The following is a 72,089-nucleotide window of genomic DNA, read 5'->3' as shown; positions in this document are numbered from 1 at the left end:
GTAGCACCACAAATCCCACAATCCTTAGCAATGGAAATGGAAAATCCCTCCCCCACTTTAGAAAACATGGGCACCGTACTGTTGCAGTAATACACAAGCCTGCTAAGTAGCGATTGACAAATATCAGCAGAGATGCGCCAGTAACAATGCGACACGCAATCCAACTCTTGTGCAACCGCGGATGCGTCACATTTACAATGCGGTGCACTGTGGTGCAGGGATAGACAGATGTGTGTCGCATCTGATGGCATTAGGGAGGTGCTTTGCTGGAGTAGTGTCACAAGTGTGACGCAACTCCAACAATGTCCATGAACCACCTACACCTAACGTTCTGTGCCACTCATTACATGTGCCTCAAGCAGGCGTAAGTTTGCGTAGCACCACCCTATGAAAAGTGACTCCGTGAAATCTCGTTGATTGCACTGCATCACTTGTACGAGGCATAACCAAAGAAACGCACACCCTGCCTACATCACAGCTGATGAATTTTTTATGTTGCGCAGGGCTGCACAACGTGACGCATCCCCATAGATGCATTACGTTGTGAATAAGTCTAAATATGTCACCTGTATTACCCCACCGCTGTGTCACAGAAGTGATGCAACGGCAGTGTAAATGTATTCCAAGGGGCGTGTAAACCTGCCACAAATTATCCAAGAAGTAAATCACCCTGTGCCAGCTTAAATCACAAAGCAGAAGGTGAGAGAATCATCAGATCAAAATAGTCATACACCTATTCTGTTGTACATTTCCCACCCTGCCATGCCATTATATCCCCAACGCACCACTGCTCCTACCTGCCCAGTCTGCGGCAGTACTGCACAACACTGTTAGCATCTAGATGAAATGGGGAAATCACAGAAAAGTTCCACAAGCACATTTCCCATTTGTTTACTTTTCTCTCTTCTCACCCATTGACACATTCAGCCAGAGCACAGATAACTGCAGTAGCAGAGGTCCCTGCATCTACTGGGAGGAATCGCCATTGAACAGAGATAGGCATACCACCATCACCGACTGGTAAGTCAAAGTGGCCAGGAGATGGTCAAAAAGCAAAAATTGTCAGGAGTGACAGAGGGACATTTAGTGCCCACATATGAAAGTCAACCAGAGATGAAAAAATAGCTGCATTACTATTGGAGTTGTCAATGGACATCCACCTTTAGCAAATGATAATTGTGAACAGCGAAAGACAAAATATTAAATGTCTTGGCTCATCATACCTTTGTAATTGTGGAACATGACATGTTTTTCAGCAACAGCCCCAGACCTGGGAATCCAATCCTGTAATCGAGTGCCACAACTAGTCAAAAGGGTGTCCCCACTATGTTGTAATGGTGTCTGTAGACCTAATCAATACATCTAATTTGCACAAATATGGCAATGATGAACAAGAAGTGAGATACCAGGGTCAGTAGTATTGACAATGCATACACTGTCCAACTTTGAATGTTTCCAATATAGATCAAATGCCCAGTCCACACAGCTGGTCATGTACCACTTACAATGGCTGGCTTTTGTGTTGTCCATCAACCAAACACGGTAGTGGACCTAACATCATGATCCGTAGACATGTCATTGTGATATAGGTTGCATCTAGGGAGTGGGCCCATTCTAAGTTATATGTGGGATCAATCATGATATTAAGTATGACACACTTCAGCAACGCTGGTGCCCACAACTGCTTGGGCTCATCCTTTGTGCCAGAAATCTAGTGCATCACATGTGGCTGCAGAAATGTAAAGTAGCAAAACACACTAATCATTGTAGGAACAACGAGGTCCTCCCATAATCTAAGACACACACTGACTTCTGCTACAAGGTTGGCTGTGACATCTGTTCAGGGCCCACACACTGTTCCGGTGCTGGGCCAAGGGAAGTAAACCCAAGAATAAATCAGGCTGAATGCTCATTAAATGTGCCTTTCACCTCCACCGTATGTTGTATGCGTTATACAACACTGTTGTCCTGCATCACAATATGCTCACATATGGCATTTGAACACATGCAAGATCAGACCCTGGTGGCTAATGAAAGGATGACACAAAATGTATGCAAAGTGAGTGCAGAATGGACATACAATAGTACAATGAGTCATATGATGTGACCAGAACACAACCGGCATGCAATTCAATGATCGGAAAAACCATGATGAAAATAGCATGGCTGAGTCCAACACTGATGCCAGTTGTGTACATTTTAGATGGATGTAGGGGCTGCTAAGGTGAATCTTCATGCAGTTACACCTGCAAAATAACTTGGCTGAAGAGCAACACTCTAATCCAGTGCAGGCGGAAGGCATCACATCTTCTCAGCCTATCCGCAATGTGTGAGCATAACCAAATGTTACATTCTGCCTGCCTCCTCTCCTACCGTAAGTATAGGTGAGTGTTTGACATATGAGGTTTGGATGTCTGCTGTACAAGACACCAATCGTCGTCAGCTAAGTAGTACCATGATATTGGAAATAGAGTATGCAAAGAGAGGACACTCAATGGATGGTCATAAGAAATCTGTGTTCTCTCATTCAAATATGAGCTGTGTGACTTCATGCGTAGGGAAGCACAAATGAGCAACATCATGTCCCTGACTATTGCACATCTCACACATGAACCCCTTTCTGACTTGTCAACAGACAAGATTAAACTCTGGAAATATGTAAGTCTTAATGGCAAAGGTGAAAGCAGTGTAATGCGGAGGATTCCGGCTCATTTATCCCTTCCTATCAGTAACCTTCTCATACAAGTGTGTCTGTTGATGTGTCATCTTATTGATGTCAGTGCTGTGTAGAGGTAACGGCTGGCAACTGCTGCATGTGAGCAGATACCCACATGTAAAGTTCATGAGGTAAACATGCTGCACATTGTCCTGTATTACCCACAAATGGTCATTGAGAATGACATGTTGGCTCAGCGTTACCATCTGTTGTTAAAAAATATAGACCTGCATGTTTCATCACAGCTGCTGACTGGATGACACCACAGCAGCGGACACCATCCCGGGGACTGCATGACATCCTGGCTGCAGCAGTGAAACTCTCGCGCACCTGTCCTTCAGGTAATTCTGGCATGAGGTGTGTCTGTTGAAGTGTCATCTCATTGATGTCGGTGCTGTGTGGAGGTAACGGCTGGCAACTGGTACATGTGAGCAGGTGCCCACATGTAAAGTTCATGAGGTAAACATGCTGCACATTGTCCTGGATTACCCACAAATGGTCATTGAGAATGACATGTTGGCTCAGAGCTATGAGCTGTTGTTAAAAAATATAGACCTGTATGTCTCATCACAGCTGCTGACAGGATGACACCACAGCAGCCGACACCATCCCGGGGACTGCATGACATCCTGGCTGCAGCAGTGAAACCCTCGTGCCCAGTACTTCAGGTAATTCTGGCATGAGGTGTGTCTGTTGAAGTGTCATCTTATTGATGTCAGTGCTGTGTGGAGGTAACGGCTGGCAACTGCTGCATGTGAGCAGGTGCCCACATGTAAAGTTCATGAGGTAAACATGCTGCACATTGTCCTGGATTACCCACAAATGGTCATTGAGAATGACATGTTGGCTCAGAGCTACCATCTGTTGTTAAAAAATATAGACCTGTATGTCTCATCACAGCTGCTGACAGGATGACACCACAGCAGCGGACACAATCCCGGGGACTGCATGACAGCCTGGCTGCAGCAGTGAAACCATCGCGCACCTGTCCTTCAGGTAATTCTGGCATGAGGTGTGTCACTAGCTTAGATTCCTAAGCCATGACAGAGATCAAGATTCCTCTCTGCATGTAATCAGCAGTTGTTGTTTACAAAGTGAAATACAAATCAGGAGTGTCATGTGCCTGTCTGTCAATTAGTGATGCAGATCATTGAGAATGTTGTCACTTCCCTCTACAGCTGCTGGATCAGGGACAGCTATGTCTACAAAAGCTATGAGGAAACAGGTCCAGCAGGTGACACTAGGGGGGAACACCAAGGGACAGAAAGTTGTGGCTGGAGCTGGTGAGTTTGCTTGTATCATGTACATCTCTGTGTAACACCTCAGTGCTATGGTGTGAGCTGGGATTTGTGGTGGTACCCTACACAGGTCACATGATCCTCATCTGTTGATGCAAAGTACAGTTAATACAAACCCTTGTGTTGCACCACATGTTATACCAGGTCAATCCCTAATGTGGTTGCAACCTCTGTTCCAGTGGATGCTGAGGATGAGGAAGACAGGCCTATGACCAGTGCGGGCCGACGGGGAATCAGAGGGGAGAATCCCCTGTTCCTCCAAGCAGTGATGTCGGCAGCAAGTACTGCTCAAGAGCAGGAGGATGAATTTTCCTGAGGACGTCGACTTGGGGGATGATGAGGACAACATGTCTGATGATGATACAGATGCCAATGAGAGCTATCGTGCCAGATTGGCAAAATCGGTCAGGGCTCTACATCCTCTGCCAAGCAGCGTTCATCATCCTCCTCCCAAGCAAAGTATGGCCTGTCCCCAGCATCGAGCAAACCAGCCACAGCTCCCATGCATCACAACACAGACATCGCTCCCTCACAGCCCTCACGTCCAGGACCAACATGGTGGTTCCTCTACCCGCTCTTCCCTAGACAGTGTATCCCTGCCATTCTCTCCACCATCTGGGGTAAGTACCAGCCCTGTTGTGGTGCCGGTATCCTCTGGGCACCATTCTCCTCCCCACAGGCTCCCACCTGCCATCCCCTCCCCTGCTGTTGCACCTGCTCGTCCCATCCATGGCAGACAGCTGCAGAGAGGGCCTGCACCTGGCTATGATGGCCAGTGGGAGCAGCACTTATTCCAACAGCAGACAGATGTGAGGCAGGACATTTGTGCCATAGGGGCTACCCTGTCCGACATGTCGGAGTCCCTGCAAGACATGGTCCACTTCCCTCAGGTGGTGGACAGGCTGAGCCAAGTTTTGGATAGGATGGATAGGACTTGGCAGGACATGTCCAGAAATATATGAGACATGATATCCATCCAAAGGGAAGAGAATGCAAGACACCATGCCTTGGCCATGAAGATGATGGAGGGCATGTTGAAAGTGATCCAAAGTCTCCCTTCATGGTCAACGCTGGGAGGGGAGTCATCATATCTGCCCACAGGACAGCACATCCCCACACCTGTACCACCAACTGCACAGCAACAGAGCAAAGGTACACATCCACACCAGAGGGCTGAACTGGCACTCCCACCACCAACCCCTGTACAGGCACTCCCGCCACCTGCACAACCACCACCAATCGCTGTACAGGCACTGCCACCACCTGCACAACCACCACCAACCCCTGTACAGGCACTGCCATCACCTGCACAACCACCACCAACCCCTGTACAGGCACTGCCACCACCTGCACAACCACCACCAACCCCTGTACAGGCACTGCCACCACCTGCACAACCACCACGAACCCCTGTACAGGCACTGCCACCACCTGCACAATCACCAACAACCCCTGAACAGGCACTGCCACCACCTGCACAACCAACACCAACCCCTGTACAGGCACTCCCACCACGTGCACAACCAGCCCTTGTCCAGGCACAAACATCCAATGTGCATACACCATCTGCCCCAGCACATGTAGATGACCCTGGACAGTCCCAAGGACAATACCCACCTCCACGTAGGCGACGAGCCAGACCTGACCCCTCCGAGCGGTCATCACCCCCCAAATTGCGATGTCGCAAGCATGATCGCCAGTGACAGGAACCCCAAGACAATTTAACCACGTGAATGTGTGTTGAACAAATGACCTACAAAAAAAAAATTCTGTTGTGTATCATGTCCTGTGTAACGATGTAGGTGGCCTAGAGATGTGAGAAGGTATGTGTGTGTGTGAGACACAGTTACAAGTGTAACCCATCATTGCAACAAGCCATTATGTGCATAGCAGATAACTCACCAAATATGTGTCCATATTATGAACCAGACATTCAAAATGAAGTCAAACAAGTTGAAGTAATTAGAATTCCTCACTGAAATTTATGAAGGTACAGAAGAACAACCGTCCGTTTGGAAGGGAGAAAGGACAACAAATGATCATCTTAATGCAGAGGGAGAAGGGAACCTGGATTGGGGTGGGGCAAAAAAAATATAACACGTCAGGGAGCGTCAGGGAAAACAGTCTATTTACAAGGGTAAATGGAAATAATAGTTCACGACAACGTCTCCGTCAAAAGTCAAGTGTCGTTCTGGTCATCCTCTAGGACCACAATGTCCAGATCCTCTGAGCCCGATGCAGGCACACGGCTGGCGGGTGCAGGAACAGGCACCACTTGTGTTCGTGACACACGAGGAGTACGGGGGGAAACAGTGTGGGGCAACGGACAGGGGGAGACATTGACGGTGGTATGAGAAGGGATTTGGGAGACAGGAGACAACATGACTGTGGCCATTGAATTGATGCTGGTGGTGAGGGTGGCCAGAGATCGGAGAATGTCCTCTCGCATCATGCGTACCTTGTAGCATGATGCGAGCGGACAGGTCTGTCTGACCCTCACACATCCACATCAAGTCCACTGGCACAGCCACAGGAGGAACAACACCGGGAGGGGCCTGGGGGGACAGGAGGGATGTGGTGCCTCAGGTCCGGAGCCAATGATGTCGTCGAGCTGGCAGCTACAATGAGGGGGACTGGTTGCAGGGGATGCAGCTGGAGCCCCCGATGGAATGGGGGACTCTAGAGGTAGGGAGGGGCTGATGGCAGGCCCAAATTGTGTGTTGGCCTGCCCCGAGGACATCTCTTCAGGGCCCACAGGTGAAGAGTCTTGGGGAGAGTAGCTCTCCACCACATCATGGGCCGAGGTGTCCTGTTCACCCCCCCTTCAATGTCCGCAGCCTCCACCCGGGATGTAGCACCAGCATCAGGGTGTCCCTTGTCATTTCGGGTGGGCGCAAGCCCCTTGCCTCTTGCTGTTGATGGTCCCTCCTCATCCCCCTCTTCCTCGCTGGTGGAAAGAGGGTGTAGCCGCCGCCGCACTGGTGGCCTCGCGCTCCGGACTTGGTCCTGCTGCCCTTCCATTTCGCCAGCTGTGCCTGCTGAAATGTAAGCAAAATCCTAATGTTATGGTTGTGTCATGCAGGACGAGAAACATACATAGATGAGCCAAGTTCAGACTTTATTTTCCTCTGATCACACTCTACAGTTGTCAGTGTCTATGAGCTCACATTACGTGTATGTTCACTGTCATTTACTGGATTGAGTCTGACATGGTCATCTCACGTGGATGTTTGTGGCTTATACAACTGTATTGGCCAACCCTCAACCTGGCATTCTGGTGATCTGTGTGTGCTGCCACTGCTACATGTGCAGGTTCCAAAAGCATTCCACCAATGGAGAATATGAAGAGTCCTGATTTCTTGGATTTTGGCCATTGATAGGGAGTCGCAGCTATTTAACGTCTGGACAAGTGTCATCTGCTTTGTAGCATTGTATGGGACAAGACAAGTGGCGAATGTGGGTCACACATCCACAGAGGGTCTGGGCTATTTCTTTTGCTACATTGTGAGTCTAGCCTTTTGCTGTCCCCACACATGATCTGACAATCCAGTGGCACATATTGGCTTTGGTGACTGATAAGGTAGTGCAGTACACCGCTGAACAGTGGGGGATTGTTGTGACAGCTACCTGTACATATGAAATGTCATACAGGCCACTGAGGGTGAGACGTCTGTCAGTGGACACACCTTGCAAATTTAGAAGCGCTTAAGAGTGATGCAAGGATTTCAAAGTCTGTCTTGACTCCATGGCACATGATGATTTGTCTCAATTGGAACCCAAACTCTACAAATGCAATGCAAGTCACAGCATCCAATACCCTTTGGCCTGCCATGCGCACACTGGACAGTGTCTGTACCATTGCTCATCCAATGCACACATCAGTTATGATTTCCTAATTCCGATTGTAGTGGTGCGGGAAGAGTAGATTTCAGTATGAATGCACAATTGTGGCTCATTTAGCCAGTTGTCATGATGAAACTACAACTCCCAAAATGCACTCTGCCCTGTACAGTCCATATGCCACAGTGGGCCTTTTTAATCTTGGTGACTGCTGCATGGACACGGAATCTGTGAATGGAGGCATGGGACACACAATGGTACAGCACTGTTTCACTCACATCATACTCCCAGACACATTTTGCATATGATGCACTCACCATGTCCCTGCTGCTCATGCTCCTCCAGCTGAGCATGGAGGGTCGGCCAAGCTGTTCGCAGAACCCTCCTGTACAGTGGGGCGAGGTGAGGACGATGCGCATGGTGCTGGGAAGACTGGCCCACCAGCTCCTCAGCCTTGTGCCGGGACCACCGTTTTAGGTCCTCCAGCGCTTGCGGCATGCTCTCGCTTCCCTGGTGTGGACTCCCAATGCACTGCAGCGCTCACCGATGTTGGCCCACAGCCTGGACCGGGTTGCATTGCTCAGCTGGTGTTCAGGGTCCCCATATAGCTGAGGATATTTGGCCAGCACCTCCTCAGCCAAGATGTCTAACTCCCTTTCAGTGAAAGGGGGTGCCTTCTCTTCATAACCCTCAGCCATTATGGGGAAAATAAGAATGATGAGAGCAGCAGGATGTCAGAGGTTCTGATCTCTGATAGAGGATGACTCAGAATGAACACAAAATGGCTGCCAACTATTTCCTGTGATGTATTTCCTGCCTCCCACTTCCTGTAAAACATTCTCTGTATGAAATAATGTGTTCCGGGTGATTTTCGGAGTTTACAGCCCGTAAGCGCAGTTTCCGGTTCCGGAGTGGAGGGTCCGCACACACGCATTACGCTCCGTGATCGGGACTTCCGCTTTCAGCCCTGACATGATGTTTATTTACATTCAGGGGCGTAGATATTCATGTTGCACTGGAGAACTAAAATGTTGTGTGGCCTCTGCCCTCTTTTAAATATTGAACACGCTGGCAAGAATGATGTGCTTCAACAGTCCCATCAAACGTATGGTCGACTAGTTGTGAAATTCTGCTACGTCATTGTACGTATTCTTGTAATCTACTGTTAAATCAACAAATGCTTAATCGTTTCTATGTGAAACCGTCAATTAAAATAAAAAGATGTTGCAGCCATGTTGTAAAGTCCTGGAGGTGTGCAGTCTGAACAAACATCATACATGATGTTGGTATTATTAGATGCTTTTGAGGTCTATTCCCCTATCTCCTTCATCCTCTGCTACTTGACCCCTTTTGCTCTGTGTCGGTTTGACTGTGACTGTGATTAAATATACATGATCTGTAAGTACTGCCATCTCCCCCTCTCCAAAACATTACTGGAATTGTTAAGGCAACAACAGGGTATGGGCAAGGGTGTAACACAAACCCCTGCAACCTCTGCTCCACAGGGGGCACAACCCTTCAGGGGTTCCCATTATCTTCAGGATGCCCCCATTCAGGCCAAAGCCTTAAAATATTTGTGAAATATTGGAGACTCAGGGGCTCCATTATGTAGGGGGCGCCTTATCATTTTGCGTTACCCCTCTGAATAGGCTAGAGGTGCATTGTTGATGGATTTGAATGAGCCGACCACAGCACCTGCTGTGCCCCAGAAAGATTTTAGTGCAGTGTAAACCCCCACACCTTAGGGTTCCTAGGTCAATGCACTATAGCTAGAAACACAGCCATGAGCAGATTGATAAAATGGTGTAATGTGTTCCATACAAGACCTATTGTAGTTTTCCCTATGTTAGCCTGACTGTGCACGACACAGGCTGCGTTAGCTTTACACACGTTACTACATAATCAGGTTTACTTTTGTACCGCATTATATTTTCACACAGAACCTGCAGTTGTTTTCTTGTTCTGTTCCTTCCTGAGATTTAGTCACAGCAGACAAGGTCAAGCAACAATGTTTCTTGTTATTATATTCTGGTCAGGCATTCACACCTAGACACAGCACAAAAATGCAGCAGTTGTTTATGAAAATGTGAACCTTGTCATATAGGTATGCACATCACTGAAACACACAGGGAGAGATCGATTTTTTCTGAGGGAAGGTCAAGTCTGTATCTGAGATGTAATACATTCATCTATGTATACTAAGGTACCTGGTCCACTGCTAAACCCAGAGGGGCAGACTTATGAGCCCCGTGCGCCACTTTTGCATCACTTTTAACATGGGAAAAGTGACGCAAAAGTGGCGCAAGGGGCTCATAAATCTGCCCCAGAGATTTTTGCACTATAATCAATTTTGCTTTAGTAGCAGGGGAAGGGGCTTAGGCTATTCTGTTTTATAATATGACAGGGCTTTTTATAATATATTGTTTATTGACAAGGCAGTTGTCTCCTAATTGTAGCACTTAAACTGCATTTCAGAGCATGATAGTGTAAACAAACATTTCAAACTTCCTTTGTGTCTCTTTCATATCTTATTGTGGCTGAGTATGAGTGTGTGAGCGAAAGGGAGTGTCCTGTCACTGCGATACCTGAGAGAGTTGTGAGTGTTGTGCTCTGGGGTGTCAATTCACTTGTTCCTCTGGTTATGAGTACGATTGCAAGTGAGACACAATAGATGGTTGGACTCAGGGTCATGGCACTCAGGTGGCATGGTGACTCAGTCACTAACTACTGATATTCTATGTTCCCAAGCATAGTTCTGTTCCTGAGCAGAATCCCTGCAACAGTGGCTGCATACTCACCCAGTGGTAAAATCAGGTGAAAAACATTATGCCTGGCTGTCTTGCATCACAAATGATCTGCTTAATGTAGTCTCTACTTCCATAACCAGATGGCTTTGTCACACTACAAAGCCACATGTCACTATATCTCAGCTCACTAGTACTCCTGAAGGATGGAATAAACTCTACAGCAAACAGATCAAGCCACTGCTGCTGCTAATACGATGCAAATTAAAAGTAAAATATCTGTAAGTGTTGCTAATAATAAGTATTGTGATCATGACCCAAATGGGTTTGTTTTGTGCATAATATAAAATGGTAGACAAATAAATTTCCAAAGCGTGAAGTTAAAAAAATATACAATTTGTTTGTTAATGAATTTCCTTCTACTTTTCAACATGACTTCTTTTATATAGGAAACTCCTGCAGTTAATGCTGTGTTTCAACATTTAGATACTCATATCTAGCACATCATGCAGACACAAACAATGTCAACAGGGATATATTGCTACCTCACCTTCCTACCTCTTCTGAAGGTCACGGCTGCTTTGAGTTACACAATAGCAAGGCTGTGAAGGTAAGGGGATGGTTGCGTGGGCTTATGTGCACAGGGTGATGAGATAGCGGGATCCTGAGAATAAATTATCAAGCTGGAAGTGTGATGGGGATCAGAAGTAAACAAGGAGTGGCTCACTTCCCTTGCTTTGCATAGGTCCCTTGACAATCTTGCTATAAACATTTTGTCCAGTATTCATTTCTCTGAAATACAGTAGAAAGAAACGGATATTCACAATGTGCTTCAAGTACCAGTCTTTCAAACTTTTATAAGCTGCATATATTATGTATGTGGTGCACATTCCCATGATACATTACGCTGGCATTACAACTCTGTGGTAGAGACAATGATGGTGGAGAAGTAGTTCTGCATTGTCATCAACAGTACTATTTCATTGTCTGAGGAAAGGAATAAGAACAAACTCCAGAGTTCCACATAAAGAGTTTGCCAGTACCGCAGGCTACAGACACTTACTGTCTTCAGTGAAAATGAGTGTTGGCATTGGTATGACATAATCAAAAGGTATAAGATCAGAGATTACAGATCTAAATTACTACAATACTAAATAAAATATACTGCTGTCCAGAATAGGTCCAATTGGTCTTGAGCTTTAAAAAGAAGTCTGCTCTTGCTCAGAAGCACCTGTTCGAAAGTTAAGAAGCTACTTTAACTGCTTAGAATGTTGCATACCTTTTGTTATGTAAAAACATCAGTGGTAGATCTTTGGCTACAGAATTTCAACACAAGCATAGTCAGACTCATCTTTCACTCCCACAGTCAAAATCTTAGTGGAGGAAAACTATTCACAAGAGGAGGAGTATAAAAGCTAAGAGGGTATAGAGATAATAAAAAAAGGGGATGATGAAAGCAGTGAGGTGAAGCTGGCACTACACAAAGAAGGTACAATAAATAGCAGATTAAGCAGAACATCTGTAACATTAATAGTCTCAGAAACGTGGCTAGGTTGCCCCTTGCGCAGAACCAATATTTCGTAATATAAGCAAATTCTTTCAAAAAATGCTCTAGGGAACGAAAAGGAATGGCCACCCACGTCCCAAAAAAGCCTCTGTGGCCAGAAGGACACAGCGGGTATACAGTAAACAGAGTATCGTTCCCGAGCAAAGCACCAATAAACATTCACAAGTAAACCATATCAGGTCAATGCAATAAAATGTCCATATCCAGGGTGTACTCAGGTGAATTTTCTTCTTTTTATTTTCTTGTCTTCTTTTTTATCTTTATCAGAAGTATACAAGGGGTTTCACAATAATTGAGTTGGTATAAATGACATCGCCAAATGTAGCCCATAGCCGACACGTGTTTCGTTTTGGGAAGATTCACCCACTGACTTCCTCAGGGCAAACACTAAATCTCTGGAGACAGTTTCACCACATTCCAGGTAAAACCTGTATGTGGTCCCATATAGTATGGGTCTAAAAAGCATTTTAGTTATATGTATTCTTCAACATTCTGATCACACTCATAAAAATATATCTCAATCGAATTTGCAGTATAATTTCAGAGAAATATAGGTAAAGTCAAATCAGAAAGGAGAGTACTCCCGTCATCGTCTTGGGTTCCGGCGTTCATCTGTAACGTTAGTATGGATGACTTTCTTGGAGAGATTATGCTTAGAAAAAAAGCTGTGTCTGGGATCACAGGATATTAGAATGTAGGGACTGAGCCACCATACCACATCAGTACCTATCTAAAAAGATATCATGGCACAAAACGAAATGTGCGATGTGTAGCTGTGCAAAGCGAGGCGGCCTACAATATGCAGTTAGGCTAAAATAAGGGAGACCCAAATTAGGCCCGAAAGTGAACTTACTACATCCCTCCTTAGTTGGGAAAGGAACTTAGCGACTAATCAAAAAATAAAACACAGGCACAAGCCAAGCAAAGTCAAAGCCATGCTATGAAGCATGTCATAGAAACAAATTATAGTCATAATGAGAAGGGGGAAAAAAACATGATATGACAATTTTGAAAAATGTGGTCAAATTTATGGTGAGCTGGAGGTATCCAGGATTTCTCCAACAAGTTCAATGGTAATTGAATACAGAACAGATACTGTCTCTTTCTACGATGATTCAGCAATTGCCCAGTTTTAATGTTCCAAAGAACAGACATGATCATTGTTATCATCCGATGTTGAAGAAGTAGCCTGTTGTCCTGCATCCGTGTTTTTAGAACCAGAGTTCAATATTGCTGGTTCTGATGCACTCGTCCCTCCAGGAGGGAGTGGCTCATACCTTGCATCCTGAAGCAGTTGCAGGCTCAAGGTACAACTCTGAAAATGGGTTGTTATGAGACTCATCAACAGGTTCATCTCCTGTGTTCGTTCATACGTATTTTAATTTTACGTTACTTTATTGAAAAGAATCACTCAGACCACCCGTAAAATTAAAATACCTATGAACGAACACAGGAGCACAATAAGGTGCAAGAGAGCAAGCACCAAATTGACAACACACTTTCTTGAAAAGAATCACTCAGACACAGATATACAATGGAATATCATTGTGAAAATCACACTAACAAACGAGGCACAGAAAATACTACTACTAAAAGAACAGAGGTGGGTACACAGTCTTAGGACTCACGTACTAGGTCTTAACGATGAGCTACCCTGGAACCAGCTCAACAATCTTAATAGATGATGGTTCGGAGGCTGGTGTACATTGGTGAAAATATCCTGATCTGTGTCCCGTACCACCAGGCAATGGTCTTGAGGTGATCTGTATGCACTAACGATCCGGGTAGACAATACAATATAGGTACAACAGTCTGGTGGACTATGCTTGACTTTTCCTAGTACGTCCCCCTTTTTAGTCTGTTGAAATCAATGAAGACCGTGTCTTTAAACAAAGTGTGAGAGAGAAAACCAACAGTATGAATTTTCGAAAGTGAACAATAGACTAGTTATGGATACAACAACAGTGAGTTAAAAATAGATTTGTATGAGACCCGGAAACAGCGAAGCTAGATTACACGTGCCCCGTCTGCTGACTCGGCACACGTAACTTTATGCTGACGTGCAGCCACCCCCACCCTGCCACACAGCGTGAGAGATACATCCTGGCTGACAGCATACCTGTCATCACCCAATCACAATTACGTGAGCTGAGTCCCCACCACAACCCAATCGAAGGGTGAGCTTTAGCAAAAGGAAGTGACTAACTACTCTTCGGGACTGCCCAACAGAGCGCGCGAACATCAGTATTTAACGGCACAAACTTCACACAGTCTGGGGTCAAGCCGGGGATCAGAGCAGCTAGTAGGTTGTGGCAGGGCAGGACCTTTGACAAAATAAGTGGTGTCTGTTTTACTTAACCAAGGCGCCTCTGGAGGGACCTCCGGTAGGCCAGGCCGCTCTTTCAATGATCATTCTTTGATTTCCTCTGCATTATTTACTTAGTTCTAAAATACGCTATGGCCACTATTTATTTATCCATAGTGTGTAACTATAAGGCCTCCCTCCTGTGCTCTCCGAGGAATTGAAGCCCAGATTACTTGGGGTGAGTGCCATTGACTCTAGGAATCAAATCTGAAAATAAATATGTATGATGTGGCGAAATGAAACACAGTATGTATGGTTACTGTGAAAGAAGTATGCATGTGTGTACAACCCATAGCACCTGTGATAGACACAGAAGTAAGTGTGATGGAATATGGAAAGCATGACCCACAAGTGATTACGCCACCATAGCATGCCCTAAAGGTTTATGGGGGAATCAAACACAATCCCTCACAAAGCCACAACAATGACTCCTGTGGGGACTAAATGTTGATGGTCTATAGGCAAAATTAGCACCTGTCTACCTACACATAATGACAATATTAGATTATATTTTCTTGTTCCGGTTTCTATAAAGGGAATTCCTCATCTGAATCCAGCGGCAAGTATTAGACTTATTCCTACTTTTCACCTAGAAGTGCCCTATGCAAATTACATACCATTAATGCACTCACGTGTTTGGGGTAAGTAACTTTTTTACACCCCACTCTGATGAAAGCCCAGGACTTATTAGGCCATTAAGGAGGGCTGAAACATATTGGTGCCTAATTTAGGGTCATAGGACCATTACATCCTGATACCCAATTAAAGTGTTTTAACCTTCCCTCCCACTCCATCGATAAAGGACACTTTAGGAGTGGGTGAGGAATTTTATTTTTAACGGTACACTTCCATACACCTTATCATAAGTGCTCCCTGAAAAATGGTTGAGCCCACCCGACCTTTAGGAGCTGGAGTGATCCCGATTATGCAGCATGTCACTATGAGTGAATGGCTGAGGAACTTCGATTTTCGATTGTGATCCTATCGACCCGCCATTTTGTGCTCCGCCACCATCTTGTGTTGCCCTCACTCAGGCAGCACGGCGAACAAAGTCTATTCTGCTTTTTCTGCAGCTTCGTGTCAAAATTAGCCTTCTGCCTCTATTTGCAAAGCTGGTGTTAGGTTTGGCCGAGTACACTAATGCCTGTCTGGTTTTTCTAATCCCCGTCTCAAGTATCTGTTAGTTCACACTATTCTCCTCTGACTTTATCTTATCATCTGGCCTTCGCTGTCCTCTGCTAGCATTCTCTCGTTTCACAACTGTCCTCCAATACACACAAACGTATCTCGCCACCTGCAAGTTAGTTGTGGATCTGTTAATAAATTAGTTTGAAGGAGGGGTGACAAACACAGTTGAAGGAAAGGCTTCTTCGAGTCATCTGATACTTTGTTTTCAAACCTTTCCTATTGGTTCTGTCCTGTTTTCCAACTTTCCTTATTGGCTCTTTCTTATGTGTTCTGGGTGTGTATTTGGTTAATGTATATTTTTTTATATGTGCTATAAAAGATTGTGCACCACGGAGTGAAGTGACAGTCTCCTGAGAACCTATCTCGTGTACTTCTGGGACAACTGTACTAGCTGCAGCTAATAAATCTGATCTTTTACACCGGCAGAGTGTCCCCGTGTCTCTGTGTAGCTAAGCAGGAGAATCCAGGAGATTAAGGCGTACCCTGCGATGCCAGGTCCAAAAGGTTCTGGTTCTTCAACTGGCGCCCAACGTGGGGCGGCTTCATTGGTACCGGTTCTGCCCGAAGGTCGTGAAGAACCCCGTAAGAAAATTCTGGAGGAATCGCGAGCCACATCAAGCGACCCCTGTATGTCGAAAGTGGTCCGAAGGTCTTTTGCAGCGCGGTTACTCCTTCCTGACAGCTACTAACGACTGCTGCCCTGACTGCCGCCCTGCCTTGGCCCTTCCTTTGGTGATGTATGGTAAGGCGAGACGATAGACGGGCCTCTGTTGGTGTAAGAAGACGTCCTTAGTTAAGTATTTCGTGGGTCGCGCCCACAATTTTTGTCCTTTGCTTCTTAGTACCTCTGGTCCTTAGATTCGACTATTGCAATAACCGAAGCCGAGGGTAAGTGCATTTGTGCTGCGTAAACTGAGTTTTACCCCCTTGAAGTTTGTGAACAGTCAGGTGAAATCACGAGATGCCTGGTCTGACTAAGTTTGGAAAACTTTGTTGCTTTGGTTGTAATAGGGATTCCCGACTTGAGGACTCTTGTCCGATTCCTTCGGTTGGAACTCCCACATGTGAGCTCTATTCAAAACATGGTGTTGGCCCCATTGCCTTTTACGAGGCATGGACCCGATACACAAAGAAAGATGGTGTTTTAAAATGGCCAGAAAATGGTAGTTTCGATTCTGACGTGCTAGATAATTTGGAAGCAGTTGTATTCAAAAGAAAAGCCCGGCCGGCAATGTTTGACTCTTTCCGCCTTTGGCGTAAGGAAGCCAAACAGAGAGAAATTAAGCAAGCAAAACGAGATAGGAAAGCACAGGGTATGACAATTATACAGGCTGCCCAACAATTCAAAGATGATGAAATTAATAATGCAATGGAAATTTCAGAAAGACAGCATCGTATGGCGATAGATAAATGTTATCCGGTATTGCCTGTTTCCCCTTCCGATAACAAGAAAGATTTAGAAGAAGATCCCCTAATGTCCCATTTATTGAGGTTGCCTCCGCCCTATGTACAAGGTACTAATGCACCCCAATTGTTACAGCCTGTTCAGCTGCCAGTGTTACCTCCGCCTGTTCCGGCTCTACCGCATTTGCCTCATCCAGTATTACCGCCTCTGCCAGTTTTGCCTTTAACTTCAACTTCTTTGCCCTCATCTTCTGATCTTCGATCTCCTTTGCCTTCTGCTCCTCCTGCAATTATCGGTTCTCCTTCCACTAGTTCGCCTAATACCTTGTCCCCTATTCTTATGTCTAATTCTCCGTCTGTGCGTAAGCGTCTTACGGACACCGTCACTGGTATTCTATCTCCTTTCTTTGAAGCTTTAAATGTGTCTCCGGCTTTTGCTCGAAGACAATCTCGCAGTCAGTTCCCAGATTTTGAAGAACGAGAAAGGTTGGACTCTCTCGCCCGTAAATGGATCAAGAAGGGTCCTCAATACAGTATGCCTGATATTATGCCTACTTTCTCACAATGGAATGCGCCTACGCAAAGATATGTTTTTAATGCAATGTGTGATACTCTCATTAAAGAATGGGAAGATGTGAATTCGAGTCCGATCCCACAAGATCTGTTAGATGTTCAGGCTGATTTTGATAAAGGACTTGTTGTGGGTTCTAAGGTTGAGAAAGCTGTAAGGACACTTATTTCTTATAGATCCTTATTGTCCTCTCAGGTTTTCCTTGATTCCGATCCGTCGGTTAGACTGACATTGAAAAACTATCCCATGAGAGAGGTTCCTCCAGTATGGAAGGAAGAGGTTGCAGCAGTAGGTGCTAATCCAGCTATTCCTGCTCATTTTCAACGTATATGGGTACATGTTCCATGGAAACGATCTGAAGTTTTGGCTCTTAAGCAGACTCTATCGGATCCTCGTAAGAACCCTGCAGGTTATTATAAAGAATTATCACAGACAGTTGATGCTTGCATCATGAATCTAGCTGATATTGATATGTTGATGGGAAATGTAGTTCCACAGACAATATGGGCTAGGATTCGTAAAGAGAATCACGCCCAGGAATTAGGTGCTAATTGGGATGTTATAACTGCCACAGATAGAGACCAAGTGGGTGGTGCAAAGCCTGACGTTTTGATTTCGGAACTCCCTGGTAGGATTATTACATTAATGAAAACGATGATGCCTGCATTGAGAGTTAACTGGGATAAATTAGCAGCATGTAAACAGAAGAAAGACGAGAGTGTCTCTGATTTCTTCACTCGTTTCGAGGAGACATTTATTGATCACAGTGGTCAAGATATGGCAACAGAGGGTGGTCAGCGATTATTTGTGGACAAATTTGTATTTTGCTTCCTGAGTTGTCACACAAATTGAAAGATTCTGAAAGTTCATGGGCTGTTTCTTCTTCTGCCCAGATATTGGCTACTGCACAATAATATGAAAACAGAGATAAAGAAGAAAAAGAAAAGCAAGAGAAAAAGACAAAAGAACTAAAAACAAAGGTTCTTTTGCAACAAGCTTATCCTCCTCGCTATGTTCAGCCTCAGTTTCAACAGCCTCCGCAGTTTCAGAGGTTGTATCAAAAACCTGAGCCATATACTCCGCGACCTTTGTTAGGACCTGATCAATGTGCCTATTGCAGAGAAGAGGGTCATTTTAAAAGTAGTTGTCCGGTTTTATTGCAGCGCAATGGTGCATTATCTGCTCCACGAGGTCGTGCTGGCCTCCAGTCAGCAAACAGAGGTAGAGGTTGAGGTATGTCAACTCAAGAACAACGTTCCCTTCCCCCTCCCAATTCTGTGAACTATTTTGATCAGCAAAAATGTTAGGTCTACGCAGTATTATAATGAGGATTGTTATGTTGAAAGCGAGAATGAAAATCTTCACACTAACTAGGACAGCCATGGACAAAGTAAGGGAATTGTGTCGATTCCAGTAGATCAGAATGGACCCTATGTTAATGTCACTACAATGGGTGTTTCAGAGCCATTTCTCCTAGATACTGGTGCGATGAGAAGTTCTATCACTCATTCAAAACTCCCTGGGGCACCTTTGTCTGGCTTAACGAATGTATCTGTAGGATTTTCTGGCGCCCATGTTCGTAACCCAGTTTCTTGCCTATTTCAATTGGCCCTTATGATTTGGAAGCTCCACTTCTCTTGACAAATGGTTGCGGTGAGAATCTGTTGGGTCTGGACTTATTGAAAAGAATGCATGCTACAATATATTGTTCTTTTTCTGGTGTACATCTTACTCTAGGACAAAAACTGATCTCTCCAATGTATTTGTCCAAAGATCAGTTTCCATCTGAATTGTTTTCTCTTCCAGCAACGCTTTGGGCCACGGGTCTGAACGATGTGGGTTGTCTTGAGATTACACCTTATGTTGTCACTCTTAAGCCTAATGTTGAATTGCCACGTATTCCGCAGTATAGAATTTCTAGTGAAGGTGAAAAAGCGCTTTTGGAAATCATTCATGATTTGATTCAGAAGGGTGTGGTTGAGTAAATGGGAGGTAACATATGCAATAGTCCTGTTCTTCCTGTTCTTAAACGCACTGATCCTTCTCAGCCTCCTGTATATCGTTTCGTAATTGATCTTCGGGAGGTGAACAAAATCGTTGTACCACAATTTCCTGTAGTCCCAGATATCACTGCTCTGTTGACGATGATACCTTCCACAGCGACTTGGTTTTCTGTTATCGATCTAAAGGATGCCTTCTTTAGTATTCCCATTGCTGAAGAGAGTAGGGATATTTTTGGCTTCTCTCTTGGAGACCGAAGCTTCCGGTTTAAGCGCGCACCTCAGGGTTATTGTGAAAGTCCCTCTATTTACATGTCATCTTGATGCTTTTCATTTGCCGTCTGGTGCTGCTCTTATCCAATACATGGATGACTTGTTGATCGCTGCTGATTAAGAAGATATTTGCAGAAATGTCACTGTTGCATTGTTACGCCATCTGTTTGATCTGAATCATAAGGTTTCACCTTCCAAACTACAATATGTTCGTCGAGAGGTTATCTATTTGGGTCATCTCCTATCAAAGGAGGGACGACGATTAACCCCAGAACGAATTCAGGCGATTGCGCAAATGTCTGTGCCATCCACACAAAGGGAGATACGTACATTTCTTGGTATTACTTCTTATTGTAGGCAGTGGATCCCTAACTTTTCTCTGTTGGCCAAGCCTCTGTTGGCACTCACTTTGAAAGATACGCCTCAGCCCCTTCCATGGACTGACGAATGTCAGCAGAGTTTCACTGACTTGCGTACTGCGCTATGTTCTGCTCCTGTATTGGGTACTCCCGATTACAGTAAGCCTTTCACGCTCTACATTTATGAAAAAGAAGGTTGTGCGTTGTCAGTTTTAACGCAACGGTTTGGAGACAAACAGCGGCCATGTGCATATTTTTCGGCTACGTTAGACCCAGTAGCTAAAGCATTGCCTAGTTGTCTCAAAGCAACAGCAGCAGCAGCGTTTTCTATTCGACAGTCTGCTGGAATAGTGCTAGATAACACACTTATTGTTATGGTGCCGCATGCAGTGGACACCTTACTAAACCGAACAAAAACGCAGCATCTTTTGTGTGTTCGTTTGTCTGGATATAAGTTGGCGCTTTTGGCTAGTCACGTGCACATCAAACGATGTAATACTTTAAATCCAGCGACTTTGTTGCCTCTTCCAGTAGACAAAGATGACCAAAAACAACATGATTGTTTCCTCCGTACCGAGGAAGAGACAAAAGGAAGAATTGATCTGAAAGATACGCCGCTAGAGAATCCGGATGGAATTCTATGGGTGGATGGTTCTTGTTTTAAGCTTCCTAATGGAGATACAGTTTCAGCCTATGCTGTTACTACTTTACATACAGTTGTGGAAACCGCACGTATCAGACACAATTCAGCTCAAGCAGCAGAATTGATAGCTTTAACGAGAGCATGTGTGTTGTTAAAAGGAAAGAGAGTAAATGTGTACACCGACAGTCAGTATGCCTTTGGTGTAGCGTTCAATTTTGGGCGTCTTTTGAAAGAAAGGGGTTTCTTTACTTCTCATGGCACTAAAATACAACATGGTCAATTAGTGACTGATCTTCTTGAGTCACTTTCTTTGCCTGCCCAAATAGCAATTGTGAAGTGTAGTGCGCACAAAAAGATTACAGATGATGTTGGTCGAGGAAATGCATTTGCAGATGAAGTAGCGAAAAAGACAGCGAGAGACGCAACAAGTCGAATGTATGTGGCGGGTCCTGCGAATTGGGTTAGAGAGAGAGGAATGTATGAGGATGCAGTGGAAAGTACAGGAATGTTGGATGAGACGGGATATTGGGTGGAATTATCTGAACACCAACGTTGGCTGTTACCAGATGCCTATGTACTCCCAGTGGTTACTATGGCGCATGGTCCAGCCCATTTAAGTGCAAAAGGTATATGCAAGCTTTTGGCTCCAGTGTGGCAAAATGAAGGAATCCCAAAATGCGCAGACAATGTAGTGAAACATTGTATTATTTGTTTAATGTACAATCCGGGAAAGGGAACCCCAACTCCAGCAGGTCACTTTGCTCCTCCAACGTATCCCTTTGAGGTGTTGCAGATCGATTACATTCGCATGGAACGATGCAACAATCTCAAATATGTTCTGGTGGTAGTATGCGCCTTCTCAAGGTGGATAGAAGCATACCCTCTAAAAGACAATACAGCCTTATTCACAGCCAGAATTTTACTGAAATAATTTTTCCCTAGGTTTGGTTTGCCGCGCATTATCTGGAGTGACAATGGGAGCGAATGTGTTGGCCAAGTCATGCAAAAAGTTTGTGCGGGTCTTGGTTTCAAGCAAAAGTTCCATGCGGCAAATCATCCACAGTCAGCGGGTTTAGTGGAATGCTACAACGGTACACTAAAGTTAAAACTAGCGAAAGTTCAAGCTAGTACAGGACTATATTGGCCCAATACTTTGCCACTGGCTCTTCTGTCCACCAGAACTGCAGTACACTCTCGTTTGGGACTTAGCCCTTACGAAGTGATTTTTGGACGCCCGGCTAACGTATGGGGAGTCCCTCGCCCTAAGAAATACTCAGACTTGCCATATCCAATGTTGTTTGACTACTTTCATGAGCTTACGACTAAATTGCGTGTTCCCCATCAACAGGTTCAGAGTGCTTTGCCGGAGGTTTCCACAGACCCAGGTCATTCCATCCGACCAGGTGATTGGGTCTGTACAAAGAATTTCCAAAGGATGAGAAATTTGGAGCCCAGGTGGAGGGAGCCTCGCTTAGTACTTTTGACAACGAGAACAGCAGTCAAAGTCGAGGGAAAGAAGAATTGGATTCACAGTGTGCATTGTAAGAAGGTTCCTTTGCCTCTACCCTTCAATCAATGGGTCCGTAGGGGTATTGGTGACTCTGAAAGTGAAAAAGTTCCACGATTCGTACCTTTTAGTGATGCACACCTGAATGGAACATTGTCTGAGAAAGAGGACGACGACATTCTTCAGGAAGCAATACCATCACATCGTCGCTTGAATACGACCAATCCACGAACATTGTTCCAAGACCAAACTACACCTGATAAAGAACATTATAATTTGAGACCTAGACCAAAGAACTCTTAATATTTCTCCCTCCTATGTAGTATTCTGTCCCGGTTGCAAGGTCACGGTAGGAGTCTTAGTTGCGACCTGAGTAGTGGCAATAGGCCTGCAGGACTTGCAGTGTCATAGGACGGCAGACAATCATGAGTAAGTGATTGAGGAAGATTGCCGTGAGCATCCACTTAGAAAGATGGAGACTACATTAGGCAAAAGAGAAAGTAAAGATAAAAAGAGTCATTGCAAAGAAATGTATAGTCGTTGTGGTATTGCTTTATGTATTATTATATTATTGTGTATTCTTTTGGCATGTATAAATTGGATTGTTATTACTCTGCAGCAAAAAGTTGTCTCTCCTTCTACCTCTTCGCCTTCTTCTACTGTCTCTCCACATCTATTTCATACCCTTCCTCAACATGAACTCATTAGAAGAACTGAATATTACAACAATTCCTTTGTCCAGTTGTTACATCAACATCAATTAGTGATCAATACAACTGATTGTTGGGTGTGTAGACTCATGCCACATACCGTAGAAAAAGGAATGCCGTATTTAGTTCTTCCGTGTTCTTATGAGGGTTCTGCTTGGGCTTATTTTGTTATCTTCTCCAATGCCTATCAAAGCAAATTCAGACGATCCGTTAGTTCACGTATTAGTGATCCGGATTTTAGTCATAGTTTGTTGATAAAGGGATTGGTAGCTATGGCTAAAATCATGGAAAATAGTAAGATCTCCATTGACGAAAGAAAATCGTACACTAACTGGAACGTCACCCATTATGTCACTAGCCTTGGTGATAAAGTTAAAAAAGGAAAGTCTTCACCGATTTGGACTATACCACATCAGGGCAATTTCTGTTTACAGATAAATGGTCAGTCTGCTGACACTATACAAAGAAATAGCTGTTCTCACACATATGTCTACTCCTCTCAAAACTCGCCTCCTCTAGTGCTGTCTCAAGGCACATATTTCATTTGTTATAATAGGGCTTACACGTGGTTGCCAACGGGTTTCTCCGGTACTTGCTATATAGCTTTCCTTCTTCCCCCTACATACACCGCTTCTGCAAATCATCATCGAAACAGATACGGCAGAGGGATTATTAATTCCAAGGACACAGCAGGACAAGAGGGAGGAGATTTCCTCAAAGGATTTCTTCCTTTTTGGGGTCCAATGGCCAACAGCAGAAATATACGGCAAGTGGTTCGTGCAGTAGAAACCACCATAGACATCACTGTAGGAGCCTTAAGTAATATCACGGCAGAACTACAGGCAGATCGTCTCATGACTTTACAAAACCGAGTTGCCTTAGACTTTGTTCTTGCAGACCGTGGTGGAGTATGCAAATTGATCAGGTCAAGTTGCTGTAGAGTCGATTCATCAGGACGAAGGAGATTGGTCATTATTGGAGTGGTTTTGGGGACTACTGTCCAAATGGGGTTGGAAAATATTGACGTTCCTTGGAGTAGTTTTAGCCATCATATTCTCTTGTTGCCTTTGTATGCACTGTGGCCCCGCCATCTGCGACCTCTGTGCTGCTATGTGCATCCCTAAAACCAAGTCACAAAGAACAGAGAATATCAGAATGATGCTACAGCAACAGCTCGATGACCTCATGTCCATCGACATTGACTCAGATTAACATGAGTATCTTGCCTGAGTTCTGGCAAAAGGAGGTTCTGAGGAACTTCGATTTTCGATTGTGATCGTATCGACCCGCCATTTTGTGCTCTGCCGCCCTCTTGTGTTGCCCTCACTCAGGCAGCACGGCGAACAAAGTCTATTCTGCTTTTTATGCAGCTTCGTGTCAAAATTAGCCTTCTGCCTCTATTTGCAAAGCTGGTGTTACGTTCGGCCGAGTACACTAATCCCTGTCTGGTTTTTCTAATCCCCGTCTCAACTATCTGTTAGTTCACACTATTCTCCTCTGACTTTATCTTATCGTCTGGCCTTCGCTGTCCTCTGCTAGCATTCTCTCGTTTCACAACTGTCCTCCAATACACACAAACGTATCTCGCCACCTGCAAGTTAGTTGTGGATCTGTTAATAAATTAGTTTGAAGGAGGGGTGACAAACACAGTTGAAGGAAAGGCTTCTTCGAGTCATCTGATACTTTGTTTTCAAACCTCTCCTATTGGTTCTGTCCTGTTTTCCAACTTTCCTTATTGGCTCTTTCTTATGTGTTCTGGGTGTGTATTTGGTTAATGTATATTTTACATACATGATATAAAAGATTGTGCGCCACGGAGTGAAGTGGAAGTCTCCTGAGAACCTACCTCGTGTACTTCTGGGACAACTGTACTAGCTGCAGCTAATAAATCTGATCTTTTACGCCGACAGAGTGTCCCCGTGTCTCTATGTAGCTAAGCAGGAGAACCCAGGAGATTAAGGCGTACCCTGCGCCGCCAGGTCCAAAAGGTTCTGGTTCTTCAGGGCTATATAAAGAAAAGGGTCCTTCTCCCTTCCCACCCGTAGCAATGGGTCGGTAACATGCCAGTTTCTCTCAATATACTCCACTTGAGAGAAGAACCATCAAACGTTTAGGAATCCCTAAAACCCCACCACCCCCTGCCTCTTCTAACTCTGGTGGAACGATCAGCGTTTTTCCAAGGGGACACCTTTTAGGTTCAGTGTACATTGATTAGGGAGGACGTGTCCCTTCTGACCTCTTGGCTGCGGACCTCTCTTCCCTTTTGGGACCCTTCTGGGCCCACTATTGTGTGCGATAGACATGCACAACTATTACTCATGAGACCTGGTTAATAAGTACCACACAATCTTTGGTAGTGCCATGTTTCAGGGATTCTGGTTAGGAACCGAACTTTGCCTGGTATCACAGGACGTCGGAATCTAGAGACTGAGGGCCAGATTATGGGTTTGACGGTCCTTCTGCTATCCCTTCGTGGTGGTGGGGCTGAGTACTCCGCTGACCTAAAGGCCTTTCCACCTGCCATATTGAGATGTTGCGGCTGTAATACTTTACTACCGTTGGGCTGGCAGTATACATACGAGCCGATTTTGATGTTTCAGATAGGCTGACAGTCTCTTGGTGGCACTGTTGTGATGGAGTGACATGTTGCTGCTCGAAAGATAGGTAAGTGCAACGTGTTATTATCATAAAATACACATATATGTTGGCTATGTGTACTATCTGTTTTGTTGCATGTAAAATAACATGATCCAAAACTAACTGTTACCATACACCACTTAGGAGAAGTGACAGAGAAGCCTACCTTTGATTCTGGCAATTGCTGGGTTGATGAGCGTCATGGTCTGGGAGCAGCAGCACAAGAAGGACCTGGACAATGGTGTCTGACACAGATTCCGAAGTGGGACACCAAAAAAGGTGAGTATGCACCTCCTTTCCTAACTTTTCGCCGAGTCACATATGGATGTCTCGTCACCAGGAAAATCTTGACAGACAGGCAAATCATAATCTGGATGGCAGGAAACTTGGCAAGACTGCCTCCAAGACTCACCTTTGGGTCTCCAGCTGTCGAGATGGGTCAGGACTGCAGATGTATTTTAGCCGAGTTCCTGCCAAGATCATAAGCGTGCAGTCATACAGCCAAGTCAGCGGGTGGGAAGACAAAGGAAAAAGTGACAATGGGACAATTCCGCCAAGATCGCATTCAGGCCCTGAGTCATCATACCACATCAGTACCTATGAGCCCAAGTCCAACTAGCTCACAGTGTCTCACCTACCCTCCTAACCTTTCAAGAGTAACAGGTGAATTGGCAACCTATAACAGAACTCTCTAGTCCCCAAGGGAACAGTGAAAACAGATCATCACCATTTGTTTTTCACTCATGCATATCCATAATAAAGAAAAGAAAGACACAAGGAAAGTTTACAATATTTATTGAAACTACAGTTGTCTATAATGAAGCAACTGTGCTGCAATTGGAAAACATATACAACTAAGCAAAGTAATCAACATTGCACGCAAACTGTTTCCATTGAAAAGCCTTTGATGGTAAATGATATATCTGTCTAGGCCTACCCTCACTACTTGCACACCAGGATAAATCAGTTTTCTCTGGGATTAGCACTGGACCCCATACCTGGTCTCTTGTAGTTAGGTGGTCCGCATTGTAGGTGTAAACTCAGTTTACACAAGAATGATGTGCCTGTTACAAGACCTTTCCCCTCTGCTAGAATTCTCCTCTCTGTTTTCCTACGGGCAAGTTTTACATTACATGATAAGAAGTGCCATGTTGGAAAAAAGCAGCTGTGCCTGTGTTGTGTCTAAACGTTAGAAGATGTTGCTTTACCAAGCACAGCAAAACAGGGCACTATGTTGTTCAACCTTGTACGAAATGTTCAGGCTTAGGGGCATATTCTAATGGATCTATCGCCAACTTATCGGCACTTTATCGCAGCCAAAGTCACGATAAAATTATCGCCCCATTCACAAGCTGGTGTTAACAGCCAATACCACCCATTTACCTGTGAACGCATCCGCAAAAAACATCGCCACAGATGACTCTGGCAACTATCGCCAATGAGATGCAGAGTAGGTGCTCCTGAGCAAAAATTCGCAACAACACCACACCTCAACATTCTCAACAACCAGCCAGATCGGCAATAAGACCACAAAACAGGCGATAAGGCACATTAGCAGCAGGAAACTAACCCCTGCTGTGACCTGGTGCAAAGTCGGACCTGCACCATCAAACGGAGCCCAGCCCAGAGCCACACATGAAGAACAACAGATGCCATGTAGCCACTGACCATGCACCGCAGAGCCCTGAGAGGGCAACACCACCCACCACCACCACCCACAGGACTGCCCCCCCGGAGCCCCCCACCCCCCCGGACCACCACAGAGGCAGCACAGACAAAGACAGCCGACCTTCAGGAAATGCACCAGCCTCACAGACCTAACACCAGACAATGTCAATACCCACTACAGGCTCATAAGGACAACCATCCTCCTCATCCTGACCATCATTGCCCACAAGCTGATGGTACCAGCACAGCGGACAACCAACATCCCACCTCAGACAAAGCTGCTGGCTGTGCTGCACCTGTTGGCCTCTGGTACCTCCCAACCAACAACCGCCAGAGTTGGAGGAGGCTCACAGCCAGCCTCATCCAAGTTCCTCACACCTGTCTAGGATGCCTTCATCAGCTATGTACCCCAGTACCTATACGTCCCCCACAATGCACAGGAACAGCTGGAGACCAAGCAAGGACTATACGCCATAGCTGGATTCCCGCACCTGTCGGGGGCAATCTACTGCACACATGTCCTACTTGTGCCCCCTGCCGACACTGCACACAATTACCGCAACAGAAAGCACACGAATTCCATCAATGTGCAGGCAATAGTGGACCACCGGAGACTCTTCACCAAGGTCGTCGCCAACTACCCAGGCAGTGTGCATGATACCTTCATCTCCCAACAGTCCAACCACAACCAACGCCTCCAGCATGGCACCTATGGGAATACACTGCTCGTTGGCAAGTACCAAATGAACACACCACACACCTCAACTCCACAATCATGCAACTCACAGCTCTGGCAATGCACACGTCACAAAATCACATACAACATGCCAAACAACATGCCCACCCACCAGACACGACAGCACAACTTACTGTGGTAACCTTGGTTGGCCATGTACATGAGCCATCAACGGCATGGCACCTCAGCCACACAATAGGGGAATGTGGGGAGAGGTGAAGGAACCAGGCATGTGCAAAGGAGGCAAGTGACCCATGAATGAGAATGTACACAATGCCAAGTGTGGCGGAGATGTGCTGGACAGACTGCAGTATGCAGACCACAGACATATCCATGTCTACATACACTGCTGGTGTTTGGAGCGTGGTGGACAGTGGACGCAACCATGTCACCCGAGCCAGTGGGGAAGAGCACGGAAATGTAGCTTGTGACGTCCCCTCTGTATGCGTGTGCAGAGTGGGCTGGCCCGGCGTATGCCAGGCCAGCGTAGGGGTGTGAATAAAAAGCACATAGCTCTAGGCATGGTTCTCTCCCGGAATGTCCAACGTGTCTGCCAGTGCGGGGCCTCCCACCCCGCCATGAGGCCAACGTCATCGCCGTGGGCGGTGTGTCCTGCTATCCTGTGCGCCTGTGCGCCTGCTGCACCCCGGGCTGCTGGGCCCCGAACCCGTTATGCCCGTCCCTGCGCAGCCATGCCTCACTGCTCACCTGTCAACACCGGCGCGTGTCAAAGAGGACCCACCACGTACCGGCACAAGCTCAAAGCCCAAGGCCTGCGACCTTGGCAGCCTCCTCAGTCCATCATGGCCTCTGCAGCACAGGCCGGCTTTATTTCTTTCGTGTTGACATACTCTTCTGCTGCCTTCGGCCTACACTATGGTCAAGTAGGTCACACATTTGGAACTGAGTCTTGATTATACAATGGCCGAGTACACATATCAATGCAGAGTTTAAATCACTATACTCCCTTCGATGTGGTGACACCAAGTCTGTGCATGGCACCCCAAGCACACGTGTCTGTGGGCCCTTGATGACTATGCCTTCGGCCTACACTGTGGTCCAGCAGGCCTCACACCAATCCAATCCAGTCCATACCAGGCAGGACACGGCATAGTCGCTGGCTAAACACCTGTTCAGCTCTGGTGCTACTACCTCCGTCAGCCACAAGTCATCCCCACATGCCATTTCAACGTTGTGTGTTAGTGCTCCAGAAGGAGCTTACTGAACAGCGATTAGCCAGCACTGACCGCTGCCTCCGGACTACACAGAGGTCAAGTAGGTCCCACATGTGGATCTGAGTCATGATTATGCAATGGCAGAGTACACACTTTATGGCTAATTTTATCTCACCATACTTCCTTCGATGTGGTGCCACCAAGTCTGTGCAAAGTATCCGAACGACACCTGTCTGTGAGCCCTTGCTGACTACTGGCTTCAGCCTACATTGAGTCTGAGTAGGTCAAAACGAGGCCGTAGCATTCCACTCATTTGCGGCTTCCGGATGACTTCTGCCCGTTGCATCATGCCCTGGAGGACACCTTCCACTCTCCCCCGCAACCCTCCGCTACATTCACCTTCGACCTGCTCAGCTCTCGTGGCCCTATCTCACTGCACCGAAAGTCACCATCCCGTGGAGGTGTGCCTGTGCCGGCCGCAGTGCATCCGGGCCATTAACTCTGTGCAGCTCAAGTCATGGACCCTGTCTAATACAATATTGGATGGCCTCAGGCTTGATGGACTGGTGGTCATCAATGCCATGTGTCTGTGGCCCTGCGCTGTCCGCTACCTCCGGCCTCAAGTGCGGTCCACCTGGGCTCACACATCAAATCGAGTCCTGACCTGCACGGATGTCGCATCACCGCAGGATGCACACGCCACCATCGCCAGGACCAACTCCAAGCAACAGGTGCCAGAGTCGGAGGTGTCTTACTGCCAGACTATTAGAGTTGCTCACACCTGTCGTGGGTGCCATCATCAGCTTGAAACCCTGCTCATCTCTTCAGGTGCCACTAACTCAGTGCAAAAAGAACTATTGATGGACAGAATGCAGAACCATACATTCACCCCAGTACACGGGATCTGGGCCTAAATCCATCGTTTTTTTACACACTATGCAATTCCAGTTTGGACCCAGCCACAGGCAAATCAGTCTTGACCCTGTGCCCCATGGGAACAGTCCAGCCTGAACTGCCAGGCCAGATCCTCCCTGGACTGGAAACAAGCATCCTAGGACCGGTTTCGGGGTTTCACCCCTCTTCAGCCAGGATAGCTTGATTCCAGTGGCATGGAGAGCATGGGACTCACGTCTGAGCATACACGTCCCACTCGGGGTGACAAATGCAAAAAGAACTATTGATGGACAGAAACCAGAACAATGTCATACATTCACCCCAGTACAGAGATCTGGGCCTAAATCCATCGTTTTTTGCTCACCATGCCATTCCAGTTTGGACCCAGCCATATGCAAATCAGTTCGGGCTGGACTGTTCCCATGAGGCACAGGGTCAAGACTGATTTGCATATGCCATGTCTGAACTGGGGTGACGTGGTGAGCAAAATAACGATGGATTAAACCCAGATCTGTGACTGGGGGTGAATGTTTTGCCAATGTGCAACATTCCGTCCATCATCTTGTGTGTTTTGCTGTTCGCCCTATGTGGGAAGGGTATGCCCTGATGTGGGTCCCGTGCTCACTACACCACTGGAGTCAAGCTATCCTGGTTGAAGAGGGGTGGAGCCCCTAAACCGGTCCTAGGATGCTTGATTCCGGTCCAGGGAAGACATGGCTTGGCAGTTCGGGCTGGACTGTTCCCATGAGGCACGGGGTCAAGACTGATTTGCATATGGCCATGTTTGAACTGGGGTGGCGTGGTGAGCAATATAACGATGGATTAAACCCAGATCTGTGACTGGGGGTGAATGTTTTGCCAATGTGCAACATTCCGTCCATCATCTTGTGTGTTTTGCTGTTTGCCCTATGTGGGAAGGGTATGCCCAGACGTTGGTCCCGTGCTCACTACGCCACTGGAGTCAAGCTATCCTGGCTGAAGAGGGGTGAAACCCTTAAACTGGTCCTAGGATGCTTGATTCCGGTCCAGGGAAGACATGGCTTGGCAGTTTGGGCTGGACTGTTCCCATGAGGCACAGGGTCAAGACTGATTTGCATATGGCCATGTCTGAACTGGGGTGGTGTGGTGAGCAAAATAACGATGGATCAAACCCAGATCTGTGACTGGGGGTGAATGTTTTGCTAATGTGCAACATTCCGTCCATCATCTTGAGTGTTTTGCTGTTCACCCTATTTGGGAAGGGTATGCCCAGACGTGGGTCCCGTGCTCACTACGCCACTGGAGTCAAGCTATCCTGGCTGAAGAGGGGTGAAACCCCGAAACCGGTCCTAGGATGCTTGATTCCGGTCCAGGGAAGACATGGCTTGGCAGTTTGGGCTGGACTGTTCCCATGAGGCACAGGGTCAAGACTGATTTGCATATGGCCATGTCTAAACTGGGGTGGCATGGAGAGCAAAATAACGATGGATTAAACCCAGATCTGTGACCGGGGGTGAATTATTTGCCAAAGTGCAACATTCCGTCCATCGTCTTGTGTGTTTTACTAACTGGTGCAGCACAACTCGTGGACCATTCTGGTTGCATATTGAGTGAACACTGTACTTTCTCCGGCTACCACCATGATGCTTCACAGTTGTTTATGTTTTGCTGTTGTTTTCTGTTTCTGCTTTTTGTGATCACTGTTCAAGTTGTTGCCAGTACCAGTGACTCCATGAGGGCTGGCTTACACTCACCCCACACCCATCCAGCACAAGCGTCACTGTACATGTGACCCTGGCAATAAAGGTGTCGAGCACACATGCCCGTAGCCAGTTCAACGAACTATCTAAGTATGTCCGTGTGCTCATGATGTATGCACTAGGGCCCCGGGCCCTACAACATTACCTTGTGCCATGTACAGCGGACGCAGCCATATCACCACATGCAGCGGTTGAGACCTTGCACATGTTGCTTGGTTGTCTCCCACTCAATACGTAAGAGAAGTGGACTGGGCTGGCATATGCCAGTCCAGTGTGGGGGTGTGGATGATTGTCCCTTGGCTCTGGGTGTGGTTCAGTACTGGAAATGTGCAAAGGCATGTGTCTCTGTTGCAGTGTGGGTCTCCCTTGGGGAGTGTAGGTGGTCCCTGATGGGATTTAGACATCCACTTATGTGATCTAGTTTGGCTTCCATGAGGTAGAACCCCACCCGCACCTGTTCGGCCACCCCCTTCCGGCCGTCTGACACCTGGTCTTGGAATGCGATGTGTGCTTCGGTGGGCTGCTGGGAGCCAGCCTTGGTGGTGGATGCGTCCAGCTGTTTGGTCTGTGCAGGGGATGGGGTATCCTCGATGCAGCTGGGCTGCCCTGCTCCTGGAGGTCGATTGCCTAAGATGTCCATGAACTGTTGTAGGGCGTCAGTGTCGGAAGTGTGGAGGTCCTCTTCAGCATCAATGTGGAGTTGTCTGGTCTGCTCTGCTTGAGGTGTTGCTTGTCCCTCTGCAATGTGAAGGGGAGATTCTTGTTGACATTGTGTTGGCATGTATGTTGACACATTGTTCAAGTTTACATACAGACAGCATGACAATGTACATTGTGACTGTTTGTGAGGAGTGGACTTTTTGATGGGGACAGTGGACATTTGGACTACATGACGTAGGTGAGGTTGTACACGTACATTTTCATCTCACAGTTTCCTGCTATGTCAGATGTGATTGGCCATTTTCTACGCACAAGCGGACCCAGTTGTGTCCTCTGTTCTGCAGTGTAAGTGTTGCACTGTGTATCACATTGTCATCCATGTGGATGTGCTGTCATTGCTATGTGTGTGTGCTGCATTGTGGGAGACACCCCTGCAGCAGTGATTTTGCTGCCCCTTTTTCCTTGGAAGTGGTGTGCCTTTGACTTTTGTGCTTTTAAGGTGCTGTGATGTTGGTGGCTTGGGTCATTTGTGCTCTTGAACGGTTTTTGTACTCTTTTGCATTGTTTGTCGGTAGATGGACTGTTGACGTCAGTCATTGTTTGTGCACGTGGATGTGTCAGAGTGTGACCTGCTTCTTTACAGATATGGTCCACACTCAGCCACCTCAGTGTTGTGGCGTGCACAATGTCATGGTGATTGTACTCAAGCCATGCTGCTCGTCATGTAGTGTCACTTGTATTGTCAGTGTGGCTCCCAAATATGCATCTTTGCTGTGTATCGCACGGGTACATGTGTGTGTTGTGGAATTGGTGATGTGTGGGGTGGGACCCCTTTGGGCACATGGTGGATAGGGGCCTACGCGATGTTTGTATGTGTGCTGCAGTGTGCCACAGGGTTCAGGGACATGACCCAGGGTCATTGTGGGCGTGCAGTGTGCTACACATCATTGTGCATGTTCACAATTGTGCCCGTCACCCCCTGTCCCCCCAGTCCCTGTTCATTACTCACCCTGTTGATGTTGTGTCAGGTCATGTCGAGCAGTGTCCGGACTCCTGACTCCTTGCACCGTCTCCACACTGATGACTGTGGCCACCATTTGCTCCTGCTCCTCCTGTGGCACAGGACTCCCACCTCCAGTCGCTGTTGCTGCCTCCCTGTTGGCAGCAGGTTTCTGCTTGGTTAGGCTTTTCACGTCATGCCAGCGCATCTTGACCTCCTCGACACTCTGACTGCATTCAGGATGGAATGCCATTTTTCCGTCTGTGTTGCCAGTGACACGGTGGAGGTGACGGACAGTTGTTGTTAGTGTTCTGTCACCTCCGTGACGACGATTCGGTTGTCATGTGGACTGTACCCCATCTTCCTCTTCCTCTTCTCCTTCGCCTTCTCCGACCCGAGGTTCCTTGCTGGTGGTCTGTGGGGCTTGTGGGGTTTGCATTGACCTGGGCACTCGGTCCGGGCGCATCCATGTTGCTACGCAGTTTATTTTGTTTTTGGTGTGTTTTTCTTGTTCTGCTTTTATAGTGCATTTTCCAGCATGACGCGTGGGAGTTCAAGGCCTGTCGCTGGTTACCGCTGATTTTTGTATCGCCATTGGCCTCATCGCAACTTTTTGGGCGTTCGTGTTTCGCATGTTTGTGGTGTCGGATTGATATTAATGCGGTCATTTGACGCGTTATTGTGTGGCTATCGCATGGTGCTGCCGGGTTGAGAATACTACGTTAACACGGCGTTGTTTTCCCGCGATAGACTGCGATATGCAAAGTTGCGTTAAGCTAATTATGCGTTGATTATCACACGTTCTTGAGAATATCCCCCTTAATCTCAAAAAGAAGAATTAAATAATAATAACAGGTACTGAGTATTTCTAAAATAATATCATAGCTCAAAAATAAATGTGTTATGTGTAGCTGGGCAAAGCGAGGCGGCCTACAATATGCAGTTAGGCTAAATAAGGCAGAGCCAAAGTAGGCCCTAAAGGGAAGTGACTACAACTTAAGGATCATTGACAGATGAAGTAGGCCTGCATAAAGGCACATTTAGTTCATAGACAATCTATGAAACAGCCTCAGCCAAATTTATGCAGCAGGTAGGTGCATTTATTCCAATAAAAATATTTTGGGAACAAACAAAAATGACACATACCTTGAGTGTGTTCTGAGTGAATGGAGATGCAATGGCTGACAGCTTTTAACTGAAGATGTGGAGGCTCACCACCTAGACATGGCAGATGTTACACTGCATGGTGGCATAAAGACTCATCTTCAAGCATACAGCCTGATAGGGGAAAGTGATAACTGAGGTGGCTGATGCCCATGTAAAGTGTTCAAGGTTAGCAAGGTCAGTATGAATACAAAAAATGCTCTCATGCAGATGACATAACACATGAGTAGTAACACCGCATGTCCCAGAGACACACATGTGCACATATGTGCTACTTTGGTACCAGCACATCCCTGGCCTACTGGATCATCATTGTAATTATGAAGAAAAGGCACACCACATTGAGGGCACTGCAAGACCAATAATATCTATGGAGTATGATATATTCCCAAAATACAAATCCACACTGAGCACATTGCGAAATGCACTCACTGCAGACAAGAGTCTCAGCCATATATCTAAAAATGCTATTCAATTGTCAGCCTGAGCACAATGACTAGATATTGTTCCCCAAATGACTCCTTCACCCGCATGCAAGATTGTAGTACTCCTACTACTCCAACATTCACACTGCATATAACTCCTCTACATATTTATACAGAACAAGGGAACCCAATAGGTAGTTGAGGACCTTGGGTAATTGTTAATTTGAAGCAAACAGTGGTCCTCAATTTAAGGAATGAGGGGGATGAATATAGCACAGAATCGGAACTATATTTAGGAATGTCCAGCCGGACATCCAATTTAATTCTTCAATGAAAAAGATAACAATAATAAACAGCAAAACAAGGGTGGGACACAGTCCTGTATCCGTTGGGGGAAGAAAACAAATACAAAACAGACAAACATTACAGGCAAGGCAAGCGAAGCTTAATTACGAAATCCAATGTTATAAGCTTTTTTTCTACAAACAGTGCACTTTTTTCCATAATAGACTAATGTGCATGCTGTCTAGATTGGGGTCGACGACGTTTCGATCCTATTACACGGATACAAGGATCATCATCAGGACGAGACAATGAACAAGCCTGGTGTTTAGAGAAATTGCCTGAGGAAATTTTCCTCAGGCAATTTCTCTAAACACCAGGCTTGTTCATTGTCTCGTCCTGATGATGATCCTTGTATCCGTGTAATAGGATCGAAACGTCGTCGACCCCAATCTAGACAGCATGCACATTAGTCTATTATGGAAAAAAGTGCACTGTTTGTAGAAAAAAAGCTTATAACATTGGATTTCGTAATTAAGCTTCGCTTGCCTTGCCTGTAATGTTTGTCTGTTTTGTATTTGTTTTCTTCCCCCAACGGATACAGGACTGTGTCCCACCCTTGTTTTGCTGTTTATTATTGTTATCTTTTTCATTGAAGAATTAAATTGGATGTCCGGCTGGACATTCCTAAATATAGTTCCGATTCTGTGCTATATTCATCCCCCTCATTCCTTAAATTGAGGACCACTGTTTGCTTCAAATCAATATAACTCCTCTACAGCAGCCCATTTAGTGAGCATTGCCAGCTGCATACACATGCAGGCACATTTCCATTTTACCATGGTATAAGGTCTACTGTCATCAAATGCATACTCTCTGAGTAAATGTATTTTTACCTTGCTGTAGATCACACACATGTAGGCTGCAGACACATTTAGTAAAACACCTTCAAATCAATGTATGACACTTGCACTGTAGATTGGACAAACAGGATTGCACTAGTCATGATCCAAATCGTGTATATGTGAACAACTTACTAGCACAGGCTAACAGGGGGTGCCCGTATTTCGGGCTACTACGGGCAGACGTGCCTAAAGACACATATTACAATGTGAGTCAAACAGGGTCAGACTTGGGCCGCAAACCAGCCCTGGCAAACAACTCAAGTGGGACCAGCGGGATGCGTGGAGTGGAGTGCTGTTGGGAAACACTGCTGCTGCTTTTGGTAAAGGGGGGCGATATTGTAGCAGTGCTGCAAAACCTGCCCCCAGTACCAAAAACGGCCCACACCGGTCCAAAACTGACCCCCAGCCTGCCAGCCCACCCGGAAAAAAGCCCGGTGCCCGCTACGGCCAGTTCGGCCCTGGAATCATTTGACCCTATAAGCTGAAGTCACTTCTGTAATGAGAAAGTCTTTAGCAGAGCCTGTTTTAAAGGTCTAATTGTTGTTGGAATAACATGCTCTATCTCAAAGGGCAGTGACAGATGGATTTGGACATTTTAGCGACCTGAAGTAAGCTGCTTTTAAAATGCAGTCCATTCCTTCTCACTTCTGTGTAGATCGTGGAATATTGGAAAACTGATCAAGATGAATAATTATGGATAAAAGAGTTCTATCATTAAACAACCGATGCCCTTCACAAGAGATTGAATCGGTAGCTGACAATTTCGAAGTTGGATCAATTCGTCCATCTACACATTTTACACTTTCTTTAATCATTTTCGTTTTATACTTTGAGTAAAACCTCATCTTAATCAGTGTTTTTCCTGCTTTCATATTTACTTATAACTAGAGAATGGCCTGACTCATTGCTTAACATTTGTTAAGGGAATTAGGATCCTGTAAATTCAAGTGACTCACCAGTACTAATTAATCTTAATTACATTTGAAATCTGTTTAGTGATAAAACTTTGAACCTTTGAGTTGTCTGAAAAAGTTAACACGACTCCCCTAAAATAAGTTTGTTAAAATAAAATGAGCATGTCTTTTGGAAAAAACAAAATACTGGGAAGCAAACGCCTGAAAGGTGTTTGAATGTTTGGGGATTTTAATAGAGCCACTGATATGACACAACCTGAAAAACCTTTATAAATGTGTAGGGTGACATGTTTTACTAAAGTATTGGAGAAATAGTTAGCATTAGTTCATACATTTCCCTGCACCTTAGACTTCCTCTTTCTGGGGCAGATTTACAATCCCCTTGCGCCACCGGTGCATCCCTTTTTGTGACGCACCGTCGGTGCATTTTACTGCCACTTATTTACAAGGACAGGAAAAGCCACCCTGCATGGCTTTTCCTGTCCTTGTAAATATGGTCCCTTTGCACGCAGATACTTTGCACGAAAGGGGCGTTTGATCGGTGTTGTTGTGGGTGTTCCCAGGCAACACCCATGGAACCAGGCACATTTCCAAACTTTATGAGAAGTCATTATTCTCGAAATCTGTCTGAATGCTAAGCCCCCCAGGGGAGGCGTAATAAGGAGAAATGTATTCATTTTCCTCATTATTTTACTCTTCATATGCATCCTGCATTCTGCAGCACTCATAAAAAGAGGAAATCACCTCTTGTGATTGTTTATGTACAGAAAGGTGTCCCTTCCTGCACATAAACAATCAGTAAAACAATGACGTTTTGCATGTTCTATGTGTGCTAATGCAGCACACATAGAAGTTGAAAAACGCCATTTCTGATTGTTTACCTGCAGGAAGGGAACCCTTTCTGCACATAAAAATCTCCCCACGATGCAGGCATCCTTGCACCATGGTGCAAGGTGGCCTGCGCCGGGGCATGGCAGCAGTTTGTGCACCAGTGCAGGGGGAAGCACGGAGATGCAACATATTGTTGAAAATATGTTGCATCCCTGTCCTTTGAGTGTGGCTCAGTGCGGTGCAACCAAATCGCTTGCGGCATGCACTGAGTCACTTTCAATGTTGTTATATTCCATAAATTTACCCCAATATAGGCACAGGTAACATCCTAACTTTTCACCTATATTCTCCCCTATATTACACCATAACGGTTCTTGGGGACTGACCTTTTACCTAGATGTGACACTGCATGCAGGACGCAGGATTTACCCTAATAAAAGCTTCATACATTATGCATGAGGATTCTTGGAAACTCAGCAGGACTACCATCTCCTGCAGAATAACTATGTATGAAGTTCATTCCCTATGTCATCCTAAGTCCGACAATGGCACAGCTAGGTAGAACCCCTGGGGACACCTTTGGGTATATAAACATCACATCTTGCTGAGATAGGGAGAGAAGAAAAAAACTTCCCTGCCGACACACTGACGAGAGACGCTGAGGCTCCTTCATGCAGCTACTCCAACTCACAGTGGTCTGACATCCCTTGTGGGGTGCCCATCTCAAGACCAAGACGGGGTCCCTCAGTCTCTTACTTCAGGTAATGGGGTTGACTTTATCCTAGAGGGATTCTTAGCTTAACACCTACATACATGCTAGGTACACTTAGTTACATCTAGTTAGGATTGCATAATAGGAGTACACATCTTACTGTCATGTATTTTATATACTTGTCTGTATTAATAATTTTAGCACAATGGTAGAAATCTACCATCCTTTCACTCTGTTAGTGCTTCTAATCATTTATATCTGTTTCTGTCTAACGGTTGTTTCCGCACACCTATTTTACACTAGAATGACGACTGTTCAATAGATGCTTATTGAGGAACGTCCACTCCGTTTATTCTGTATATCTCTCTGAGACGAAGTGAGCAAGAGTGACTGAGCGAAAAGTAGTGCACTGTTTTCACAGTCCTGAGGGATCAGGGTTGTCATGTTTGATAGTTGTCAAGAACTATTCTCTTCTTTGTAAGAGGGGTTTCTAGTGGCACTGTGAGCTAGCTGGTATATAGGCTAACATACCTGGTGTGGGTGTCAAGAAAAAGTCTAGACACCAATTCCGCAGGGTATGTTGTCTAGACGTGCAGATCTTATACAGGTTTAGAAGAACTACACAACAATATAAATCTGCCCTTCTGAATGACGTTCTCTGTAATTACAAATGTGATAAATATCGATTGAAGCTGTTACCTTTTTAATGGCTGAAGTTTCTGTCTGATTCCTGAATACGCGTCTGCGAAGCACCATGCATAGACAACCCTCCACACATGATAAACTCTCACATAGGTGTGGTTGGTAGATTGCAAGACGTTCTGTATCAGTAGAACACCTCCACAATGATGGGTAGGAATACCATTACAGAGGAAGGGTGCTGGAGGGCTCATATTCATGGACATAATAGTAATGAGCAAACACTGTGTGTGATAGAAATTTACCATGTTATGTTAACTTCTAGAGTGCACTAATCACCGGTGAGGGCATCCAGGCACTTGAACAGGTGTATCAACGTGTATTCTCCCTAGAGTTATTTGAAGAATCAGGGTTTTAGGGTCTTGAGTAATTCAAGAAATAAAGAGGATCTGATGTGGTATGGGAGTTTGCTCCATGTTTTTGGTGCAATGTAGGAAAACGAGAGGCACTTCTGCACTGCTTTTGCGGATGCAGGGGTGTGTGTGCAAGTGAAACTGAGTGCAGGTGTCTGGCCATTTAGTGGACATGTATGCAGTTGCTCAGGTATGTTGGTCCAGTGTTGTGTAGGATCTGTGTGTGAGGAGTTTGAATTGTCTGCATTTGTGCATGCGAAGCCAGTGGAGCTCTCTGAGGTGAGAAAAGATGTGGGAGCAGTGTGGAAAGTTGAATATGAGTCTTGAAGCGGCATTTTGAATGGTCTGAAGTTTATGCTGGAGCTTTAGGGATATGCCAGCATAATGCATTGCCATAGTCATGACAATTCCTTTAATGTTCTGTGGTAGCCACTAGAAGATTGTTGATAGAATCCATAGGATGTGGAAGCAGGTAGAGGTCACTGCGGTGACTTGTGCCGTCATGATGAGATTGTCATACAAGATGTCCGGCATGGTCAGTGACTGCGGGTGTTGGTCCTAGTTCTCTCAGCCACCAGGCCGCATCCCATGGGGATGTCTAGTTTACTTTCTGCTACTATGGTCATGACGTTGGTGAAGTTGTTTCTAGTGCTAGTTATTTTGTCTGACAAAGAGAGAACAAGATGGGTGTCGGCACAGAAGATTATAGTGATTTCCTGTGAACGCAAATGTGTTATGGAGAGGTCTTGTGTGTGAGGGGTGAGGTCGATCAGTACTTGATGCTGTCGCTGGGGGTGAAGATGGGATCCAGTATGTGACTTGTGATGTGTGCTGGTTCCGTGATGAGCTGGGTTAGTCAATGCTGATCAGGTTTTTGAGGAGAGCTGTGGAACAGGGGTCGGTTTTATTATCTAGGTGGAAATTGAGGTTGACGAGCAGTAAGAAGGCTTTGTAGTCGATTTGAAGGGTGCAATGAAGTCGATGATTAGGTTGGGAAAATTGGCTCATGATACTGGTGCTCAGTAGGTGAGGCTGAAGGTTTCTCAGATTTGCAGCTTAAAATGCATCTCCTGTGGACGTTGACTCATAGCATAATGTATGCATAGAACACAACAAAACTTGCAAGCACCCTCGCTGTATCAAGTCCCTTCTCAGCAATGTTGCACTAATGGGTATATAGTGGCATTTCTTGCTGTTGCTATTAGGAGATCCATCAAGTAAATTGGCAATATAGCATGCTGCCAGTGTGCTAAAAGTTAGAAGGATATAAAACAGGGCTGTCCCCATATACTGAGCTCAGTGATGTAACACACAATGATGAGACCCCCCTGCAGAATATGATTAGGGGCTCCTGAGTCTGCCATATCTGAAAGATATTCATTGGCCTTCAGCTGATTGAGCACCTCCTAAAGGGTTGGGGGCAGAGGCCCGCATTACACCCTAACTGCGCTATTGCAATCTGGAGGCATATAACAATCACTTCCCTAAAGGTTTCTCTCACACATCTTTATCATGGACAAATGCCCAAAGACATACATTTTTAGAGTTGGTTGTGTATTCTATATCAAATTCAATCGGCCATGTACTAAAAAAAGGTATGTCATGAAAAAATGCTGCTGAAACATTTGTACACCTGACCGACCCTTACAGGTACAATATTCACTATACATGGAAAAAACACATGCAGAAGAGGTAGTGAGATACTAAGTTGAAAAGCCAATACACCCACGCACAGGTGTCTAAACCAGAACACACATTCTCGATTAATTTCAATGAATTGTAGTGACTGGCACTAAAATATCAGTTGAATAGCTTCTATGTTTTTTATGAAATCAGAATCATTTGTGTGTCTGATTTGGCATTGTAGAAGTAATTCCATGGCCAAGCGCAGTATGCAAGCGGAATAAAATGCACTGCAATCCTACTTGCAGTTTCCCACAATGAATCTAACATTGTCATCATAAATGCATTCATTTAAACCGTTTGGCGAAATCGCTAAATCTAAAGTTACTTTATTGAGAAACAGATGGCTTATTGTGTAACGGGGAATGGCGGCTCAAGGTCGTAAAGACTTGCCTCAGACACATTATGAAAGAAATTGAGCTACGCTTCAATGCGTCGGCTGGTCTCTGAATTGTTGAAAAGTAGGTTTAAATGTTTATTTTATTTTTCTATGATTTCGTTGTAGCTCAGACGTATCTTTAATTAAAAGCAGAGCATCTTTCAGGACAAAAGCGAACTGCACTACTTCAAACCAGACGTGCTTTAATTTTGAATAAAATTGCTCCAATAAGGATGCAGTGGGAAGAAGGTGGAAATTTAAGTTTTATTTAATTTTACGCTTGTTTTTAAGTTGGTGGCTATAAAGGATAATACAAGCGAATTTAGATTTTTTTTAAAGTGATTAAAAGCCAAATTCCCCAATTCCAAAGCCAACAGCTTCAATGCTGGCCTTCATCACCTCTCTGACCTAAGGTGATGGAGAAAAGTTATGCCCAAATAAACCAAGGGTTTCTGCCCGCTCAGAGGTTGCTAAAGCGAATTTAGGAGCATATCAGCAACAACCGGCGATAATTATCGCTAAGCGCACTTAGCGCCAGGATAATTATCGCCGGCTAACGCCGATTTTTATCGCTGAGATAGCGTGCTATTAGCAACGCTTATCTCATCAGCGATAAAAATCCTGGCGCTAACTGGCTAACGTGAGATTATCGCTGGAAACCCAGCGATAATCTCACGTTACCTTGTTGATAGGGACAGACAAACTTAGCCACGATATCCTCCTTCCATAGGATATCATGGCTAAGTCAGAAAAATACCAGACGTAAAAATCAGCGTTAACCGCGGTTAGCGCTGCTTTTTTTGTCTCTAACAGGGTTAGCGACATACTTGATAATAGGAGAAATGTCGCTTAGCGACATTTCTCCTATTATTTTACTCTGGAACGCCCCCTTTGCATCTCATTAGAGATGCAAGGGGAAGCGTAGAGTAAAAGGGTGCTAACATGCAAATTTGCATGTTAGCACCCTGTTGTTGATAGGGTGCTAGTTTTATCTCTGCTTTTTTGGCTTTTAAAGCCAAAAAAGCAGAGATAAAGCCCTTATTGATATGCCCCTTAATTATTTACGAAATGCTTAATTACAAATGCAATGTGCAGAATTTACGTTTTACTAATGAAGGGGCATATGTACAAGGAAATGGTGCAGTACAGTGCTGCACTAAATTTTGCAATGCAGCGCTATTTCGAAAACCCAAGAATGCGCTGAATTTACAAGAATACAGCTCACCCCTGTGTTTTTCATACTGCTGGCGCTACAAATAGCTGCCTGGCATCAACACAGACACCCTGTTGCCATAGTGCTAGGGTACCTTCATTTCAGGGATGATTGTTTATGTGCAAGAAGATGTCTGTTCCTGCACATAAGCAATCAATAATGACGATGTGTTACTTCTATGTGTGCTGCATTCTGCAGAACACATAGAAGTAGCAAATCACCATTATTTAATGACTGTTTTTGTCCATGAAGGGACACCTTCCTGCACAAAAACAATCATTAATGGAGTTTTGCAGCACGCATAGAAAAAGCAAAAACAAGATGAAATAAAAGTATTTCTCCTCATTGAGACAATCTAACGCCTGCTTTTGCATGGCATTCGTTTTTTAGCGCTGCCATAGATCTACAGATCCTTGTAAATCTGGGGCAGCATAAAAAAGCAATGGGTGTTGTGTTGGAACGCACACAGCAACACCCCTTTCATGCAGATACCTGCGTGAAAAGTTACCATATTTACAAAGCGGTGTTACGCCATGCAAAGAACCTTAAGGCACTTTTATAAATATGGTGCAGGGTATTTCGCCACAGGAACATCAAAATAAGTGACATTCCGGTGGGTCAAACCCCTTGTACATATGCCAGAAGAGTGTTTAATGCAAAAAGTGTTGTAGGCAACCATACTTAAAACTCATAGGTCTGCTATTTAGAAACACAGCATGGATTCTTAAATTGACATGGTTGAAAATTCTGTGATTTAACAGAAATACATATTAATACTGATTGCTTGTTTTTTACTTTAAACAAAAATTGTGCAAGTTGTTTTTCTTCTCTCTGCTGCAGACATTGTAATTTTGGAAGATACTGTTTATAAGTTAATGAATAGAAATGTATTCTATTACAGGACTGACAGTGAGGCTCACACCACAAAAGATGTACTCGACAGGGAGGATGATTCATGGAAGATGTTTTTAGAACAAGAAAATGTGCACCGCAACATTGAAGAACACATGGCTAGTGTACCCTGGAGAGAAAATGAAGGCTAAACCTGTTCTTAGGAGCGTGCTGAAATCTTCTTATCAGCATGAAGAAAAAAGGATATTTATGTTGCAGCAGAGAAAATGTGTGTTTATATTAGTGTGTGTTACTAGACTAGAGAGGCAGATTCTTTCTGGAGATCTCGATTTACAGCAGTTGATGTATGTCCCTTCTTCTCTGACTCACTGAGATAAATCTCTTCACTGATTTTTCTTGGACATTTCTTTATGAGAAGTCTTACTTTATTTCTTGAGCTGCTGTTAGTTGAGCTGAGAAAACTTTCCAGCTTATTCTGCTAAACCTTTATGCTCATGCTTGATCCGCTCAGATATTTTCATGGGTATATGAGCTGACACCCTCAACTCTTTTCGTATTGATCTTGACTTAGCTTAGACTAGGGAAGATTCTTTATGGAATGTGCTTGTTACATTTATCGTATTAATGCTTTATATTGATTTAGTGAACTCGCTAATCGTATTACTAACTATTGATTGATTGATTATGTTAACCTTTAATGATAAGATTTGGAAAATTATACATCAATAACATAATGACATAACTAAAAGATTTGAAAATAAAACCCTTTAACTCAACTTAACTCTCTTTATTGACTGAACTGAATTAATAACAATCTATATTTAGATTAATCTCCTTACATTTTAGCTAACATCAATGATACATTGACCTGTAAGCGAGGTTCATGGTGATGAGTAAGTGACAATTAGAACCCCATGCTTCAGCAATTGGTAGCAGAGTGACAGTTCATGCTATGAGACAAGAACTGAAATTAATAGCCTTAGTTTAGAAGTGCCCATGTCCTTAAGCCCAAAGCCCAAACTTGAAGATGGATGGAGTTGTGTTTTCAAAGGCAGTTGTAGTGGTGTTTTCAAAGGCGGTTGCAGTGGTGAAGGAGTGACTATAGATAGGGTCATGCATTGCATTTGTCTTTTTTTTGTTTGGTCCTCATCCCGCTATCACTTTCTTGCCAGCGCCTATCTCATCCCTTGAAAGCAGAGGGGATGGTCTGCCCACACAAGAATATTGCCGTACCGATGTGACCTCCCTAGTCTCAAAGAGAGGAGCGCGATAAAAGGATCTGGCAGATTGGCTTAATCATTGGAACCATTTGTTACTTGCCAATTTTCAAAGTGTTTCCAGACCCTCTCAAGGCTTTGCGGGTCGCAATCTATAGCCATCTGGCATATTTGCTGGATAATCGTAATACTGTTGTGTTTCGATTTGGATACCCGTATATGGGTTCCCCTGAATCATGTCCTTATATAGGCACAATTCACATTGCCCTTATTTAGGCATAGAATCCCAGTCCTTATTTAGGCATTAGCCATGCTAACCAAATACAGGCATTGTCACCTACATCCGTCCATCCCACGTCACAACGAGTTCTTAGAAACCAGACACTTAAGCCAAACAGGACTTTCCCTAGCTAGGATTATTGATTTCTCAAAAAAACTCATCTATTATGCATGAACTACCATTCCTTAGGGGTTCATTCATGACTTCTTCCTCTGCCTGTCTTTACGTCAATGCTAGCATTCCTAAGCACCTTCCAGGTATAAATATACCTTCCTTTCCCATGGCAAACCCCGGCACGACTCAGCACAACTTGACTGCACGGTTCACCACGGCAAATTGGGAAGAGAGCATATCCCGGCCTGACACACTGACCAGACACTGTCATCCCTGCTCGCAGAGAATCCAGCTTCCAGTGTTCTGACTCCCTTCGCGGGGTGTTAGAGTTTGAGACCTGGAAAGAGATTCCCACCTCTCTCATTCTAAGGTATGGAGCTGACTAGATCCTAGAGGGACTCTTGGCATACTAAACTTAGTATATACCATGCTACAGAAAACAGCACCTACTTCTTACCTCGTATTACACTTAGGTTAGGTACACTGGGGTGGAACTATTTAGAAGCATCAGATGAGTATTCACGTTTTAGCCTGTATTATTTATGTATGTATATATGAATATATGTCATAGCTAAAAAGACAATGCTATTGCAGTATTATTTCTTCATAATGCTTACGCTGTGCGTATTATATCTTGCTTACTGTCTAACGATTGTAATAGCTCATATCTCTTACACGAGAAACAAGACTGTTCAATAAACCCTTTTATTGAAACGCCCTTCTATCTATTTCTGTGTAACTCTGGAGAAACTAAGCATGCACGATTGACTGAGTGAAACTGTTATCTATTGTTTCCACGATTCTGAGACACGTTCCGATTCTAAGGGAAACAAAGTTGTCATGTTTATGCGGTTGTCAGAAACAAATCCCTTCTTGTTCATTCGAGAAGTTTCTAGTGACCTCTGAGTTAGCTGGCACACACAAGTAGTTAAGTTTAATGTACTTGGTAGGTGCATACTGACCTTAGTCCTATGCAACAATTATAGTGTATATTATTCCAATGTGCAGAGCCTATAAGGGAAATAGGAACTACACTACATGGCGCCCAACGATTTGGTAAGGCACTCATTTATCGCTAGATACTGAAGTAACTCAGTCGTGCTTTTCTCAGAGACCTCTCCTCATAATACTCCATCAGACGTCTGGAGTGGGTAGGGATAATATCCGTCATAGCTGAGTAGGACGAGAATCCTATGTATTAGCTGTTTGGTTTGTTCAACGTTGAAGGATACAGTGTTCCAAAATATTGTGCACCTTATCTTTGTTTCCTTGAAGCTTGTTCTACATTTTTTCATTGAACAAAATGTTTGATACAGAGGCTGTGGCTGACCAAGTCGTAACAGCTCTTAATACTACAGGTTTAAATGAAACCGATGAGGGTGTTATAAACATCCATCCAAATTTAAGGAGAGCCATCACTCTAAAACTTATAAACCATGGCCTGACACCAATAAGTGGTAGAGCAGTTTTTGTGATAGAGGTATTCTATTCATGGATAATATTCCCAGAATCAAATCCAGTAACAAAAATGTTTCACTTCTTCAAAGAAGACGAACCACCTGAGTAATACATTCCCTTCGAGGATGTTGAAATTCCACTCACATACCAGGAGCATCATCTCTGGTTTAAAGGCGCCCTAAAACATTACAATCACATTACCAGACTCGGTCCACTAGGTAGACCAGGAGCAACATGGCCGATTTTAGCCGGCTACACACCTCATCCTGACATTGAAACAATGTCAGACAATGAATTACTCACTCAACTCAAAGAGTTGATAAACATTTACACACAGTTAGTACAATACGTCATGCGGACTTTAACAGTACAACCACCAATAACCATTCCAAATCAAACCCCTCACCAGGGGAATACACACAAAAAATTACTCCACAGACGTTACACGCAGTCATGGGTAAAATGCCCACAAAACGTGAACAAATTCCATTTTGGATAGTCCAAAAAATTACTCAAATCGAAGCAGTATTTCCTAATACTAGCCCTTATGAGAAACACAGAATCCTAACAATCTATTTACCAATGGGGATCACACCACATCTGGAAGACTGCACCACTTGGGGCACAGGGTTTGCTGCTATCTATATTAAAACACATGAAACAAATTCAAAATGAATATGGGCCAGAGCCTGCTCTGAATCTAGGTATGAAATTACTAAAGAACTTCGACCAGGTCTCAACAATAATATTATCTAATATTAAAGGGGAGGCAGTATCAGTGGCGATCCGCCAGAAATTTGGGGAATTTTATGTAACAGAAAATCAAAATGAACTACCCATGATAATAGAAAAATCCTATGAAGAATTAGGCAGAGACAGTTTAGGTGGGAAACCAGTTAAACCATAACTCTCTGAGGGTCCTGAAAGGACTCTGTTAAACACAATCCAAGAAGTTGGAAAACGAAAAACAACATTCAGAAGAGAAACGCTCTCAATCCCGAGGTAGGTCTCCTCAAAAGGAGCACTCTGACAGGAGGTATAACCTCGGGAATAGGGATAATTAAAAAAAAAACCTGACAGATATCAAGATACTGATACCTGTTCCTCTCATACATTTCAGACATCTTCACAGACATCCGAAAGAAGAAGACGGTCAGATCATAAAGAAGAACGTGTGAAGTCCAGAGACGATTAACACGTTCAGAAAAACAAACCAAAACCTCAATTCACCAAGAAAAAGGTAGCAGGTCTGAAGATCCGACATGCCGAAAATCCTGAGGACACAACTCAAGAACAGAGAATGGGCTCCGACAATGCTGGACAGTGCAGCAGAAGTAACAATAGCTTGCCAGAACCTGAAGGAACTTCTGGAGACAGTGGACTTGAATGAGTACATCACAGTTGAAACTGTAGACACCAGGGTTAGTTCTTCACAAAGGTTATATGAAATAACACTCCGGATGGAGGGAGACATACCAAGAAAAGCGAAGGCACTCTTTTGGGGAAAAACTTTCAAGGGGTTATGACATACTTCTAGTAGAAACAGACTGGCCACTAGAATTTGTCAGGGAGTGCCCACATGGCGAATACATCATTATGCCAGCCTTCTCCAACCATGTTCCTATACATTTAAGATATGCTTATGCCAGGAAATGGGTAGTAGCCCAGGCCCCAGCATTATACAAAATTCATGTTGGATGGGAGGAGGACTCACCTCACCACAAAATCCAATTAAAATGTCAACCTACTGCACAAAGGCAGTACCCAATTAAGCAAGAAGTTAAAAAACAGGTCAGGGAGATCTTAGATCAACTTGAATACCAAGGGGTGATTGCAACATGCACCTCATCAATGAACAATCCTTTGTTTCCTGTTTCCAATCCAGATAACACATGTCATCTAGTTTTGGATTACAGACACCTGAACACTTGTTCTAAAACTTTTGCAGTACAAAATGCACACAGTACAGCACTAATGAATAACATAGTGCGTAAAAAATATAAAACCACTTTGGATATTTCAAATGGTTTCTTCTGTCAAAACAGAGCACCTGAATGTAGGTACTTGACAGCTTTCTCAATAATAGGGACCCAGAATCACTTATGTCGACTCCCACAAGGGTTCAAGAACAGCCCGGGGTTATTCTCAGCAAGAGTAAAAGAGTTACTAAAAATTTTTGATGACGAGACATTGTCATATGTCGATGATATCTATCTGACCGACGATGACCTGGATAGGCACTTGAACAGGATGAACACCATTATACTTGGCTTCGCCTCTGAGGGCTATAAATTCAACTTTAAGAAATCAAGAATTGGATGTGAACTTCCAAGTGAAGGCAAAAGCCTGGCAGAGAACGTTCTAGAAAAGTGTGCGCTGCTCCAACCTCCAAAAACGCTGAAAAATTTACCGTCGATTATAGGTTTCCTGAATTTTGGAAAAACTTACATTCTAAATTACGCAGAAAGGGTTAATCCTAATCAAACCTGATTTCAAAAACAGAGATTGGACACAGGAACACACAGAAATCCTGCGTTCACTTCAAGCTGACTTGTTAGCAACAATCACTTACAAACACGCGTAAATACACGTAATTAAGTGATCCGAATAATTTCAGGTCAATGTGGATTCACCTACTTAACTTTTAATGAAGGTGAAAAAGTACCAATTGCATGGAAATCACATTTGTATATACAAGCGGAAATGCGCTTCACTTCAACAGAAAAAGTTCTGACAGCAGTTCAAACCGCTGTAGCAAAAGAAAGAGCTCTAGCTCAGGAGAAACGCATTATTGTCGTGACTCCAGTACCAGCCATAGAGGCAGTTACAAAAGCGAGCATTCCGAATGCAAAAGCTTTACATCCAAGATGGATACAATGGGTTAATTCTCTTGCTGCAACAGATGCTGAATATGTTTTTGATCCTTATTTAAAAACACAAACATTCCTGCAATACGAACACAAATGTCCTCTACCTATTGAGATTCTCCCTCTTGACCAGTATGAATTCATAATTTATACTGACGAATCAGCACAACCCGCTACGGAAAGTAAGCAAGCTTACAGTGCAGCGTGCATGATCGTTAAAGGTCGTATGCGCAATGGTAAATTCTGACCGATGGTTACTAAAACACAATCTCAAGGAGATTGTACAGCTCAGCGAGCTGAACTACAAGCATTCAAATTGGCACTTGAAAATACGGATCGCGGATTCCCCACACTCATAGTGTGCGATTCTTTTTACTGTGTACAATCATGCAATGAATATTTACAGAATTGGCTTAAAAATGGCTTCAAAGATGCAAAAGGTGGCACAGTCAAGCATAAAACGCTTTGGAAAAAAGTAGTTCAGTTGCGAGACGGACTACAAAACACTCACGTGATACACACGCTGAGTCATCAACGTGATGGCATTCACATTGAATGGAATTCATTGGCTGACGAAGCTGCAAAGGAGGCTGTAAAAACTGCTTCCGTAGCTGCAAATCAATCGTTCAAAAACTAAAATAGACAGTGAGATATTGCTGGCTGTCAATGCTTCAAGCACTCCTAACTTTAGGACTCCTAAATGCCTTCTGTGAATACCGAAAGTCTTAAAGTTAGGATTTTTCTCAGTTTAGGAGTAGTAAAGTTAGGACTCCTAACTTTAGGATTCCTAAACTGAGAAAAATCCTAACTTTAAGACTTTCAGTATTCACAGAAGGCATTTAGGCGTCCTAAAGTTAGGAGTCCTAACTTTACTACTCCTAAACTGAGAAAAATCCTAACTTTAAGACTATCGGTATTCACAGAAGGCATTTAGGAGTCCTAAAGTTAGGACTCCTAACTTCTGTGAATACCGAAATGAGTAAGTGCCTTCTGTGGATACCAAAATGAGTAAGTGTCTTCCGTGAATACCAAAATGGTCGTAAGTTTAGGATTTTGTCTTAAGTTAGTTCTGTGAATCGGGCCCAATGTTTTTGAATGACACTGTCCAACAAACGTCTTGCCTTGGGTTAGCCAAGATCAAAGACATGAACACCGTCCATACCTGCACCTGCAAGTAATACCACTACACAGGGGGTGGTCGACATACATACTATCTTACAAAACAACAGATCAGATTCCGAATGGAAAAAATGGTTGCTCTGGCCCACAGACACAAACATCTGTCAAGAAACATTCCTGAACAAAATACAAGGTTTAACAATCAATAGGCCAGACCAACGCTATGTTCAAAGACAGCATCCATGGTTAGTAACAACATACAGTGTAGGAAAACTATGCCTTGATTGGCTGCAGACATCTTCACTAGAGGATATGAAACAACACTTATCTTTACATAAAGAAGACGCAGACCTTAGGGAATCCTTGCTAGGTCCAAGAAAACTGTGTCAAAAAAGTTTCATATATGCCGGCATCTATGCTGCTTATAATGAAATATGAAAGGTTACCCAAGCAGACGCTGCAGAAAGAATACGAGCAATTGATCGTATTCATATAGAGAAATCTCTTGCTGTGGTCGACAATGGGTTACCGACTCTGTCATCCAGGATATATTCATTGGGCAACATTGTATCCTCTGCCATAGACATTGTGGAACAAGATTTAGTCCTGCTGCGTCAAGGCCAGTCTCAGTCACGTTCTAGTCTGTCATTAAGCTGGACACTACAAAACTTGTGATCAGGTCATGTACCTTGGCGTTTCATCAACACCATTCTGATTATAATCCCGCAGAAAAACAGATCGAACTGGCACAAAGGGGAGCAAAGTATTCAGAGCTGAGCATTGAAAAACTGGAAAAATTGCCGTTTACGGCAGCAGAAAAACCAGCTACAAAATGGATCATACATGGCAAAATAACTCTGCCTGTTACAACTTTCCATTTTCAGTATTCCCTTAAACACATGCCAGTAGGCAAATATGAAACGTTGGGTAAAGAATACATCAGGATATCCTGGGATTTACCTTACCCACAGATGTTGGGGTGGGGGCGTGAAGTGTTTATTAGCGGTGCACACTGTAAAAATGCACTGAGCTTTTCACCCATATGTCGGGATATTAGTTTACACGGGGCCTGTAGCGGTTCCACTGCAAATTTATCCTGCCACTTGCAAGGTTCAACAGCCGCTGTGATTAATCTAATGTTTGGACAACTTGGGTGTTACCTCATGTTGAATGATCAGAGCTGTTGTGGCATATTGCCAGGTATCCCATATCTAGTAACGGTTACTTCCAGGGTCACTTGCTGTATGCAAGTCTTGTTCCCCCAAATAGACACAGTCAGGGAGTCACCTTTATGGCCTTCCCTGAACATCTCTTCTATACGATTTGATACTCTAAACAGAATAAAAGCTATTCTTTTACAACAAACCTTTGACCGTAGCCAAAGAAGCCTATGATCTACAAGTCGCAAGGACTTCGGTTGAGATACATGCTCTATTAAGGACAAATTGCTCTACACATTTCACAGAAATGTTAGGACGTACCTAAACATGTCTGATACAAGTGGTATTGTGCATGTATTTAAGACCGTATGTTCGGGACTGTTTATCAAGCAGTCCTCGGAATCATTCCAAACTTCATGCACTCGGTGTTGGGTGGTCTGCCGCTAATTCTAGCAATCATCGCAGGAAACCTATTTTTATTCCTACCGCTACAATATGGCAAGCCAATCCACCAGTATCACTCCCAGCACCTTGGAGAATGCTCTCCTGGAAAGGAAGTGTCGTGAGCGCATAGTGGAACTATTGGGTTTACCTCGTCCACAAGAACTAAATATCACATGGTTTCTGTCGTTCAGGCCAATCTGGCAAGATTGCACCTTACCTCTTCTACACTGCCTGCTTTGTGGTGAAGAATGTGTGCTAGACATCTGTCTAACACTCCCATCAGTCGTGCCAACAGATATCGATGCTCCGCTGGACCCGATAACGGCCCATGCTCTGTGTTGTCCCCAGAGGCTACCAATCCTGATGACGGAATTCATTGAGATCTCACAGACGCAACATGCTACTTTTGAGGTATGAGATGGATAAACAGGCACACAGGTATCAATGAACACTGCTACTGATGATGCATCACATCTATATGCAGTTAGTGTTCTAAATGAGGTAATTGACCTATCACTGACAGCAATAGAAGACTTTTTGTCTACAGGATTAGAGGATTTCATGTCTTCCCCAGCATCTTCCAATAACTTTTGATTTGGCTCACAGTGTACCATGTAATCTATGAATTCAGCCTTCATTTTTTCAAAACAAAAAGACACAATTTGGAACTTCCTGAAAGATTGCACTTTTTGTGAATATTGACCGTTTCTTTTATGGCTAAAAGCTCTGCCTACATTAGAACTATTCATAGAGAACAGACTTCTTTAAAACACTTCCAGGGACATATTGTCACCTTTCTTCGCATTTAGGTAATTGTGACATGAAATGGCTCTGAACCTTTTTCCTTTCTGTAAAACTGGACCATTTCATTGCACATGTGTATATATTTTGGTTCATTCACTTAGCATTCACTGTAAATATATGCTTAGAATGAAACATTGCTTTAGTATGTACAGCACCTTTGCATTTCATGTCTAGCAGAGTTTTTTTTTAACAAAGACTTCTCTTAATATGCTTTTCAAAAAAATGTTTTTAGTGAACATGTGATACTCAATTTTATGTATTTACCATGTTTAGCATTTAGTAATATCGATCATTCGTAAATGCAGTGGGTGTTGTGTTTCGATTTAGATACCCGTATAGAGGTTTCCCTGAATCATGTCCTTATATAGACACAATTCGCATTGCCCTTATTTAGGCATAGAATCCCAGTCCTTATTTAGGCATTAGCCATGCTAACCAAATACAGGCATTGTCACCTACATCCGTCCATCCCCCATCACAACGAGTTCTTAGAAACCAGACCCTTAAGCCGAACAGGTCTTTCCCTAGCTAGGATTATTCATTTCTTCAAGAATTCATCCTTTATGCATGAATTACTATTCCTCATGGGTTCATTCATGACGTCTTCCTCTGCCTGACTTTACGTCAATGCTAGCATTCCTACACAGCACAACTTGACTGCACGGTTCGCCACGGCAAGATCGGAAGAGATCATATCCCGGCCTGACGCACTGACCAGACGCTGTCATCCCTGCTCACAGAGAATCCAGCTTCCAGTGTTCTGACTCCGTTCGCGGGGTGTTAGAGTTTGAGACCCGGAAAGAGATTTCCACCTCTTTCATTCTAAGGTATGGAGCTGACTAGAACCTAGAGGGACTCTTGGCATACTAAACTTAGTATATAGCATGCTATAGAAAACAGCACCTACTTCTTACCTCATGCTACACCTAGGTTAGGTACACTGGGGTCGAACTTTTTAGAAGCATCAGACAAGTATTGACTTTTTAGCAACCCTGGGCGTAGTTTGCGAAGTAGCGCTACGCCTAGCAACGCGAAGTGCACTTCGCACTACGCGAGCTACGCGTAGCTTCGCAAACTGCGTAGTGCACTGTGCAAGATGCTGTTCGCAGTGATTGCACAGTGCCGGATGCTTGACCGCACTGTGGAATCAGTGCAAACTGCATCTTGCACAGTGCAAGTGGTCGTTTTCTGCCGCTCGAGTAGATTTCTACTCGAGTGGCGGCTTTCTCAATGCGGACTGGTAGTTTCTCATCGCGAGCATACGCGACCACTCGCAATGAGAAACCTGACCTCCCCACGTTGAGAAGCTCACCAGGAGGTTTATTTTCCACGCTCGCAATCGGCAACTTGATGTTGCTGATCGCGAACGAGGAAAATGTCTCGCCGGGATGCCATTTTGATTGCTCTCGGTTGCCAACTTTACGATGAGGACCGCGAGCAAGCAAAAAATGACCGCTGCACTACGCTACGCGTGTTTGCACTGTGCTACGTGCAATTCGGGAAGTGCGAAGTAGCGCAAACTTTGCAAACTACACGAGCGTAACGTAGTGCTTTGCCCAGGCTTACCTTTTAGCCTGTGTTATTTATGCATGTATATATGAATATATGTCATAGCTAAAATGACAATGCTATTGCAGTATTGTTTCTTCTTACTGCTTACGTTGTGCGTATTATATCTTGCTTACTGTCTAACTATTGTAATAGCTCATATGTCTTACATGAGAAACAAGACTGTTCAATAAACACTTTTATTGAAACTCCTGTCTATCTATTTCAGTGTAACTCTGGAGAAACTTAGCATGCACGATTGACTGAGTGAAACTGTTATCTATTGTTTCCACGATTCTGAGACACGTTCAGATTCTAAGGGAAACAAAGTTGTCATGTTTATGCGGTTGTCAGAAACTAATCCCTTTTTGTTCATTTCAGAAGTTTCTAGTGACCTCTGAGTTAGCTGGCACACATAAGTAATTAAGTTTAATGTACTCGATAGGAGCATACTGACCTTAGTCCTATGCAACAACTATAGTGTATATTATTCCAATGCACAGAGCCTATAAGGGAAATAGGAACTACACTACAATACAGTCAGTAAAAAGTGGACCATTGGTTGGTTTCCAAAGTCTACAAATCTCCTGTATTGCTAGCGAAGTCACACAAAAAACACAATTTGTTATAGGGGAGCTTTCACCAAAACCTACATCAGGACGGATCTAAAAAATATATAAGTTGAGGGCTTACCTCCATTTAGTGTCCAGTCACCTCAGTGATAAAATTACATATTGAAGTCCAGAATCGGGCAATCACCGGGCATTGCATAATCAAATGTATATCATCTGCACTTGGAGACCTACACTTTGGACATTCGATTTCTCTCTCACCTATACTCAAAAGCTTACTTTGTGACCAGTAGACTCTGAGTGTCGTGAACAAATGACTTCTCTTAAGTGAGACAGATTTCACATCAGCATATAATGTGGAAAAATATACTTGACATAATCTCCTTATTTTCACTTCCACCATTTTCTATTCCCAAATTTTGGTTGAGTCAGGCATTTTTTTGTCTTCGACCTCAAGAAAGACCCAGTACCACAACAAAACTTCCTTTTTTAAGAGGCCATCCTTCATCACCTGCTCAAGCCTTAGTTCCTCCTCCTCTTCTGCCCACTCTTGAGTTGGCCACAATGATTGTAACTGATAATATTTAAATCTTGTTATCTGGCCGTTAGTACATGCCCTCAACACTTCCCAATCCAACAAACCTGATTCTGCTCTATGATCTGCCCAATTACTCAAGCCAGCTAATATTAGGGGTCAACTTAACTGATCTAACAAGCAATCTGGAGTGCCCCGCGTTTCCAAGATTGTTGCAGAGGGTGTATAATATGGGATACTAAATCTCTTTTGAAAATATTCCCATGTTCCTTATGCTGCTTTCAAGACTTTCAGCCTGACTTTTTGAAGTATTTCACAACACTATTGTTAAACAAAAGTGACTCTGCACCAGTATGCTAAGCATTGCCTCATACAGTCTAACCATCGAGGAGCAATCTTGTTTATAGGCCAGCATACGGAAATTCTTAAAATGAAATGCATAACAATACATCAGAAGGTCAGGAAGAGTCAGACCACTTCCCCCCCCCCCAACTTCCTCCTTAACTTCTTCCAGGAAATCCTAGGTCCCTTAGCAGCCCAGATAAAGTTCCCAATTTTTCCCTGTAAATTAGCGGTACCCTCTACCGGGAAAGTAAGAGGTATGAAATTAAAAAGAAAGGAGCTTTTCAGAAGAATAATCATCAATAATCATCTTTATGTGGTTATCTCTACCGTAAATGTTAAGGGGAAGGCTAGACCTTGTTAGGAGTCTCTCGACCTCTTGGCACACTTTTTTCCAGTTAACCTGCAGGATGTCCTCCAATTTCTGGGATTTGGGGATTCCCAGGTATCTCATTGGGGATTTTGCCCCCTGACTGCTCTTTTCCTGATTCCAATCTGTAACTTAGATTTGATCAATATTCACACTGTACCCTGATAACCTACCAAATTCCTTAGCCCTCACCGTCAAACTAGAAAAGGCAGATTGCGAGGTTGTTGTGTATATAAACATATCATCCTCATATAAAGCTAATTTAACCTTCAATCGAGCCGATTTAAAAGGGGCAATAATAGGGTCTGCTCTAATCTGTTGTGCTAAGGGCTCGATATAAAGATTGAAGATAGGAGGAGATAACGGGCAACCGGCTTGGTGCCTCTAGGTATTTGGAAACAGTCTGAAAGCTCTCCATTTACCAGCACTCTTGATGAAAGGGACCTATATAGATGTAGTATTGAGCTTATTAATATTTGAGAGAATCCAAAGCCCTTAAGGGCTTCCCACTGATACTCCCAATGGACCCGGTCAAAGGCTTTGGCTGCATCTACAGTCACAACTGTTAACAGAGATTTCCAGGCTTCCGCCATATCAGTGGCTCCCATGATGGGATGCGTGAGCTCATTTACTTGCCGCCTCAGTATGGAACCCCTCTGATCCTCATGAATAGTACTCTTAATAATCTGGCCACCCTGGAAGCTAATATCCCTGAGAAGATGTCCACATTTTGAAGGGCTATCGGTCTGTTGGATTCTATTTTAGCTGGGTCTTTGTCTGGTTTCAAAGCTAGGACTACAGTTGCCTCTGACCATGATGCCGGGGCCACTTCTCCTTTTATATAGATTGTATTAAACAGCACATTTAAGATGGGGATTTGTTTCTCTAGAACTACCTTATACAACTCAGCTGGAAGGCCGTCTTGGTCCGCAGCCTTCCCACCACTCATTTTCCTACACTGAATCTTTATCTCCTCCTCAGTGAGCATTGCCTCTAATAGGTCCACCTGTGCCCTTGCTAATCTAGGATGAACTACCCTCCTTAACCTAGCCTCTATAAGCCCCTTTTCTGGCTATAAACTTTCTTTATAGCTGTTGCTCATATGTTTCCAACTTTCCCCTCTCATCTCTGTGTTTGTATTTAGAGGCAGCCCGGACTCCGAATCCACCAAGTTTTTGTATGATATTACTAACTCTGTCAACCTTAGCTTTCCAAAGTAATAGTGCACTACATCTCTCACCATAAGAAAAATGCTGCAGCTTACTGACTTTCCATCAGTCCTGGATTTTTTTTGCAAGCTGAGTCTCAACTTCATCACACAGAGACTGATCCGCCAAAAAAACAATATTTAAAATCTCCTCCTAGGATGACGGGGACCGTGTCCTCAAGGAGGCAGGATTACAGCCTCTACAACGTATCTGGGATATCACTATTTTGACCATTGTAGGGCACACTCCTAATGTAAATAGAGTGACTACAGGAAGCCGCTACCGCTCCTGCACCATTTTGAGCACCGCGACTATGAAACTCGGTAGGCACCTTACAATTATATATTAGTGATTCAACTGCCTCAAGGAAGATAATAATATAGGCGAGCATCTGGAATAAAGTAACCAGCAATATTTGATGCTTGATTATACCACTAAAAAAGGAGGGACATATTTTGATCCAAAACTCCATGAATATATGTGAAGTTTAATTGATCTATGTGCCAGTGAAGGGTAACAGAAGGTACCAGGATGTAGAGCTCTTATATCCAGTGAATTTTAAGAATGTTTGATTTCCTGTGCTAGTTATAGTATCATATTAGTCATACTTATTTCCACAGATATCACAGAAGTGTGTTTTTGTATAACCCCTGATTGAAAAGGATGCTTACCCACACCTACAGAATCAAGTTAGGACAGAGGGGGTATATATATGCGATTAAAGGTCCAGAAAAATCTGTGTTGGCCCGTGGGAGCGCTGAAAAACCGGCTGAAACGTGTTGACAAGTATACAGTGAGGTAGGGCGAAGGACTGCTCATAATCCATGTCACCATCATCCCATTCTTCTTTTTAACCCTGGCCGGATAATCCAGGAATAAAGCATAAAGGGCGGATATATACAAGTTATTTTTAGATTACACAATCTGCACATTTAATTTGCTGATCACTTACTATTTTTATGTTTGTATTGTCTTCTCCTTCCCGTTGCTCCTCCCCAGGTGTTGGTCTGTGCGTAGGTGTAAGTTATCAAGCCCTATGAGGAAGCATCTGACAATTTGTGGCTGAGGGCCGTTTTTCCACATGCAGCACATGTCAATTAAACTTAATAAGTGAGATGTTTTCATTCTTACCTCTCTTTGTGTGTATACAGTTTATTCGGGGTGGTTGGGGTAGGAAGTTGTCCTCTTCCCCCTTCTTTATGTGTGCTAGATTAACTGAAGTGGAAGAGACATATGAAGTGGATCTTTCAAAGAGTGTTCCATTGCAAAGAAACTTTAGGGCACAATTAGATCATGAAGCTATTGTGACAATGCGATTATCAGGGATGAGGTTACACATTGCAGAATTGGTAAAATGCATCCACAAATGGAGTGATTTGTTTTTGACAGATTAAAGAGAAAATGGGCAAAGAAGCAGGAAAAGAAAAGACAAAATATCAGATGCAGCAGAAGTAAATAGTAAGCCACTACCAGCACCTCCAGATGAAGATGAGCCATTTATTTTTCCAATAAGGGAAATACCAGGTTAAGGCTACATACAAATTCAGTGGAGTAGAAGTGATCTTGGAACATTTGCAAACAATTTTTCAAAATTGAGAGAGAATCCAGTGCAGTGGTATACACAGGTTGACAGATTTGACAACATTTCAAAAGTTTTGTGGACAGAATACGCTCTTTAACATTGTGCGTGTACTCGGACACCTCACCTGTGTTAATGACAAAATACGATGAGGTAATTACCTTTTTAAAAGGAAAAGTTCCAGCGAGAGTCTTTGACTGGCTGTAAATCAATAGAACTACCTAAGAAGCAAAGCAATCAGTACATGCTTGTGGGAAATTCGTCTTTTTAGCCCTGATCGCCCCAACTTTTTTTGACTGATACTGGTGGTAACTGACTTTGACTGTGCCATGGACTCTGCTAGCCAGGCCCATGGCCAGTCTTCTGATCAAAAGGAATATGGTAATTAAGTATAAATATAATTGGTGCTGACAAATCTACTAGTAAGTCCCTAGTATATGGTAGGGCATGTAGTTGTAGACCCTCCGCAGATTAATGCACTTGAGTGTTCACTTCTGTGTTGCCTGCTGCCATTTTAAAAGTAAGCTCTACTGTGCAAGCTGCTTTTAAACTGAAATTTTATGCAACTTCAACTTTGGATTTCAAGGTATTTTCATGGTATTAAACGTCCATATTTGTACATATAGATCACACCCTAAGATCTATCCTAGGTAACCCCAGGGAATGATGTAGCCTAATGACTAGGGCAGTCGACCTCAAATCTGGGGAGCGGGGTTTGAGTCTTGGCAATGACGCTCAACATTCTGTGATTCTGGGCAAATCACTTAATCTCCCCGTGCCTAGCAAAAATGAATGTAACGCATCTGGTGCTCATGTAAAGCGCTCCTATACCTAATACCTTTTTGTCAAGTTCGTGCTATATAAATCTTCAGGAAAAAAAGACAAAGAAATAATAAGCAGGGGCATTTTAAAAGATGTTTTATATGCTCTGGTGAGGGAAAAACTACCAGCTTAGTTATCCACCATTGTAGCATTTTAGCTCTATAGGCAAACATGGGAATACAGCAAGAAAGTATAACTATTGATAAGAGTGAGCTAAAATAATATTTGGTAAAAATTGGTAATGATAAATACAACCACTGTGAATTTATCTTAACTAATACAGAAAATAGGTTATAGAACTTTCTTTTCTGCAAGCCAAAAGCCAGCCATCTAGCAGCCCCACCCCTCTGAATGGCTAGTCTTGACAGGATGAGCCAAACTTCTTTGATGAGGTGATATGTGGCCTGCATAGAGACAAAGGTTATCTGGTGGGGGGTGGCTCTGCAGCTACAGAAAAGAACAGAAGGCAGGAAGGGGGCTCAGTAAATAAACTGGTCTTGAAAGAGAGTAAAGAGAGTAAAAATGCAAGCCAGGCTTACTCCCTCTTTCTGTACCATTGAGCCAAACGAGAGCCCCAGGAATGGAATTTGCAGAAGGCCTGTAAGGGTAGTATTAAGAGAAATGAGCCTCACTAGTCGGTTTGGTTAGCCAGATCTTAACCACAAGGAGAAAGTTTCTCCATCTAGAATTTTAAAGTACAGTGCTTTGTCAACCAATCATTCAGTATTTACAGAGCACACTAATCACCCGAGGGGTATCCAAGCTTTGTGGGGCAAGAATATGCCAAACTTTGTAGGAAGCTGTCATAGTTCTGAGTAGCACCCTGTACCCTATTAGAAAGGTGTGCCCCCCTGCTTTTCACCCACAGAACACTAGATAAATATGGGAGAGCTGCATAGCAACTCAGATACCATGCCTGAAACTACAAGAAGAGGAAGGACTGCCCTGCTGGAACATTGGCCTGCACCAAGAGGACTGCACTCTGAATGACTACACCTGGTACACAGTAAGGACCTATAGCCTTAAGGAATTTTCCTTGCATCAAAAAGAGAAGGCACTGACTCCCTGAAAGCAACGGGTTAAAAGATCTCTTCCTACATCACCCCCAGCACAAAGAACCCAGCTGACCACCTTCTGTTGGACCTTAAAGTCTTTAGCCAGGTGCATTGTGGGAACTGCAGTTCCAACTTCCAAGGAGCAACTCAGAGACTCTGGAACCTTTTATTTTGTTTGTGGACATTTTTAACCCCCAAAAGATACTTCAGCAAGCACCTCCTGAAGTTTGGAGAACTTTTATAAAAAAGCTCCATAAGTGGACTGACCTGTCAACAAGAGTCTCGCTGTCAACGCAAACCACGGCTCGCCTGAATTCCCACTGGAATCACCGGAGGTCACGACTTCTATAATTTCATTGAGGCCTCGTAGTTAGAAAGTGACCATTTTGTCTTGGTCACCCTGAATTTGTGTTCTAGATATTATCTTGATAGATCTGGGAGTGCACAGGGATCTGGTAACCAGGTCCGAGTGCCAGTGCTCTTTTCTCTTAAACTGTAACTGTTGCATTGGTACACGCAATTGGCAAGCACTTAACTCTCATTAGAAGTCACTAGTAGATGGTCCAGGGGTACCAAGGGCAATCGTTATAAGAGGGGTAACCAGGGCTGCGGCACTTTATTGTGCCACCCTGAGTGACTCTAGTAAAAGAATGTCTGCAGGTCTGCAATAGCATCCCTGCACGTGCAGCCCGTCTGCTCAAGAATAACTTCGCCCTAAGTGGGATGGGTATTCCCAGACGTGGGACCCGTGCTCACTACGCCACTGGAGTCAAGCTATCCTGGCTGATGACGGCTGATAGCCAGAAACCGGTCCTAGGATGCTTGATTCCGGTCCAGGGAAGACATGGCTTGGCAGTTCGGGCTGGACTGTTCCCATGAGGCACAGGGTCAAGACTGATTTGCATATGGCCATGTCTAAACTGGGGTGGCGTAGTGGGCAAAAGAACGATGGATTTAACCCAGATCTCTTGACTGGGGGAGAATGTCTGCATTGTCAGCATTCCGTCCATCATTTGTTTGTTGTAACGCTTTTCGCCCTAAGTGGGATGGGTATTCCCAGACGTGGGACCCGTGCTCACTACGCCACTGGAGTCAAGCTATCCTGGCTGATGACGGCTGATAGACAGAAACCGGTCCTAGGATGCTTGATTCCGGTCCAGGGAAGACATGGCTTGGCAGTTCGGGCTGGACTGTTCCCATGAGGCACAGGGTCAAGACTGATTTGCATATGGCCATGTCTAAACTGGGGTGGCGTAGTGGGCAAAAGAACGATGGATTTAACCCAGATCTCTTGACTGGGGGAGAATGTCTGCATTGTCAGCATTCCGTCCATCATTTGTTTGTTGTAACGCAAGAATAACTCTGAGCACACCACATACTGCAGAGCCACACCACTGCCTACATGTAAGTAAGTCACACTGAAGGTTATCCTACTAAGCTCATGAGGTAGGGTGCATTATAATAAAGGTATGGATATATATGTACGGACACATATATCCCTACAGTAACCCTATAAAGCAAGGTTTTACTGTAAGTGACCAGCTGGCTATTGAGCAACAGGGGCTATCTACAGAGAAAACTCCATTATGGAACGACCAAATTGTGTCATGTTTGCTATCAGTTACCATGCTTTGTAAAGCGCAACGCAATTCTCATGCCAAAAGTGCCACCCAGTGTGGATACCCCCCAGGATACAAAGCTCTGGTGCCATGGAGGGCTTCTCCAAGCCATTTTTCGGCAAGACAAGAGTCTGTCCTCTTGGTGGGATGTGCTTGCATGTTAAATTCAAATTAACACCTGAAAGTAGGTTCAAGATAGTAGCTTCATTCCTTATAGCACAGTACCCTCCAACTGCATCAACCATCTTGACTCAAGAGATTCCCAGCATCCCCACATTCCATATCAGAATCTAGTTACCTCACATAGATGGAGGCAAGGACCCTGACAGAGAGCAGTAATGCAGATGTAAATCTTGCACATATTTCCCCCCAGAAAATTAGCAATAAAAACAAATATCAAACTATATACAAAGTAAATTCATACATGCAAAAGATAAAAAGAAAAACAATTAATCACACAAAACCAGCCAATCTGGTTGGAAAACGCTTTACACATGTTCCCATCTTAACCCTAGATGCCACAGATACTTCAGCATGACATTCTCTAGAGCTTCCCTCCTCAGACACGTCCAAATAAAAGGAGGAATCATTTTGTGGTTGAACACCAGCATCTTGTGATTGAAAGCTGACATCTTCTCCCAAATTCATTCTCACCAAAGGTCCATCATTAAATTCTTCTTGGAAATCTGGGTTGCATTTATCTACGTCTCTCACATTTCAGACCTTCCCATCTTGAGTCACCACACTCCTGCCATAAACTTTGATGATCTTTATAGTCCTGCCAAACTTTTGCATACTCTTCCTCAACAATCCCGGTTTCCTCACTCTCACCCAATCACCCACCACAAAAGAATGACATTTGTTTTTCCACTTTTCATCATACAACTTCTTGACTTTATCCTATTTCCTCTGGACTCTATCTTTAATTTCTTGAATATTCACCTCAGTCTAAATCATAGTTTGTTCCCTCTTGAACCACCAAGGATTCAATTTGGATATAGGTGATCTACCTCTGAGTAATCTAAAAGGACTGACCTCTGTTGTAGCCTGAGGAGTAATATGATACCACCATAGTTTCTCCCTCAACTTATCCTTCTACAAACCACCAAACCACATGCCCAATTAATGCACTCCTTAAGAACTCTATTGAACCTTTTGACCGATCAATTTCCTCGTGCTTCGTATAAAGCAGTGGTCACATGTTTGATATTACTAAAAGGGAAAAAACTCTGCATCTCTCAAGATACAAGTTGAGTACCATTATCAGAGATTATAACTTCAGGATAATCCTCCTTCGCAAAAATCTCTTTGAAGAATTCAATAATGGCACCCGATGTAGCATGAGGCACTAGTTTCATTTCTGGCCATTTTGAGTGATAATAAACCAGCACTAGAGCAAATTGACAATCAGAAGGAAGCCGTTGAAACGGTTTAGAAATATCAAATCCCACCTTTTGCCAAGGAGAAGTAGGCCAAGGTACAGGTTGAAGAGGAGCCGGAACAGGTCTCAACATCTTCTCACTGTTGACACAAGTACCACATTCTCTTACAAATTTTTCTTCCATTCTATCAAATCCAGGCCACCAAAATGTACTGCATGTGAGCCTCTTCATAGACAACATTCCTGGATGTCCTTCATGCGCCAGAGGAATACATTTACTACTTTTAAAAACAAAATCATTTTCCAAAACCAGCTCCTCAGCTACTCTAAAAAACGGAACAAGTTCTTCCTGCATCCTTCTCCTTCCCACTTCCATGTACCTTTTAACCTGACACAAAACCTTATCCTCCTTATCATCTCTCATCCATTTATCTTTCTGTATTCCCTTGAATTAATCAGAAACATAATCAGATAACGCAACCTCAATATCTTCTCCTATACTAGGTGACTTGTCTTGTGCATCAGTCACAGGAAGGCGTGACAGACAGTCAGCCATCACGTTGCTGCATCCCGACACTTATTCCACAATAAAGCAATACTCTTGAAGCTTGGAGAGCAGTCTTTCAATCCAAGCAGTAGCATTCCAACCCCCACCAGGAGAAAGTTTATCCTTTCTCCTTATCATCTCTCATCCATTTATCCTTCTGTATCCCCTTGAATTCATCAGAAACATAATCAGATACCACAACCACAATTTCTTCTCCTACACCAGGTGACTTGTCTTGTGCATCAGTCATAGGAAGGCGTGACGGACAGTCAGTCATCACATTGCTGACTTCCGACACATTTTCCACAATAAAACAATACTCTTGAAGCTTGGACAGCAGTCTTTCAATCCGAGCAGTAGCATTCCAACCCCCGCCAGGAGAAAGTTTCCCCACTAAAGGTTTAAGATCTGTTTTGTTAACAAAACGTGTGCCCCAGATAAAATTGCGAAAGTGTTCAATAGCCCAAACACACACCAACAGTTCTTTCTCAATAACCGCATATTCAGACAACGAGCGCGATGCAAAAGTGATATTTCCCACTTCCTTACCACACCTTTGTGATAATACCCCACCAACCATTTATCAAGGAAAGAGAGAGGACTGGATAGCCAGTCATATCCCCAATGTAATTATATGTAATCAAGAGAGGACAGGCCTAACAATGTTTAGTATAGGACTCAGAGCTGTATGTTGAAGGGAACAAATTATGTTGCTTCATGAAGCTCTCACCCACCAACCTAGTTGGTGGCATGCTTCATCATCGGGCCCACCCAGTGACACCGAGTGTGTCCCGGGTGTGCTTCAACGCCTGTGTTACAGCGGAGCAGGTATGTTTGCTGAGTGTGCAGTGGTGGTGAAGTGATACGTGAGCAGGTTAAAAGCAATCCAGTGGTTCCAGTACCCACGGGGGTTGTCTTTAATATCGGGCCTCTGGTAGCATTAAAATCAAGGCAATGGATGTAGGTGGAGTGGTGATTATGAACTCCTGCATCCAGTGGTAGGTCTACATGTTTCAGCCAGGCCTTTTCCTAAACTGACTTTCCTCAGTACAAAAATACTGTGAAAGTGGAGACTACACTAATAGTGGGCGTGTGGTCAAGAATGTGTTGCACACACTAAGGTGCCATACGTGTGGGAGGGGGATTCCCTCTCCTAACATAACTGTACAAACAACATAGAAGACAAACATAACATACAGGGTAGAGTCTTAGCATGATTGTGGTATAATCAGAAACACAATACCACATTGGCCGGTAGAAAAGTGCATATGAAGCGGATAATATGCAGTCAAGTGTGGAGCCGTATTGGTGGTACGGATAAGTGAATTTACTGACATATGCGCTGCACGTGTGGTGAGCTATGTCATTAATGCACACACACACAATGAAAAAGTGGACACTACAGAGTGTATCCTTAAGCTAGCGTTTTGTAGCGAATGCCCCTATAGAGAAATCCGGCAGAGTTACAGACCCTGTAAGAAAAAAAGGTAATGGCCCGTGGGCCCGGTGAAAACCTGTGGGGATAAAGTCTTACCCGGTAGCAGGGCTGGTTGGTCTAGCATTTACTTACGGGATTGGCGGTCAGGACCCGTTTCAAACCTATTCGGCTGCAGCGGCTTTCCGTAGGAAAAGAGCCTCCATCCTGACCGAGTTTAAACATCCCTTGCGGTCGGTGCAGGTGTATCGCATCGTCTCCCTGTGGCGAGTAGCATCTGTGGGAGAAATAGGCATAGAAAACAGACGTGCGTATTCTGGATTGTCTGCGAGGAATGATGGAGATGTCACATGGAGCGGTGAAGACCACGTGTGCCTGTTACCATGGGGAGCTGCCAATGCGGTGTCATGCGCAGTGTGAGCGGACTGTGTAAGCGGCATGATAATAGAAGAGGGACTGTGAAGCACAAGTGTATAGTGTGCGTGCCCAAGTGGTAATTGAAAACGCAAACTTTAGAATGGGATCCATGACAGGAGTGACTATCAGGGTGGAGGTTGACAATGCAGTTACTGCGCGCATCGATCCTTGGGCTCATCGGCAGAGGCGTACGTGAGCACTATCAATACGGGCATAGTCAATGTGCCTGGGTGAAAGGCCATGGGCATAATGAGTGTTCAGGGGGACACTGTGTAGTCTCTGCATGTTCAGGTCCTAAGACTACGCCACGGGATGGAATCGTTGAGTCCTAGGTGTTCTGTGGACAGACGATAGATCACTGTTGGCCAATAGAGTCTTCTTATTGTTGTGTGGGTCGTGATCGAACTGTTTGATCACTGTCCAAGTCATATCATTGGGAGTGTGATCACTTTGTATATAGTGGTCCATGAGGCGGCTGATGTTCTTCTTACATCTTATGGTGCTTCAGTGCTCTACTATGCGTGTCCTGACCTTCCGTGTCATCATGCCCACATAACGGAGGCCACATGGCCAGGTGATGAGATAAACGACGTTGCTGGATTTGCAATTCGTGTGTTTAAGCTGCTTCCAGATTTTCCCTGGCTCCAGATCAAGTGTTTTGGACTGGTTGGGGAGGTGGCACACACTGGTCGTTGCATGGATAGTGTCCCGTCACTTTGGGGAGACCCCATGCAGTGTGGATTGCATTGGGTGGTTTGATCTGTCTTTTAGGTCGTGTTGACACTAGTTGGTCCTTCAAGTTGCTGGCATGTTTGTAAGCAAAGAGTGGCTTCTCCCAGTCTCTGGCGCCAGAGTTGATGAGGTGTCAATGTTTCCGGATGATGCTGGAGATTTTATTGGAGGCCACGTTGTATGTGGTGACACATGTCATGGGTGGGTTGGATGAGGAGAACCCAGTGAGGGCGAACACCCGGAACAAAACACGGGAACATCAACCGGAACCGAGCAGTCTCCAGAAGTAATGAACAATGAATCAAGAACGCTGGTATTCAATCTATCCAGTACCTCACTATCGCCTAAAGAAGAAGCAGTACTAAACAAAGGCCTCTCGTTCGTCCCAACCACAAGACTGGACAAATTCAAGCTGCACGTAGAACTTGCGGACTTCTTTAAGAAGCTCAGACTGAAGGCCTTCTTCGAAAAAAACAAGCCAAGTGATGTAATCACCATAGACAACCCTAACGAGACAGGTCTAAAACCCAAGTCCTCCTTTATGCCTCCCCCAAGCAGCATCCCGGCGGAAATCACCACCTTCGAACAGGCGGTCTACCATGATGTAGAGGCCCTAGTGACTACTAACTCATTCAACAACCTCTCAAAGGAAAAGAGAGACACCATCAGAAGTTTACAAGACAATCCCTCCCTCGTCCTCAAACTTGCAGACAAGGGTGGAGGTATTGTACTACAAAACAGAACGGATTACGATAAGGAATGCCGCAGGTTACTAAGTGACAACCGGAACTACAAACGCCTCGGACACGATCCGACAATGACACTACAGACCACCATTAGGACACTGGTGGACAACGCCCGAGATGCAGGGAAAATATCCAAACAAGAGGTGGATTTCCTATGCACCAAGAAAGCCAAGGTACCGTACTTTTATACTGTCCCGAAAGTCCACAAGGGAATAACACCCCCACCTGGCTGTCCCATAGTGTCTGACATCAACTCCCTCCTGGAACCTTTGTCCAGATACTGCGATTACTTTCTCAACCCTTTTGTGCAACAAACACCAACGTATATAAAAGACACCAAACACTTACTCAACCTCATCAAAGACATCAATTTTGACCCAATGACTCAGATAATGGTGGGCCTGGACATAGAGAGCCTTTATATGATCCTCCCACAGGACGCCACATTACAAGTACTCCAGGACATACTCATGCACAGGCCCTGGGAATATCACACCCCTAAGGACTTCATTCTGAAATGCACCACCCTCGCGCTCAAAGATAATTACTTCAAGTACCAAGGTGAGTTCTACCTCCAAACCAATGGCACATCCATGGGGAGCATTTTTGCCCCAGTGTGGCTGAACTATACATCCACCACTACGAACAACTACATGCCTCATCCCCCACCAACCCACATCTCAGGCAAATCCTATTGTGGCAAAGTTACATCGACGATATCTTCATGATCTGGGCGAGTACCCCAGAATCATTGACTTCATTCCTGACATGGCTGAACAAAAGAGATCCCTACCTTCGGTTCACAAGCACTACCAGCACGACTACCCTGGCATTTCTTGACCTCAATATAACAGCTGAGGCAGGAATTCTGGCAACCAACAGTCATTACAAAACCACAGCCAGAAACTCACTTTTACACTTCAACAGCTTTCACCCAAGAGCCCTCAGGGAAAACCTTACCTTCGGGCAATTCCTCCACATCCGCAGGAACTGCAGCAAACCCGAAGATTTCAAACAACAGGCTACCACACTTGCCTCAAAACTACAGGAACGTGGTTACCCACGCAAAATCATTACAAAAACCAAAAAAGAGCACGCAACCAACACAGGGAGGCACTACTTGAAACCATCATCAAAGACTCACCCAACCCACCCATGACATGTGTCACCACATACAACGTGACCTCCAATAAAATCTCCAGCATCATGCAGAAACATTGGCGCATCATCAACTCTGGCACCAGAGAGTGGAAGAAACCACTATTTGCTTACAAACGTGCCAGCAACTTGAAGGACCAACTAGTGTCAACACGACATAAAAGACAGATCAAACCACCCAATACAATCCACACTGCATGGGGTCTCCCCAAAGTGACGGGACACTATCCATGCAATGACTGCAGTGTGTGCCACCTCACCAACCAGTCCAAAACACTTGATCTGGAGCAGGGAAAACCTGGAAGCAGCTTAAACACACGAATTGCAACTCCAGCAATGTTGTTTATCTCATCACCTACCCATGTGGCCTCCGTTATGTGGGCATGACGACACGGAAGGTCAGGACACGCATAGTAGAGCACCGAAGCACCATAAGATGTAAGAAGAACATCAGCCGCCTCACGGACCACTACATACAGAGTGATCACACTCCCAATGATATGACTTGGGCGGTGATCGAACAGTTCGATCATGACCGACACAACAAGGAGAAGACTCTATTGGCCAAAGAACAATGGTGGATCTATCGTCTGTCCACAGAACACCTAGGACTCAACGATTCCATCCTGTGGTCTAGTCTTAGGACCTGAACATGCAGAGACTACATAGTGTCCCCCTGAGCACTCATTACGCCCATGGCCCTTCACCCGGGCACATTGACTATGCCCCGTATTGGTAGTGCTCACGCACGCCTCTGCCAATGAGCCCAAGGATCGATGTGTGTAGTAACTGCAGTGTCTAACTCCACCCTGATAGTCACTCCTGTCATGGATCCCATTCTAAAGTTTGCGTTTTAAATTAATTAATTTATTAATTAATTAACATTTTTAATCTTTTTAAATTCCCAGTTCTGTTTATCTTTTCCTTATGCCGCTCATGTTAATTACTTGATTTGCGCATTCTTTGCATTTAACCCGCCCTATTCCACGCCACTTGGGCACGCACACTATACACTTGTGCTTCACAGTCCCTCTTCTATTATCATGCCGCTTACGCAGTCCGCTCACACTGCGCATGACACCGTATTGGCAGCTCCCCATGGTAACGGGCACACGTGCCCTTCACCGCTCCATGTGACATCTCCGTCATTCCTCGCAGACAATCCAGAATACGCACGTCTGTTTTCTATGCCTATTTCTCCTACAGACACTACTCGCCACAGGGAGATGATGCGATACACCTGCACCGACCGCAAGGGGTATTTAAACTCGGTCAGGATGGAGGCTCTTTTCCTACGGAGAGCCGCTGCAGCCGAATAGGTTTGAAACAGGTCCTGACCGCCAATACCGTGAGTAAATGCTAGACCAACCAGCACTACTACAGGGTAAGACTTTATCCCAACAGGTCTTCACAGGGCCCACGGGCCATTACCTTTTTTCTTACAGGGTCTGTACCTCTGCTGGATTTCTCTAAAGGGGCATTCACTACAAAACGCTAGTGTAAGGATACACTCTATAGTGTCCACTTTTTCATTGTGTGTGTGTGCATTAATGACATAGCTCACCACACGTGCCAGCGCATATATCGGTAAATTCACTTATCCATACCACCAATACAGCTACACACTTGACCGCATATTATCCGCTTTATATGCACTTTTCTACCGGCCAATGCGCTATTGTGTTTCTGATTATACCACAATCATGCTAAGACTCTACCCTGTATTCTTATGTTTGTCTTCTATGTTGTTTGTACAGTTATGCTAGGAGAGGGAATCCCCCTCCCACACGTATGGCACCTTAGCGTGTGCAAAACATTCTAAACCACCCCCCCCCTATTAGTGTAGTCTCCACTTTCACAGTATTTTGGTCCTGAGGAAAGTCAGTTTAAGAAAAGGCCTGGCTGAAACATGTAGACCTACCACCGGAGGCAGGAGTTCATAATCACCACTCCACCTACATCCATTGCCTTGATTTTAATGCTACCCGAGGCCCGGATATTAAAGACAATCCCCGTGGGTACTGGGACCACTGGATAGCTTTTAACCTGTTCATGTGTCACTTCACCACCACTGCACACTCAGCAAACATACCTGCTCCGCTGTAACACAGGCGTTGAAGCACACCCAGCACACACTCGGTGTCACTGGGTGGGCCCGATGATGAAGCATGCCACCAACTAGGTTGGTGGGTGAGGGCTTCATGAAGCAACATAATTTGTTCCCTTCCACATATAGCTCTGAGTCCTATACTAAACATTGTTAGGCCAGTCCTCTCTTGATTACATATAATACCCCACCAACGCCATACATACTTGCGTCCACAGTGACAATGCATTCCCATCCTGCACCCATCCTGCGCCAGAGGCAAGCCCGTCTGCGCCCGTCCGTGCCCGATCCACGCCCAGCGCCAGGACCCCTGCCCCTCTGTATCGATATTCATATAGTAGAGGGGA

This window comes from Triturus cristatus, chromosome 6 (genome assembly GCF_964204655.1).
Source record: "Triturus cristatus chromosome 6, aTriCri1.1, whole genome shotgun sequence".
NCBI classification, from domain to species: domain Eukaryota; kingdom Metazoa; phylum Chordata; class Amphibia; order Caudata; family Salamandridae; genus Triturus; species Triturus cristatus.
The sequence above is the reverse complement of the archived record's forward strand: the minus strand, read 5'-3'. Positions refer to the sequence as shown.